Source organism: Lycium barbarum, chromosome 1 (assembly GCF_019175385.1).
Source record: "Lycium barbarum isolate Lr01 chromosome 1, ASM1917538v2, whole genome shotgun sequence".
Taxonomy (NCBI): Eukaryota; Viridiplantae; Streptophyta; class Magnoliopsida; order Solanales; family Solanaceae; genus Lycium; species Lycium barbarum.
This window is the reverse complement of record NC_083337.1, coordinates 148,631,110-148,703,198: the sequence shown is the minus strand read 5'-3', so window position 1 is coordinate 148,703,198 and position 72,089 is coordinate 148,631,110. Positions and strand designations below refer to the sequence as shown.

The 72,089-nt window shown below is 35.7% G+C and overlaps 3 protein-coding genes and 1 pseudogene across 3 annotated transcripts; 3 read left to right on the top strand and 1 right to left on the bottom strand.

Moving 5' to 3' along the window:
- Window positions 1-22,454: 22,454 nt before the first annotated feature.
- On the top strand, window positions 22,455-23,073 carry LOC132616103 (RING-H2 finger protein ATL1-like; annotated as a pseudogene).
- Window positions 23,074-25,581: 2,508 nt separating this feature from the next.
- On the bottom strand, window positions 25,582-35,764 carry LOC132643024 (1-aminocyclopropane-1-carboxylate oxidase homolog 1-like). The gene is made up of 3 exons (XM_060359900.1): window positions 35,139-35,764; window positions 26,074-26,395; window positions 25,582-25,985 (listed from the first exon to the last, which is right to left on the bottom strand). Exons 1-3 carry the CDS (start codon window positions 35,648-35,650, stop codon window positions 25,734-25,736), a joined length of 1,086 nt encoding a protein of 361 aa, XP_060215883.1. The 5' UTR covers window positions 35,651-35,764; the 3' UTR covers window positions 25,582-25,733.
- A 7,669-nt stretch (window positions 35,765-43,433) lies between these two features.
- LOC132643008 (uncharacterized) lies at window positions 43,434-48,693 on the top strand. The gene is made up of 6 exons (XM_060359899.1): window positions 43,434-43,570; window positions 44,774-44,914; window positions 47,802-47,916; window positions 48,001-48,090; window positions 48,190-48,288; window positions 48,367-48,693. The coding sequence occupies exons 2-6, from the start codon at window positions 44,847-44,849 to the stop codon at window positions 48,466-48,468; spliced, it is 474 nt and encodes a 157-aa protein (XP_060215882.1). The 5' UTR covers window positions 43,434-43,570; window positions 44,774-44,846; the 3' UTR covers window positions 48,469-48,693.
- Window positions 48,694-61,946: 13,253 nt separating this feature from the next.
- On the top strand, window positions 61,947-63,390 carry LOC132642992 (enoyl-CoA delta isomerase 2, peroxisomal-like). Its single transcript, XM_060359898.1, has 2 exons — window positions 61,947-62,453; window positions 62,955-63,390. The coding sequence occupies exons 1-2, from the start codon at window positions 61,955-61,957 to the stop codon at window positions 63,287-63,289; spliced, it is 834 nt and encodes a 277-aa protein (XP_060215881.1). The 5' UTR covers window positions 61,947-61,954; the 3' UTR covers window positions 63,290-63,390.
- Window positions 63,391-72,089: the final 8,699 nt, after the last annotated feature.

Here is a 72,089-nt window from a genome sequence, read left to right as displayed (position 1 = left end):
AGGGCACAGGTTTTGCTATCTTGAAGAGCTTCTTTTGATTCGGAGCATGTACTTCGGTATATACATCTTCTGGTATCTGTATGTTCTGTATGTATGGAAATTCTGGGTACGGCGGGGCCCTGTCCCGTCATATGATTCTGTATGTATGTTAGAGGCCTGTAGATAGATGTGTGGGTTACGGGTTACATCTGTTCAGGTAGGTACGTACGATTGTATGACGTTATTCGTATGTTAGCCTTATCGGCTTATCTGTAAATTTCTGTATGTTCAAGTATATATATGTTTGTGCGCGTGCCGTATCTGTATCGGCCTACTTCTGTAACATCTGTTTGAAAAGAAAAAAAAATCTATATGATACGAAATTCGATTAAGTAGGTATGTACGGGTACCCAGCTAGGGTACCAGTCGCGGCCCACGGGGTTGGGTCGTGACAGCCCACGTTTTAAAATTCATCAACACAGCCCACTAGACGAACCGACCCGACCAGCCCATCGTTTTAACCCGGACCCGACCCGACTCGTTCAAACAAATGAAACCACTAGGGTTTCTTTTCCTTTCATCTGTCGCACCCCCTGCTTTCCCTTCCTCTCTCCTTCTCCTTCTCTTCTCTCACTCTTCAGCAACGCGAATAGCAAAATCACAGAGCTCTTTCGATCCCCCAGGCCGTGCATGGCCATTTCGGGGAAAGGCAATTAATGCTAGTCCCTTTCCCCGTCAGTTTTTCAACCGTTGAAGAGGGTAAAATTTTGTTTCCTTCTTCTTTCTCTTCTGCTCGCATCTGAAAACATTAATGAGTTTTGTTCGTTCATGAACCCGAAATCCCTCTTTATCTGTTCCCTTTTTGCATTTTTCGTAGTACAAGTTTAATGGGGTTTGTCTTCTTCATCTTTGTTTCTGGTCGAGGACAGAAAAGAGCCCCCTAACGTTTGATTTGAATGGATTCGAAAAAATCCCGCCTAATTTTGAACCCTAGAAAAATCCTAAATGTCCCCTATAAATATTCGCTTCGGGAGTCGTTGAAAAAAAAAGGTGTTCAGCCGCCCAAAAAATTCCCCTAAGAAAATATTAATTTTTAGCATTCACAATTTTTCTGGATAAAAAAAAAATATACTAAATCATTTTTGTTTGCTTCTGCCCTGGGTATTGGTTCGAATCTATACAAACTCGGAGTTTTTAGTGTTTGAGTGGATATCGAAACCCCCGCAACCTGTTCGCTGCACCCGAAGAAGGTGCGTTAATCCCCTTCTGTTTATTTTTCATCTGTTGCATTTTTTTTTTAGCTTCTTAGTTGTTATGTGTTAACATTAGTTTATTGTCTGCATGATTTAGCATATTATTATGTTAGTTCGGTTTGGAGTTTGTGAAGCATGTTATATGCTGGTGTGATTAGATGAAATGCCTATGTCTTGATTTTGCTTAGTGGTTAAACATGTTTTAGTATGATAGGTTAGTTTAGTATTGTATATCTTATGTGTCATAGTCTATTAGGTCGAATATGACTAGTTGCATTAGGGTTGCAGTTAAGTAATTTGAAAATAGCATGAAGATTATTGATTGTTTTGGCAGCAAGATATGATGTCTTTGCGTCTTATGTTTAAGTTAAAAACTTGTTTAAGAGGTCTGCATAGTTGCTTACTGCTTACATAATTTCTTGTATATGCTATAAGGTTAATAATATAGAGATTAATGAATTGAGAAAGAAGTCTCTTTGTTTGAGAGTCTTTATTGTCCTACTAAAAGAAAAGAAACTTATTTGTTTGTGAATTTCAGTCATCTTATGGGCAGGTTGAAAGAAAAATGAATGAAAATATGAAACCAGTAGGCTATGCCAGTGATGTTTGCTATGTTTAACTTTGTAAACGTGTAAAAGGCTTAAATCAGTATAAAGAGGATAAATTGCAATTTCTGGGCTTGTATGTGTTTGATCTTATCTGTCAATTCATTTTGCTTGGTTCTACGACTTACTGTCCCTTAAGGGGGGTGTGCATGTGTTAGGGTGATCCATGTTCTTCTGTACCATGTTAAAATTCACATATATACCTCTACCATAATGTTAAAACCATAAAAATGGACTATTGACCCTCCCTTGACTGGAACATGGACTAATATTGAACTTCTTGTTGAAATCTTAAGTCATAAAACTGATTTTCTAAGATGATGTGACCCTGGTCATTTTATAACTATCTGTAACTTTGAAAGAAATGGTTTTTCCTGCTCTGCTTGTCTGGAACTGCCTTGACATACATTTTTTTACCTATTTTTAATCATTACTATCCCATTAAGTGTTATTGGAGACCCTATGCCATCTGTAAACTTAATTTGAGTGTTTGAAACTGCCTATGGTCTACCTTTGTTGACTACCGAAGTGTCGATATGTTTGGTTGTATGCTCTTATGTTTCTTTCTGTGAATCTGAACCTATTCAACATTCTTGCATATAGTTGTTACCCTTAAAGTGCCACATGAACATGCTAAATGCATATTTTTCCCCAGCTGTTTTGTTCAAATCTAAAACTTTGGTATTTGTTAGTCTGTTATTTAAAATCCTCTCTCTTTGCTTTTGTATGATCTCTGGAATATGCTATGTGTTCTAAGTGAATAATGTTGTCCAAAAACTGCCCATAAGATTAGGGTAACTATCATAGTATGGATGGTCCATCTTCATGCTTCCCCATCCCCTTTCCTATTAGTTTAACCTGCATAACCAAAGTCTGATTTGTTAGACCGAATTTTGGCACACCCTGTTATAATTTCCAAATGTTCACATCCTTTAGCAGTGAATAACCTGAGTCCACTGGCTCTAATAGAACCCAGGTTGATGTTTGCTTTCTGCCCATGTTGTACGTACATGTATCTCCTCTTGAAGTTTAAAAGCTCAACACAATGTTTGATTTACTGTTATGAATTGGGTTAAACCATGCCAAGGATAAAATTTGAGAAATATAAGGGGATTGCCATTCAGTTTGTATTTTTTTTTTGTGTTGTGCCAGTGTCTTAGAACACAGGCAGTGGGATATTTGTTGTATGTTAGAAGTATCTTGAAGTCTTTTCGAATGAATGAGTGAATATGCGTTAGTTAAGCCTTGTATATATTCTATAGTACCAGTATACATCTTTGTTAGAATTCTGCATATGTTGCAAGTATATCTCGTTGAAGTATGTATATGAATGTGTATTATGAGTATATTGTGGTTAACACATTGATAGGGAGGTTAGTTGTGTCATTATGGATCAAGCTTGAATCCTCCCCGGTGTTAGTCATGCCTGGGATTCATGAAAACCCTTGGAACTTGTGCAACATCGGGAAGACGGGGGCGAAAGCTTTCTAATATTAACCTTCTATACATCCTTATGAATTTGTATACATGAGGTATACTTAAATATACACAATATATACATAATCTACTGATCTGTTTTGAGTTTATATTTTACATGTTTAACCTTATTCATTGATTATATACTAATCCTTTTCCTTTCATTTTATGCATAACCATCGCATACGAGTCCAAAGGACTCGTCTTCTTCCGCATTCGGTGTTGGGCCAAAGCCCAACGAAACATTCTTCTCGAGTTAATCCCTGTCCGCAGCAATATAAAAAAAAATCTGGGCCAAGCCCAACAGTAGCAACAGATCCGCAGTCGTCGGCCTATAATGGGCCGATCCATTTAATTTTCGTCCCCTCTTTCTACCATATTTTACTTTATGTATTTGATTTGCATTGTATGACTAACGCTTTATCTTATTTTTGTTTCCTTAGTTTAGATGAATTCTAGGAGAATTAGTGGGAATAGTTTTAGTAGTAATGGGTAGTTAATTTAAGGAGAAACCAACAATTAATTCTATAGGTTTCATTTTCTTCTTTTTATATTAAAATTATTTATAGTGTCTATAATATTTATTTTAGAATAATTTATTTTCAATAGCGTAAATACATATTTTAAGTTAAAGGAATCATGTTTTATTCTTACTATCTTAGAAATTTTAAAACGCCACTAATACGCAAATATGAACTCAAGAATATTTTGTAAACAATTTTTCAAGATTTATCCAAATTATGCATATTTTCAGCCGAATGTAGTTAATAAAAATAATAAAAGGAGAAAGAAAACTCACATATTGTATATACTCCTAAACCGCAAAAAAATCAATTAATACCTCGCCATTTGAGTTATTTCAAATATTTATAAAAACGCTGCACAAACCCGCATTTTCTTTTGCTTATATGCAAATTATTATATTTTCTGCAAGTCTTATTTTAAATAGCATTATTTTTTCATTTAAAGCCTTAGCAACATTTATAAGTCTTATTATAAATAGCATTTAAATTCTTCTTTTATGCAAATTATTATATCTTCTACAAATGTTAGTTTAAATAGCATTATTGTATTTCCATTTAAAGCCTTAACAACATTTATAAGTATTATTTTAAATAGCATTATTATATTTTCCTTTAAAACCTTAGCAACATTTACAAGCCATTTTCTTAAAATTTAAATGCTATATTTGCATCTTTATCCCTAATTAATTAACCTAAGTTTGACTGGTTAATCGTAGTTAACGGATTCTAAAGGATGCCTAACCCCTTCCTTTTAGAATAATCTAGAACCCTTACCTAGAATCACGCTAATTAAGCAGACCATTAACGGAGGTTTAGTTAGGCTTTACCTTAGTTAATAAATTAGGTGTCCTAATTCACCGTTAAATTAATTAGGTGGCGACTCCTTAAAATAAAACAAATAGGGATAACCAATATGTTGTACTCCTATTTTTACCAGTTTAAATGGGGTATAACAGCTTGGCGACTTCACTGGGGATTTTAAGTTCTTAACCACAACAACTTAGGTTAATAATTAATTGATTGGATGTTTTGGTTGTTTTTCTTTATTTTTGCCTTTACAATTGCTTTTATTGTTTCTTTTACGTGCCTTTAAGTGCTTTTAATTTATTATTTCCTTATATGAAATTTTCTATGTAATAATATGTTATTGCTTTCCCTAATTGGCATTCCGCTCATACTCCCTCCATCTCTCGATAATTCACACAAATTCACACACTTAAAGTGGTTTCGCGGTTCGCGGCCGTGCACTACTAAATTACCCTTTAGTTGGATCGATCTTGTAGATTTAGTCGATCGGCGGTGCAGTCGACAACCACGGACTTTCCACTCCCAAGTTGTTCACTTGGGGGAGCCTTGTGTCATAGGAAACCAACTCCTAGTCAGCCTAAGATAGAGCTAAACCAAAACCTTCTTTAAGGACATGCATCACACAAACCTAGGAGGCTTAATACCCAAGGTGTATTAAGTCCATTAGTCAACCTCGACCATATGTCCGAGTGGGTCTATAACCCCAAGCGACGGTTATCACGATATGTGCATTGGTTTGAAGGATCAACATGCGTGTTATGTGGACCATGTGCTATTTAGGTAGAACTAACCATTTGTGAACGCAGGTAGTCATGAGTCAGTACAATTCCTACCCGAGGTTTAGCATGGTTTTGAGCGTTCCTCCTCACCTAAAAGCATGGTGGATTGATTTGGGTGACTACGGACAACGGGTGGTACGTGGAGCGCTAGGGCACTTACCGTCTTTAATGGATATCCAACCGTGTAGAGACATCATCGAGGCGGCAATGGTGTTTTGGGATGAGAAGAGGGTCGTGTTTAGATTTGGAAACAATGAAATAACCTCATCGTTAGAGGAAATAGATGGCTATGTAGAAAATGCTGCTTTGTTACATAAGAAGAAAAAATGGCAAAATTGTGGCATGATTATTCCAAAGGAACCTTTACCAAAAAGAATTTGTTGACAGCTTTGGGTTCAGGAAGGGTAAAGGTGTAGAATGTTTACAAGGGTCTACGATACCATTTCAGTACTTGTATCATAGATTTGGTTATCAACAAAGTTTCACCAATCATCAAAACGAGTTTTTCTCGTATGACTCTTGGAAACAAAAACAGTGTTTCGCCTTCGCAGTGTGTTTTTTGGTAACTATGGTATTCCCTAAAGGGACAACGAGAGATATTCACACCCGACTCATTACTATAACTGAAGCTCTATTTGGTGGCATTGACGGGAAATACTACACTGTGGTCCCTATGGTCGTGGCAGATATCTATCGAGTGTTAGGACGTTGCAAGCACGGGTACAGGCATTTTGAGGGATGCAACTTGCTTTTACAAATTTGGCTGATGGAACATCTTCAAAAGGTTGACAGAGGTCTAGCATTTCGAAAGCCGACGGGTGAAAATCACATTCTTGGACACGTTCCGGGCGCTATTTTGACTAATAGATCATTTGAAAAGCTAAATTATGTGGAAGGGTGGGTAAGACTTCTTCGCCGTTTGAACGATAATTCAATTCAGTGGATGTTTAGTTGGTTTCCATCCGAGGGTTTGGTGTTTCGTACGAAGATCGTGCCATTTTTAGTTTTGATGGGACTCCGGGGTTTGCAACCTTATGCCACACTGAGAGTTTTAAGGCAATCTGGAAGAAAGCAAAACATACCTTTAGTGGCAGACATGGATCATTATCGAGCCGACTACAAAGAGGGAAAAATTCCTTTTGCAAAAGAAGTTATAAGCATGTGGAAATCGAGGGAAACTATGAAAGCAGAGTCAATTGAGCCAAACAGATACCAAACTGGATGTGATTATAGCTATTTGGAGTGGTTGACCGCTAACTTGGAAGGATCAATCAAACCTGGCGTTAGCCTGATGGGACGAATTAAGGATGGAGAAGCCGAAGCACACATCTTACTCCGGCAACTGCGTAAGAAAAATCTTGTCTCTGAAGCCGAGCACCATACACAACTTGAGGAAAAGGAAAAGGAAACAGAGAAATGGAAGCAGCAAACACTTAGTTACGAGCAAAGCATGCAAGAATTAGATATGCTTCTAGCTGAGCAAGGAGACACTTGCATCAAAGAAGGCATCAAAACGGGAGGAGTTCTAGCTATGTCATACCTTGCCCAGAATTTCCGAAAGATCGGTCAATCAATCCAAGCAACCAAGAGGCTCAGGAGCAACGAAAGACCTTCCTCATGTTAATTAGCTTATGAAAGTCAAGTAGTGATTGTAATAATTTCTTTTGTACCAGGATTTAAATTTTCAAATATTGTATGGTCTTCAATTAATAGCACATTGGGATGATATATAATTGCATATTTTATCCTTCAAATCCGCGTTAGGCCTACCTCTGGCACAAAAGAGGTTCCTTGCATAATAGGTCACGCTGCATTTGCTATATTTCCCTCTACTATGTGATTTATTTGCTATGCAATATGTGTTTCTTTCAACGTTGTTTGCCCAATATTCACATTATTTTAAGCAGCAATTATTCGCACTATACTAACGCAGTTTTCTTCATTTTGAAGGTTTTATTTTATTTTGATTATTCCCCCCAAAGGTTGATTCGTGTTGACTGCGAACTGGCAGACCACCCGTACTTCACAAGATCAAAAGCACGAGCATCCAACGATATGAATGATTCAGAGGCATCCGAACAGACTGGCTTGGGACTTGTCACCGTTCCAAGAGACGAACCTGAGGGAGGAGGAAATGATGAACTTATCGCCCAATTGGTGCAGCAAATAGCCAACATGCAAAGTGAAATTGAGCGACTGCGAAATCGTACCAACCTCTCCATTACCCTCAACACGCCTCACCATGAATAAAGAACAAGTGCGACAATCGCACCATCTTTTTCGCCTGTTGACTCGCCCGCTCCTCAGCCCTCTCTCTCAAACCCTCCGCTTCACACAGTCAATCCAGGCACTACCAATTCACCCCTCATCCCAAAACAAACTAGCCTGCAACAAACCATCTCACAACAATCAAATCCATAACAAGCCATTCCCCCACCGATCCACTCACAACAAACCATCCCGCCACAAACCACCCCGCAACAAACCAACATACAACAAACCATCCCGCAACAAAATGATCCGCAACAATCCAACCCCCAACAAATTAACTTCCAGCAAGCCAATCCGCCACCTTTCACCACTCCCTATATTCCTCAGCCCTCAGTTATCCAAACTACCCCACTTACCCAAAAATACCAAGCAACTCAACACATACCATTGGCACACACCGCTAACCATAACACGCAGTATGTACCATCAGTATATGTAGCAGAAGCTCAATCTTTCACTACCCAATTGCAGGCCATGCAACATCCAGAGGTTGACCCTTATGAGGAGATGGAAAGGGAAGCCAGGGCGAAAGCAGACGAGAATATAGCAAAGGAGATTCACAGTCTGAAAGAACCAGTTAGAAGCATCCAAACCCACAAGGGATGCGAAGGACTAGAGTACGAGGATTTATGTATTCATCCTGACATTGAGTTTCCTGTTGGATATAAGGTGCCGAAGTTTGATATGTTTGATGGAAAAGGAAATCCTCGGGCTCACCTGAGGTCGTACTGTGATAAGCTTGTTGGAGTGGGAAAAGATCAAGCCATCAGGATGAAGCTGTTTATAAGGAGTTTGACGGGAGAAGCGCTCGATTGGTACACATGCCAAGACCCGCAGAAATGGCATAGTTGGGGAGAGATGGCCCAAGAGTTCATGGACAGGTTCAGGTTCAATACTGAGACTGTCCCAGACCGATTCTATTTGATGAAGTTAGAAAGGAAGTCGACAGAAACTTTCAGAGAGTATGCTATGCGCTGGAGAGCAGAAGCCGCAAAAGTCCAGCCCCCAATGGCGGAGAGTGAGATGGCAACGCTCTTTGTACAGTCTTTAAAAGATGCCACATACTATGATAGATTGTTAAGTGTCATCGGACAAAAGTTTTCTGAAGTCATTAGAATGGGAGATTTCATAGAAGAAGGAATCAAGACAGGAAGAGTCACAAATCTTACAGCCTTGCAAGCAACAAGTAAGGCAATTCAATCAGATTCCGCTAAGAAGAAGAGGGACGGAGTGTCCGCGGTCATGACCATCCAGGAACGAAGACCAAACCAAATGTTAACCTACCAATACCCTTCATCCCAGCCCTCATATTACAGCCAATACACCCAAGCCCCTCAGCCTTACTATCAACCTCCATCCACTCCCCATCTTGTTTACCATACCCAGCCAGCATATCACTCACTTCGAGCACCTGCCCATCAAAGCCCATCACAATACCAGCGAACCTAGTCACTTCAATCCCAATACCAATCACCAAACAGTCCACAAAATGCACCCAGACCTCGCCCAAACTTCGAAACAAAGCCAAACAAAACCTTCACACCGTTAGCCGAACCCTTAGCCCAACTGTATGAAAGATTGAGAGCCGCATGGATACTACAACCAAATTAGGGAAGAGTTCCAAATCCCCTTCCTGGATGGTATGACGGGACTAAACATTATGCGTATCACTCAGGAGTTAGTGGACATGATACTGAAAATTGCCTTACTCTCAAAGACAAAATTGAAGCATTAATAAAAAAAGAGGTCATCCAGCTCAAAGGAGCTCCCCTAAATATAAACAACAATCTGCTGCCCAATCATGGTGATGCCAATGTGAACATGATTACCATTGGTGAAGATTGCAATTTGGAAGGGACTATCGTGCCGGTTAAGAAAGAGGAGAAGGTTGAATCATCAGCCTTTGTTGCTCCATTGATCACGATCTAAATGAGGGCCCCATTTGAAGTGGAAGTGCTCACTCCAAGGCCTAGAATCACGGCCTTAGTTGCCCAAGCACCTTCTTGCAACACCAAAGCAGTTCCCTGGAATTATCAATCTGATGAAAGGGACAAAGTGAAGGGAAAATTGGTGGTGGAAACTATTGCGGCCGGAATGACTAGATCTGGGCGGTGTTATGCCCCCTAGGAGGTAGCACGAGGAGCACCAAGTAAAGAAAATGGTCAAAAGAAGGCTGTAACTGAGGCTGAAGTTGAAGAATTCTGGAGAAAAATGTCAACTAAAGAATATTCTGTTGTAGAGCAACTAAAGAAAACACCAGCCCAAATTTCTTTATTGGCATTGTTGATGAGTTCTGAAGCTCATAGGAACGCTTTAGCAAAGGTGTTGAATGAAGCTTATGTTCCGCCTGAGACTTCCAACGAGAAACTTTCAGCCATGGTAGGAGAAGTCCTTGAAGCCCATAGAGTTTCTTTTCATAATGATGAATTGCCACCTGAAGGTTTGGGACACAACAAGGCATTGAACATCACCGTCAGATACAGGGACAAATTCATTTCCAAGGTGTTGATTGATGGAGGTTCAGCTGTGAACATATGTCCCGTCACTACCCTCCGAGCCTTAGGCATTGATATCGGGAAACTTCGCGACAGCCAAGTGAGAGTCAAAGGTTTTGAAGGAGCCCAAAGAGGTGTCGTGGGAGAAATTGACTTAGCCTTGGAAATCGAACCTGTGGAGTTTACGGTGGAATTCCAAGTAATGGATATATCCGCTAGCTACAATCTACTGATAGGAAGGCCATGGATCCACATGGCTGGTGCAGTTCCCTCTACCCTGCATCAAAGTTTGAAATTTATTTGGAATCATCAAGAAATTGTGATCCATGGAGAAGGCAGCAATTCAATCTATCCCGAAAGCTCAATTCCTGTTATCGAAAGTGTAGAAAGGCTGGATGGATCTGTCTTCCATATCAAGAAAACCATGTGCACTACTCAAACTGAAAGGGCAAAATTGCCACGCGTGCTTATAATGGTGGCTTGGGAAATGTTGAAGAATGGTTTCCAGCCCAGTCGAGGTCTCGGGATGAACTTGGATGGAATCGGGGAACCGATTCAGTTACCCGGGCAGAAGGATACTTTCGGCCTTAGATACGAGCCCACTCCTGAAGAAATTTCACTGGCTAGTCTCAAAAGAAGAAGTGATATTCCCTTGCCAAAGCCTGGTCCTCTCCTGAATCAGTCATTTTTCAAAGCATCCGCCACCCAAGCATCAGAGGAAGAACCTGAAGACAGCCTCGTGGAAGGTCTCAAGAATTTATTCATTGCCGAGGAAGAAGCTGAATGCAACGTGGTTATGGATGAATGCTCTGAAACCCCGACTATCTGGGATGCTGAGCCTGGAGATATTTTGAACAATTGGACTTCTACCCCGCCCCCGGTTCTCCGGGAGCCTTGGTAGACAATTTGTATTAAGTATTTGATGAAACAACACGATTCAAAACTGGGGCTTGAATCGTGTTTATGCTTTTGTTGTTTTGCCTCCAAACTTTTGAAAGCTCAAATGCCAAATTCAAGCTATGCTTTTATTTATTATTCCGTCTTTATTTAATTACTTTTTCTTTTATTTTTCAGCAATCAAATTAATAAATCTGTCGATACTGTGAATGTGACACGTAATGAAACAAGCGATCCCATAGTAAATACCAAACAAGACTCTCAAGAATATGAAGAGGACATGCAACCTGAAGAGTTAACTAAGGATTTTGAACATTTTGAGAATAAGCCGAAACCAAATTTGGATGAAACAGAAACCATAAATTTGGGAGATTCAGAAACCGTGAAGGAAACAAGAATTAGCGTCCATTTAACCCCGTCACAAAGGGAAGAATTGATCAACCTGTTGAGACAGTATATAGACGTGTTCGCATGGTCTTATGATGATATGTCGGGTCTAAGCACAGACATTGTTTCGCATAAGCTGCCTATTGATCCCTCTAGCCCTCCGGTAAAACAAAAGAAGAGAAACATTAAACCGGATTTAAGTTTAAAAATCAAGGAAGAAGTTTTCAAGCAATTTGATGCAAAGGTCATTCAAGCTGCAAGGTATCCCACTTGGTTAGCCAATATCGTACCGGTACCAAAGAAGGATGGCAAAGTCAGGGTGTGCATGGATTATCGGGATCTCAACAGGGCTAGTCCGAAAGATGACTTTCCCCTCCCGAATATTCACATACTTATTGATAATTGTGCGAAGCATGAGTTGCAGTCATTCGTTGATTGCTACGCAGGATATCACCAAATTCTAATGGATGAAGAAGATGCTGAGAAAACGGCATTCATCACACCTTGGGGAGTATACTATTATCGGGTGATGCCTTTTAGGCTCAAGAACGCAGGTGCCACCTATATGAGAGCCATGACTACTATTTTTCATGACATGATCCACAAGGAGATTGAAGTCCATGTGGACGATATCATCATCAAGTCACAAAAGAGTTCAGATCACTTGACGGATTTGAAGAAGTTCTTTGACAGGTTGAGGCGATACAATTTGAAGTTAAATCCCGCAAAATGTGCATTTGGTGTTCCTGCTGGGAAGCTACTGGGTTTTATTGTGAGTAGGAGGGGTATAGAATTGGATCCTTCGAAGATAAAGGCCATTCAAGAATTGCCTGCCCCAAAGAGTCGAAAGGACGTGATGAGTTTCCTCGGTCGCCTCAACTACATTAGTCGGTTCATAGCACAATCGACAGTGATATGTGAGCCAATAATCAAGTTGTTGAGGAAAGATGCTGCTACCAAATGGACAGAAGATTGCCAAAAAGCTTTCGATAGAATCAAAGAGTATTTGTTTAATCCGCCTGTTTTGGTACCTCTAGAAGCTGGAAGACCTTTGTTATTGTATTTGTCTGTGTCGGCAAATGCGTTTGGATGTGTGTTGGACAACATGATGAAACGGGGAAGAAGGAGCAAGCAATATACTATTTGAGCAAGAAGTTCACGCCTTACGAGGCCCGATATACTTTATTGGAGCGCACCTGCTGCGCCTTGACATGGGTTGCACAGAAGTTGAGACATTACCTGTCTGCATATACTACTTATCTCATCTCAAGGATGGATCCACTCAAGTATATCTTTCAGAAGCCTATGCCTACTGGGAAGTTAGCCAAATGGCAAATTTTGCTAAGTGAGTTTGATATTGTATATGTTACCCAAAAGGCTGTCAAAGGGCAGGAAATAGCTGATCATCTTGCTGAAAATCCTGTAGATAAAGAATACATGCCCTTAAGACTTACTTCCCTGATGAGAAAGTGTTGTTTGTCGGAGAAGATATCACAGAAGAATATCCAGGGTGGAGAATGTTCTTTGATGGGGCTGCAAACTCCAAAGGAGTCGGCGTTGGAGCAGTCTTAATTTCCGAGTCAGGCCAGCATTACCAATTTCAGCAAAGCTCAGGTTCCCGTGAACCAACAATATGGCAGAATATGAAGCTTGTATTCTTGGACTCAAAATGGCCGTTGATATGAACATATGAGAATTATTGGTTATAGGCGATTCTAACTTATTGGTTCATCAAGTGCAAGGCGAATGGACCACCAAGAACGTGAAGATACTTCCGTACCTGCATTGCGTGAAAGATCTGTGTAAGAGATTTATCAAGGTAGAATTCAAACAGGTTCCGAGGGCTCATAATGAGTTCGCTGATGCTTTGGCAACCTTGTCCTCTATGATTCAGCACCCGGACAAGAATTATATAGATCCTATCAAGGTGAATGTGCACGATCAGCAAGCTTATTGTTTCTATGTGGATGAAGAGCTTGATGGAGAACCTTGGTATTATGACATTAAGAAGTATCTCAAGGCAGGAGACTACCCAGAAGGCATAACCAGTGTTCAGAAGAAAACACTTCGAAGATTAGCAAACCACTTTTTCCTAAATGGAGAAATCCTTTATAGGAGGACTCCAAATTTAGGACTATTAAGGTGTGTTGATGCCAAAGAAGCGGCCAAGTTGATTGAAGAAGTGCATGGCGGTACATGTGGGCCTCACTTGAATGGTTTTACTCTGGCTAAGAAAATTCTACGAGCCGGATATTTCTGGATGACTATGGAATCAGATTCCATTCGTTTTGTGCAAAAGTGTCATCGATGTCAGATTCATGGCGATTTGATTCGAGTCCCACCAAATGAATTAAATGTGACGAGTTCTCCGTGACCATTCGCAGCTTGGGGCATGGATGTCATTGACCTTATCGAGCCTGCCGCGTCAAATGGACATAGGTTCATCCTGGTGGCCATCGACTACTTCACAAAATGGGTAGAAACATCTCCGCACTAGTCAGTGATGAAGAAGGTGGTGGCAGATTTTGTTCGCAACAACATCATTTGTCGATTCGAAATCCCGAAGTCGATTATAACAGATAATGGAGCTAATCTCAATAGTGATCTAATGAGGGAGATTTGCGAAACATTTAAGATTACTCACCGCAACTCCACTCCGTACAGACCTCAGATGAATGAAGCAGTTGAAGCATCCAACAAAAACATCAAGAGAATATTGCGGAAGATGATTGACAATTACAAACGTTGGCACGAAAAATTGCTATTGGCCCTTCTCGGTTATCGCACCACTGTAAGGACTTCAACTGGGGCAACGCCTTATCTTTTGGTCTATGGGACAGAGGCTGTGTTACTTGCGAAGGTAGAGATACCATCTTTGAGAATTATCCAAGAGGCTGAGTTGAGTGAGGCCAAATGGATACAGAATCGATATGAATAATTGATACTCATTGATGAAAAGAGGATGATTGCAGTTTGTCATGGGCAACTTTATCAGAACAGAATGACCAAAGCCTTCAACAAAAGGGTGAGACCAAGACAATTCAAACCGGGGCAATTGGTATTGAAGCGCATATTCCCATGTCAAAATGAAGCTAAGGGAAAATTTGCACCTAATTGGCAAGGGCCTTATATGGTTCATCGGGTATTGACTGGAGGAGCGTTAATTCTAGCAGAAATAGATGGCGAAGTTTGGCCGAAAGCTATCAACGCAGATGCCGTCAAGAGATACTACGTCTAGGAGCTTTCATTTATTTTGTATGTAATGTCTTGTAATGCCTTTCTATGTAATGAAGCTACATTCCCTCGGCGGGATACGTAAGAAACCTATATTAGGTTTAGTCTTTTAAGATAGAAATTTCCAAAAAAATCAATTTGTTTGTAACATGAACTACGCCTGACCTGATTCCCGCATTGGGATACGTAGGCGGCCTGCATAGGCTTCAGTCACATTATTATAAAACCTCAGTTTTATTTTGCTTGTAATTTGAACTACGCTTGACCTGATTCCCTTAGTGAAATACGTAGGCAGCCTCTATAAGGCTCGGTCTCGTCATGTTAAAGGTTCGACATCCTCCTGTGCCAGAAACTAGGACAATTTTCAAGGGCATCATCGCAAGCGACATCGAGAGACATGAAAGAGTATATGGTCAACAGATTCATCAGACAAAAGAAAGACTTCGGAGAAAGGACGTTCGCTTTGTTTCACAATGTGTCACAGTTCCGAGTTCAGCAGAAATTATTTATCACTATATACATATTTGCCATAATTTATGCATATTTCTTTTTTTCAAATAATATATTTTCAAATAGTTTTGTTAATTGGCCAAGACTTAGAAATAGGCGGAGGTTACAAGTCCAGACAAAGTTGGAAGCATGAAGCGTCAAGAGCCAGATCTTCAAAGTCAACGCGAATCAACCCCCCCCCCCCCCCCCCCCCCAAAAAAAAAAAAAAACTTACAAATTTTCTTTGGATGCAGATTTTCAAATTGCGGAAGCTGAAGTATGTAATGTTTACAGCCTTGCAAGGATTGCGCGTCGAGCAGTTTGAGCTTTCTTATAACAATTATGCCTCTCAAGTGTCAATAATTCTCGAGATTTGCGATAGATTAATGCTTAAGTTTTGCAAATGATTTTCCAAAATGTATCGACGCACAAATACTTTCTATTGCTTTCAAATGCCTCGCATAAATGCTTTCAAATACACTGCCCATGCACTATTGCTTTCAAATGTCCCACACTGCACATGCACTATTACTTTCAAATACCCTGCAAACGCACTGCATCAATGCTCGCAAAAGCACCGCACATGCATTGCATTATTACTTTCAAATGTCTTTCAAACGCACTGCATCAATGCTCGCAAAAGCACCGCACATGCATTGCATTATTACTTTCAAATGCCCTGCAAACGCACTGCATCAATGCTCGCAAAAGCACCGCACATGCATTGCATTATTACTTTCAAATGCTCGCAAACGCACCGCACATGCATTGCACTATTACTTTTAAATGCCCTGCAAACGCACTGCATCAATGCTCACAAACGCACCGCACATGCATTGCACTATTACTTTCAAATGCCCTGCAAACACACTGCATCAATGCTCGCAAACACACCACACATGCATTGCACTATTACTTTCAAATGCCCTGCAAACGCACTACATCATTACTCTCAAACGCACCGCACATACATTGCATTATTACTCTCAAACGCACCGCACATACATTGCATTATTACTTTCAAATGCCCTGCAAACGCACTGCATCAATGCTCTCAAACGCACCGCACATGCATTGCATTATTACTTTCAAATGCCCTGCAAACGCACTGCATCAATGCTCGCAAACGCACCGCACATGCATTGCACTATTACTTTCAAATGCCCTGCAAACGCACTGCATCAATGCTCTCAAATGCACCGCACGTACATTGCATGGCTGCCTTCAAAAGGCTTTGCACCGCACACGCATCGCACAAATGCTTTCATCTGCATCGCAGAAATGCTTGCAAACGCACATGCACCGCACAAATGCTTTAAATTCATCGCACAAATGCTCTGCATCATGAATCATGATGGTTTGAAAACCTCGTTTCATCAATCATTAGGTTTCAGAGAAAACCACATTATGCCGGCTTAGGACAATATTTTGCAAAGATTCGCACCAATCGAGATTCGTTATTCATAGGTGTCGTAGTTATCCGAGAACTACACACGGCCTGATTCTCGTGCAACCCGAGATATGTAGGCAACTCGGAGACCGGAGTTCGGCCATAATCCTCTAAAATTTTCTTTACCCTTAGTCCTCCAAAATCCTTTAGTCGGGACAAAATAGGCTACTGAGTCAACGTCTTTGCCCGAAAATTCTTTCATCATTACCGGTCAAAGAGGGACAAGTTGTTGACACCCAATTTTCTCCCGCCTTCCCCAAAGTATCTATTTACGCTTCTAATATTTTTGGCAACTTAAGAAATAATTACTTATATTTTACTAGGATTATTAGCTTTTTACTAACATCAGCGTTTCATTATCCTATTGTAGTCACTAGCTATTATTATTATTATTTATTTCATTACCGTTACTACTACCACTATTACCATTATTATTATTATTATTAATATTATTATTATTATTATTATTTTATTATTACCAGTATTGTTATAATTTGCATTATAATCATTTCAGCATTTTTACCGCATTATGCACATACATCGCATTTATTTTCCGCAGTTAAATAATAGCGTTTATTTACTGCTGAACTTTTAAAATATTATCGCACGGTCATTACAACGTTTTATAGTTTTATTTTTTATCTGAGAACTAATAAATACATACTTTTATATTAGGTAATATTTTAGCACACGTTAGTATATAGTTAGTTAAAATAGGTCTCGTATTTAAATTTAGAAGCCCAAATTTTTTCTTTCATCAGCCAAATTTTGAGCCCAAATCCGAACCCAGTCAACCCGCAAATGTTTTTCGGACCAGCCCATTGGCACCCAAAATAAATAAGCAGCCCAAAATATTAATTCAATCCGTAATTAACCCTAAAAACTATTTGAGCTAAAGCCTAATTCGTGAAACCAGCCCACCATTCGTTATAATCTACCCAGCCCACGTTTTAAAATTCGTCAACACAGCCCACGAGACGAACCGACCCGACCAGCCCATCGTTTTAACCCGGACCCGACCCGACTCGTTCAAACAAATGAAACCACTAGGGTTTCTTTTCCTTTCATCGGCCGCACCCCCTTCTTTCCCTTCCTCTCTCTCCTCCTCCTTCTCTTCTCTCACTCTTCAACGACGCGAATAGCAAAATCACAGAGCTCTTTCGATCCCCCAGGCCGTGCATGGCCATTTCGGGGAAAGACAATTAATGCTTGTCCCTTTCCCCGTCAGTTTTTCAACTGTTGAAGAGGGTAAAATTTTGTTTCCTTCTTCTTTCTCTTCTGCTCGCATCTGAAAACATTAATGAGTTTTGTTCATTCATGAACCCGAAATCCGTCTTTATCTGTTCCCTTTTTGCATTTTTCGTAGTACAAGTTTAATGGGGTTTGTCTTCTCCATCTTTGTTTCTGGTCGAGGACAGAAAAGAGCCCCCTAACGTTCATTTTGCTTGGTTCTACGACTTACTGTCCCTTAAGGGGGATGTGCATGTGTTAGGGGGATCCATGTTCTTCTGTACCATGTTAAAATTCACATATATACCTCTACCATAATGTTAAAACCATAAAAATGGACTATTAACCCTCTCTTGACTGGAACATGGACTAATATTGAACTTCTTGTTGAAATCTTAAGTCATAAAACTGATTTTCTAAGATGATGTGACCCTGGTCATTTTATAACTATCTGTAACTTTGAAAGAAATGGTTTTTCCTGCTCTGCTTGTCTGGAACTGCCTTGACATACATTGTTTTACCTATTTTTAATCACTACTGTCTCACTAAGTGTTATTGGAGACCCTATGCCATCTGTAAACTTAATTTGAGTGTTTGAAACTGCCTATGGTCTACCTTTGTTGACTACCTAAGTGTCGATATGTTTGGTTGTATGCTCTTATGTTTCTTTCTGTGAATCTGAACCTATTCAACATTCTTGCATATAGTTGTTACCCTTAAAGTGCCACATGAACATGCTAAATGCATATTTTTCCCCAGCTGTTTTGTTCAAATCTAAAACTTTGGTATTTGTTAGTCTGTTATTTAAAATCCTCTCTCTTTGCTTTTGTATGATTTCTGGAATATGCTATGTGTTCTAAGTGAATAATGCTGTCCAAAAACTGCCCATAAGATTAGGGTAACTATCATAGTATGGCTGGTCCATCTTCATGCTTCCCCATCCCCTTTCCTATTAGTTTAACCTGCATAACCAAAGTCTGATTTGTTAGACCGAATTTTGGCACACCCTGTTATAATTTCCAAATGTTCACATCCTTTAGCAGTGAATAACCTGAGTCCACTAGCTCTAATAGAACCCAGGTTGATGTTTGCTTTCTGCCCATGTTGTACGTACATGTATCTCCTCTTGAAGTTTAAAAGCTCAACACAATGTTTGATTTACTGTTATGAATTGGGTTAAACCATGCCAAGGATAAAATTTGAGAAATATAAGGGGATTGCCATTCAGTTTGTATTTTTTTTTTTTATGTTGTGCCAGTGTCTTAGAACACAGGCAGTGGGATATTTGTTGTATGTTCGAAGTATCTTGAAGTCTTTTCGAATGAATGAGTGAATATGCGTTAGTTAAGCCTTGTATATATTCTATAGTACCAATATACATCTTTGTTAGAATTCTGCATATGTTGCAAGTATATCTCGTTGAAGTATGTATATGAATGTGTATTATGAGTATATTGTGGTTAACACATTGATAGGGAGGTTAGTTGGGTCATTATGGATCAAGCTTGAACCCTCCCCGGTGTTAGGCCATGCCTGGGATTCATGAAATCTCTTGGAACTTGTGCAACATCGAGAAGACGGGGGCGAAAGCTTTCCAATATTAACCTTTTATACATCCTTATGAATGTGTATACATGAGGTATACTTAAATATACACAGTATATACATAATCCACTGATCTGTTTTGAGTTTATATTTTACATGTTTAACCTTATTCATTGATTATATACTAATCCTTTTCCTTTCATTTTATGCATGACCATCGCATACGAGTCAAAGGGACTCGTCTTCTTCCGCATTCAGTGTTGGGCCAAAGCCCAACGAAACATTCTTCTCGAGTTAATCCCTGTCCGCAGCAATATAAAAAAAAAGATTTCTGGGCCAAGCCCAACAGCAGCAACAGATCCGCAGTCGTTGGCCTAAAATGGGCTGATCCATTTAATTTCCGTCCCCTCTTTCTACCCTATTTTACTTTATGTATTTGATTTGCATTGTATGACTAACACTTTATCTTATTTTTGTTTCCTTAGTTTAGATGAATTCTAGGAGAATTAGTGGGAATAGTTTTAGTAGTAATGGGTAGTTAATTTAAGGAGAAACCAACAATTAATTCCATAGGTTTCATTTTCTTCTTTTTATATTAAAATTATTTATAGTGTCTATAATATTTATTTTAGAATAATTTATTTTCAATTGCGTAAATACATATTTTAAGTTAAAGGAATCATGTTTTATTCTTACTATCTTAGAAATTTTAAAACGCCACTAATACGCAAATATGAACTCAAGAATATTTTGTAAACAATTTTTCAAGATTTATCCAAATTATGCATATTTTCAGCCGAATGTAGTTAATAAAAATAATAAAGGAGAAAGAAAACTCACATCTTGTCTATACTCCTAAACCGCAAAAAAATCAATTAATACCTCGTCATTTGAGTTATTTCAAATATTTATAAAAACGCTGCACAAACCCGCATTTTCTTTTGCTTATATGCAAATTATTATATTTTCTGCAAGTCTTATTTTAAATAGCATTATTTTTTCATTTAAAGTCTTAGCAACATTTATAAGTCTTATTTTAAATAGCATTTAAAGTCTTCTTTTACGCAAATCATTATATCTTCTACAAATGTTAGTTTAAATAGCATTATTGTATTTCCATTTAAAGCCTTAACAACATTTATAAGTATTATTTTAAATAGCATTATTATATTTTCCTTTAAAACCTTAGCAACATTTACAAGCCATTTTCTTAAAATTTAAATGCTATATTTGCATCTTTAGCCCTAATTAATTATCCTAAGTTTGACCGGTTAACCGTAGTTAACGGATTCTAAAGAATGCCTAACCCCTTCCCTTTAGAATAATCTAGAACCCTTACCTAGAATCACGCTAATTAAGCAGACCATTAACGGAGGTTTAGTTAGGCTTTACCTTAGTTAATAAATTAGGTGTCCTAATTCACCGTTAAATTAATTAGGTGGCGACTCCTTAAAATAAAACAAATAGGAATCACCAATATGTTGTACTCCTATTTTTACCCGTTTAAATGGGGGTATAACAGGATATTAAGGGTAAATAGTTTTGGGGTTACGAAAGTAAAGGAAACATGAAAGGATAATTATTTTGTGTGTAGAGGGCATTGATGTTCTTTCCCCGGATGGATATCAACTTACCAAATGCTCCCTTTCCGGAAGTAATTACTTACATATTAATACCATAGTTCAACTTTAAATTTGTTATAATTGATTAAATTACAATATCTTTTACAAAATTATAATTAGACACATAACTTTTTCTTCTTGGAGGCAGATACAACATTCACCAACTATGTCCTCAACGTTAAGACTTCCCTCTGATCTCTTCACTTTAAAATACTCCTACTTCCCTTGATTCTTAATGTTCATTCATTCATCTCATCTGATCCCTGAACTCTTTTTTTTTTTTCCACTTACCCTCTGTTTGGATGGTTGTTTCCCATGGTTCATTAATGTACAGTATGGTATGGTACACAGGGGCGGATGGAGCATTATAATTTGGGATTCAGTCCCCAAACTTTCAATGTGGTGTACAAATTTATATGTAAAAATTTATTAAATTTACAATAAATAGTAGATATGAACTCATAACTTTAGAAATATAATGGCTCAATGCTAAAAAATTTAAAAGGTTGAACCCCAAGAGTTTAAATTCTAGATCCGCCTCTGATGGTACAATATGGTGTTGTATTGTATTGTACTGTATTAATGAACACAGTGTTTGGATAGACTGTATCGTTTGTTGTGGTTTAATAACATTTGTATTGTTTGGTTTGACTGTACGATACTGTATAATAACTTGTAAGTTTATTAAAATACCCTTAAATCTTAAATAGAAATTAGTTTATATATATTAATAAAACTCAGGTAAAGAATAAAATAGAAACTTTAAAAAATAAATAGGTATTGGGGGTGGTGTGAGGTGGGTGGTTGTAGGATGAGGGTGGGGGTGAGTGGTTATGGGGGTGGGGTTGGGTGGTGGTGAGGGGTAGTGGGTGGGGGTGGTGAAGGGGTGGGTGGTGTGAGGTGGGTGTTTGGAGGGTGGGGCAGGGGTGGGGTGGGGTGGGGTATAATGAAGAAATGAAATACGTAACCACGGAAGAACCACCAAATTCGTAGTTACAAAAATTGAGACTTTTCATGGTTATATAACCATGAGGTGAACCACGGGTTTACAATACCATACCACATAATTTTAAGAACAATAAAAACAAATATGATTTCATCGAAAACCATACATTAATGAAACATGGGAAACCACCATCCAAACAGGTCATTAGTGTTAAGTATTTGCATTAGAGTTTGACTAAATCCAAATTTATGTCGGAAAGTCCCACACATTGGAGGTAAAGTGCTCCCTATCATACGCCTCTGATCCTTCTACTCAATCTTGAAATGACAAACGTTCACTTCTACAACTTCTATTTTCTCGTCTACCAATTCTTTATCACTTTTCTTCAGCTTATATAACATGTTCATGTCATTCAAGATCCAAACATTACCAATTTTCTCCTCCTTATTTTAAAAAATTTATCAAATGGAATCTGTTTCTCCTGTGAAAAGTCCTCCAAGTTGTTCTCATGCTGGCTTTCCAATTAATAATAGTCATCGCCATCATCGGTATCTTGGCTACTGGTTTCTTGCTAGTTACTTACTATATTTTCGTCATCAAATGTTGTTTGAATAGGCACAGGATTGATTTTTTGAGGCCCGTTAACGTTTTACTTCCATGCAGTGGAAAATCGGGGACTAGACGAATCTGTAAATCGATCAATCCCCGTTTTGCCGTGCAAGACAAGGGAAGGAAAAGATGCAATATTTGGGCAGAAAACAAGAAGTTACATGTGAATGTGCTGTTTGTTTGAATGATTTTCAAGATAATGCGAAGCTAAGAATATTCCAAGTTGTGCTCATGTATTCCACATTGATTGTATTGATGTTTGGATTCAAAATGATGCAAATTGCCCACTTTGTAGAACCAGCGTCTCCTCAAATAAATTCCATTTGGATCAAATCATTGATCCAATTAGCTCCACCCCTCAAGATTTTCCATTAATAATTTCACAGGCAGAGATGAAGACTATGTTGTCATAGAAGTACCAGAAAACAAAAGATTTAGTATGTTTCAAGCATGGGGGATGAGTATATTGACATAAGAAAAGGAATAATTACTTGGCATAGTTATCTCCCTGAGGTAATTATTGATAATAACTATCTTTTAATTTATTTATATTTAGTAGCTACAGTGATTTTCTAAATTACCATTCATAGCTATACCTAAATACGCATGGCTAGAGTGGTTATTGGGAGTGGAGCCAGCCCAGGTTCGAACCCAGCCAACCACATTATTTTTCTTACATATTTTTCCTAGCTTCTTCTCGTTATATTTGAGTGTATTTTGTCATATGTATTTGGCTCATATTGTATCTCATATGTATTTAAGCTTCTACACTAAATACATCAAATACAGCAAAAATGCCTAATGTAGCTACGAATTGTAAATATGAAAAAAACAGTTATGAATGGTCAATTGCTCCTAAAATGTAGTTATTTATATGAGATAAACACTTTGCAGTTCAACAAATTAGGAGCCTATTTGGATGGGCTTAAAAAAAGCAGCTTATATAAGCTGACGGGCCAACTTTTTTTTTTTGGCTTATTTTAAGCACAAAAATGGCTTATAAGCTGGCCACTCAAAAAAGCTGAAAACAGCTTATAAGCTGTTTTAAGCAACTTATAAGCTAAGCCAAACGGGCTCTAGGAGATCTTTCTTTATGGATTCAGCTTCTAACAGACAACTTTATTTGACAGTTCAAGAGATTGTACCAGTTCCTGATGTTAATCCTATTGAATGTAGTAGGGGTGGGCGTTCGGTTCTTCGGTTCAGTTTTATCAAACTTCGGTTTGGCTATTTCGGTTTCGGTTTTTTGAAGGTGGACACCGAAAACCGAACCAAACTAGTTCAGTTCGGTTCTTTCGGTTTCGATTTTTTGAAGTTTGGTTCGGTTTTTTCAATTCGATTTTTTTGATATGATATTAGAAGCGCTTCCATTTACACTAATTCATATTCTCAAAAGCAACAAAACATAAAACTAACAAATTAAAATCAAATCAAACAAACAGGATACACAAGAACAGAAAACCATAACCATAATATAGGATTACTAGGTGTTATATACATACAGTAAGAATAATTAAAAAAACACATAAAGGACATACATTAATTCTAAAGACACATCCTAGTCACCTTTCTTTGTTAAGGATATTTGATTTTCTCAACTGAAGTGGAAAATTAGAGATACAAAAGTAAAAGAGAGCTTATTACAATTGAATTTTTGTTGGGCTTAAACTTAATGGGTCTGGACTATTTTAATTTTTTTGGATAATGTATAAATTTCGGTTCTTTGGTTCGGTTTCATCAAAGTTCGGTTCGGCTATTTCGGTTTCGGTTTTTTTAAGGTGAACACCAAACACCGAACCAAACTAGTTCGGTTCGGTTCTTTCGGTTTCGGTTTCTTGAAGTTCGATTCAGTTCGGTCCGATTTTTCGATTTTCGATATTTATGCCCAGCCCTAGAATGTAGCAGTACTAGAGTCATCAAAAGATCATTTTTCTCTTTTGGACATGCAAGGGGTTCAAGAAATGCAGTTCTACCAGTTCATTGGGAATCATAGTGCCGTAGAAAAGGGCGACCCGATGCAAAAGATTCCCGCTATGTCTTTTTTTACACAATCTTACTTTGTATTTTTTAAAGATGCTATTTTCATAGCTTGAATATGTGCCCTCTGGTTTATAAGCAAATAGTTGTGTTAGGACTCCCCTCCATTCACTTTTTTTTTTTTTTTGGTTTGTTGGGGTTTTTTTTTTTTTTTGGGGGGGGGGGGGGGGGTGGTATCTTTATTACGTATTCTGTTGGTATAGATATTGAGTTAAATGGATCTTTTTAGAGATTATAGAAGGATAGTTGTAGATGTAGAAAAAAATAAAAATGTAAAGCGGAAGCTAATTAAAGGTTTCTTAGCACTTACCTAGGGTGTGTTAGGTACGAAGAAAATGTTTTTCCTGAAAAATAAGTAATTTTTCTTATTTCTTTTTGGTGTTTGGTAAGTCGGACAACAAAAAATATTATTCCAAAAATATTTATACATAATTTAGGCAAACACAATGAAAGGTTGGATGAGGGTAGGGAAGTGGGTTGGTAGAGGTGGGGGCTATGGGGTACCGATGAGGATGGGATGGGTATGTTAGAGGATGAAGGGAAGTGGAATGTCCCTTAAGGAACTTGTTTTCCTTACTTTCATTAGAGAAGTGATTGGAAAATTTAGTGAACATTTTCTCAAAAATGATTTTCTCTCTGCCAATCACATCCCTATACTTGATTCTTGATTTGTTCATATTGTATGAGATTAAAGCCCAGAGGGCAGGACCGCTGATGCAATATGACATACTGCTATGATTATGACCATCATTGCTTTTAACAACCTTTGACATTAACTTGATATTTTTTGTTTAAAGATGTCTAAGTTAAATCATTGCCCCTCTTTCCTTTATTTATGTATACACTTTTGCTTCAAATGAGCTCCTGTATTATTTTTACAAGAATTAGAAGGGCTGCATATATATATATATATATATATATATATATTTTTATTTTATTTTATTTTTTTCAATTGAACTCTCATGTATAACTAGGCCACAGTGTGTAGAATACAAATCAAAGTCACAGTAGACACACTTCTACATATGTCTAAGTCCCAAGCAGAACAGTTACATATAACTGATTGTAGGATCTAACATTTACAGACAAACAAATGTTTCAGATCCTAAAATCTGACAAGGGAGATTTCCCTCCTATCCCGGTTGCATCATAATGTACTGAATATTCCTTCACAGTAGTTTCCCTATACCTCACCGGATTATCTTCTGATAACAACTCCTGAATTGGTCCAAAAACTCTTGATGACAACGAGTGACCGGTGGTAAAGAAACAGGCTACCGATACTCTTGGACCAACACGACTTGTCAGTACTCTGTGTGCAATGCTCTTGAACTTGTCATTTGTTATGAGCTGAAAAATTCCCGTCAAAACAAAAAGTAAGCACATTCGAAGTTCAAATCTAAATATATGTCAACTCATGAATATATAAAAGACTTACCTGTAAAAGATCACCAACATTCACTACTAGTGCACCAGGCACGGGAGGAACATCTACCCAGTGATTCTTATTAAGAACCTGAAGGCCTCCAATATGATCTTGTATTAGTACTGTGAGGAAGTCACTGTCTGAATGCTTGCTAGCTCCAAGAGTTAGTTCTGGCTCAGGGCATGCTGGATAATAATGGCACAAAACAGCGAGCCCCTCTGAACAACCCATGTCATTCAGATAGCTCGGGTTGAGGCCAAGGGCCTCGGAGAGTAACTCAAATAAAGAATAACCTAACTTCTTTACTTGATCCGAGTACTCAATCAGGATATCCCTGCAGGAAAAAAGTAATGTAACAATCTCCTATACAAGTAATTTTAGAGGTTAAACACCATTCAGTTACATTACAATGGCGTTTAGACTATTGTGCCTTGCTTTACCTCAGCAGAAGTTCCAAATTTCCTGACAGAAGTTTTAGAACTGAAACAAATGCTACATAGTATCTGGTTATTTCTGGGCATAATTTTTTTTTTTTTTTAATAAAGGCCACTAGGCTTTTTATCACCTATGGCTTATTTTATTAATTTAATAAAGCACCAAAACAGAGATAGTTTGAAACAAAGCAAAAGAGACAAACTAAAAAGTAAAAACAAATTGAGCTAGTTATATACTTCAGTTTCTCCTTTGTTTCTTTTTGACCAGGTCCACTGTGTCTCTTTATATGTGTCTGGGACACATGGAAAGTGAATGGCAGGTAGCATTGGAGAAGCCAAAAGTTCCACAAAGTTCAAGTAATGCTGAACATTTCACGCTTCTTATTGCCGGTTGCAATTCCCAAGCTTGTAAAATGTGGTTCACTATGTCCTCTACGCCAACCCCATGCTTCACCTGAGCAAAAATATTTATCACTCTTCTCTCTCACAATCTTCATCTTCACTTCCTGGGTAAATGTTGGCCAAGAACCAAATGTAATTTGTTCTCCTTCTTACGACTATTGCACCGGTTTCAATTCCAAAGATGGCATTTGAGCTCCATCTTAAATATCTTCACCGGTTCAGGTTCATTTCTGTGTCAACAAATGTTCGATGTATGGATTCTTGTACTTTTAAGCTGAAAGCTTTCCTCTTGAAATGTCCTCCTCTGGAGATCTCTAATGTAAGTGGTTTTATTTTCCATCTCCGTTTGTGAAGTTTCTTTTCCTGGCTTGAGATTATACTACAATCAATAGGTGTTTGAGCAAGGGAATGAGCATCATTCGACACTAATACCACGCCTTGTTCATTGACCTTCCGATGTATTATATTCCCATATGCTTTTATGGTCGATGTTGCGTGGTTTTCCTTGTGCAACCTTCTTGATTTCTTTTCATGGTTTTGCTGCTTCTTGTGTAGTATCCGTGCCTTTCTTCACACTGTTGGTATTGTTTCTCCTTGGTTTTGCTGTTATTATACTGATTTGTGTTGTGATCCATTGGGATAATCAGTTTTCTCCATTTGTGTTTCCTTTTTAGATGCTTTTTTGTGCTAGGACCTGGTTCTGCTGCTTCTTGATTTTCTTTCCTGGTTCTGTTGCTTCTTGTGACTTTTTTGCACTGTTGTTGTTGCTTATCCTTGGCTTTGTTAGTGTTGTTCTGATCCATTGAGATAATCAGTTTCCTCCACTTAATTGTTCTCTGCTGCGTACCTTCCATGGGATTGTTTTCATTACTTGCTGAGCTGCAGATGCCTCTATTAACATTGAATTACCTGTAAACATTAACAAACAATTAATATAAACCACCTTTCCATTCTCCTCCCATAGGATTTGAATGTAATAGATTCCTCTGCTCCAAACTTCATCTAAGACTGTCCGCTTTAACATTTCCTGATCCTTAGGTAAGGCAATTGCAACTTGTCACTGTTCACTATTCTTTTGCCTTGGCAGTCCATCTCTTGAAAAGAATTGAAAAGTACATCTCCATTATCCAGAGCTAAATTAGCTAAATGATCTGCTAATTTATTGCCCTCTCTATATATATGCTCAATCACCACAGTTTTACCCTCCATAAGCTTCCAAATTTCTTCTACCATGGTAACAATTTGCCAAGGTACCTCCCAAGTCATCTGAATGATGTTTCTTAGCAATAAAGAATCAGTTTCAATCCTGATTTTATCCAATTGATTGTTCTTCAAATATCTAAGAGCTTGCAGAATAGCCAGCGCTTCTACCTCTGTATTAGTACTCATAGGATCATTCATTTCTTTAGCCTGAGCTTGCACCACATTACCCATCTCATTCCTTACACAAAAGGCACATCCACTTCTCCCAGGATTTCCTCTTGAAGCTCCATCAGTGTTAACCTTAATCCAACCCATTTCTGGTAATTTCCACTGAACTTGAATAACTTTAACCTTTGAAGAGTATCTCTGTAGAGCTTCCACAACAACACTCCATCTATAAGGTGCATATTTGAAGTTCCTTCTTCTCACTTTCATAAACTGAATCAAAGTATGCATCACTTGATAGATGAGTTTAGTGATTGATACTTTCCCATCATGTCTCATGGTATTTCTTCTTTTCCAAAGTTCCCAAATAATAATAGCAAGGACAGCTTGATAAATACATTTGACATGAGGCTTTCCAGGCATATCCCACCAACTATTAATTATTTGAGTAACCTGTAGATTATCAATATTTATCCCAACTGGATTACAAAAATGCTTTCAGATAGCCTGAGCAGTTGGTGATTTTAAGAACACATGAGAAAAATCTTCCACTTCAGGGTGTTGGCAACAGTAACATCTAGAAGGGAATTGATGACCCCATTTCTTCAATTTATCATCCAGAGGCAATTTAAATTTCCAAAACTTCCACATAAAAAAATAAATCTTTATAGGTAGTCCTTCCAACCACATGTGCTTATAAAGAATGCTAGATTCTCTTCTTTGTCTTAGAAGTTGAAAAACAGAACTTACTGTAAACTTGCCTCTAGTGTCTAACTTCCAGTATGCCTTGTCTTCCTGCATATTCTCATCTGGAGGTTTAATATTCTGCACAATGTGATCAGCCAGTTCTGCAGGAAGATTTCTTCTAAGCATCTCCTCATCCCAAAGCCCTTCATTCGCTGCTTCTTTTACAAGAATAATGGTTGGTTCACATACAAAATCTAGTGGAGTAATGTAATAAAGAGCTCCCAAACCTGACCAATTATCAAACCAGAAATAGGAATTGCCTTGTTGAACCTTCCACCAAATTTCATGTTCAATCTCATCTCTATGCTTAATCATCTTCTTCCACACATAAGTACCTGACTTAATATGAGAAATCACTGCATGAAACTTCTTCAAATATTTATTGCTCATAAAAGTCCTCCAAAGGGACTGCTTTGTCCTCATGTTCCACCACAGTTTTGCAAACAAGGATTTAGACATATCTTGTAAACTTCTGAATCCCATACCCCCTTCCTCTGTTGGATGACATAAAGTTGTCCAGGTTGCCCAGTGCTTGCTTGAATTACCAACTGAGTTACTCCAAAAAAACTTTGCAAATAACCTGTGTATCTGTGCAAGTACTCCATCAGGAGGGTCACAAGCTGATAACAAATGGATTGGCATACTTTGTAAGACATGCTTGATTAGTGTTGTTCTCCCCCCGATAGATAACAACTTTCCAGTCCAAGAGCTAAGCCTATTTTGAATCTTTTCAATCAGCTCTTTATAATGAATATTCATTCTCCTCCCATAATACACTGGCACTCCCAAATAAGTAAAAGGAAATTCTTTTTCTGGAATTTGAGTAACATTATGCACCACCTCCTTGATGTTATGTGAGGTCAAGTGATGCATATACACTGCACTTTTATGTTTGTTAATCTTCTGGCCACTCACCTTTTCATAGTTTGTTAGAGTCTTCATAACCAACCTCAAAGATTCCTCATTAGCAGAAGTAAAGATAATAGTGTCATCAGCATATGCCAAATGATTGACATATGGACTCCATTTTGGCATTCCATACTCCTTGTAGCTGGTTTCATTAAACAATGCATTCAGAGCCCTAGACAAACATTCAGCAGCAAGTATAAAAAGAGTAGGAGATAATGGGTCCCCTTGTTTTACCCCCCTTGAAGATCTGAAGAAACCATGTGGTTGCCCATTGATCAAAATAGAATACCAATTGTTAGAAATGATTCTGAACACTAGATCAATGGTGAATTCACCAAATCCTATTTTCCTTAACACTTTGGTCAAGAATAACCATGATACCCTGTCATAAGCCTTAGCCATGTCTAACTTGATGACCACATTAGCAGGCTTTCCTCTAATTCTAATATCATGTATAATTTCTTGAACTAGTACAATGTTCTCTACAATGCTTCTACCTTTAACAAAGCCAGATTGTTGAGGTGAAATAATATTAGGTAGAAATTGTACCAACCTGTCATGCAGAATTCTTGAGAACACTTTACTTGTGAAATTACTCAAACTAATTGGCCTCATATCAGAAAAAGTGTTGATTTCTTTCTTCTTTGGTAATAGAACTAAGTTGGTACAAGTGATATACCTAGGTAGTTCATGTCCACAGAAAAAAGATCTCACCATTTTCACCATGTCTTTGGATATAGTGTCCCAACAAGCTTGGAAGAATTTTCCTGTAAATCCATCTGGACCCCCTGCACTATCCCCATTTAATCCAAATACTGCCCTTTTAATTTCTTTTTCTTCCGGCATTTCATAAAGCTTTTGATTCTGATCTTCTGTAATCATTCTAGGAATCTTATCCAACATAGAAAAATCAGTAGGATTATTCTCTTCTCTAAATTGATCAGAGTAGAATCTGATTGCTTCCTGAGCTATCTCCTCTTCAGATTCTAACCATGTACCTGTTTGATCTTGAATTCTTTGCAACTGTAATTTCCTCCTTTTTCCATTAACATGGGCATGAAAGAATTTTGTGTTTCTGTCCCCATCTTGAAACCACTGCATACCAGCTTTTTGCTTCCAAAATTTCTCTTCAATAGCATAAAATCTAATCAAATCAGCTTGTACCCTCTGCAGTCTCTCTCTGTTCAGCGCTATAGGATTCTGTTCCAATTCCCTCTCATGAACTTGCACCACTTCCTCAAGAGAAGCTATTTGTGTAAATATATCACCATATGAATCCCTGCTCCACTTAGAAAGGGCTCTTCCCACTTTTTTTAACTTATTATGAAAGTTAAAGAACGGATCTGAACCATAAGATTCCTCCCAGTTTTCTTTGACCACATTTTGAAATGACTCATGTTCAACCCAGAAGTTAAGAAATCTGAACGACTTCTTAATAACTCTACTATCAGCCTTCATGTTCACCAACAATGGAGAGTGATCAGACCCTTGTTTAATAAGATGCTCAATGCCCAGATTCGAAAATTTATTTTGAAGAGCCTGATTTCCCAAACATCTATCCAACCTTTTAAAAATACAGGCCTCATCTGATCTCCCATTCCACCATGTAAATATGCTTCCAGTAAACCCCAAATCCACCAATAAACATGTGTCAATACAATGTCTAAAGTCCTCAGTTTCAGCAAACTGCACTGGTAATCCTCCAAACTTCTCAATGGCATCAGTAATTACATTGAAGTCTCCCCCCACAAGCCATGGAATAGTGACATGAGATGAAATATTGTACAAATCTGCCCATAAAGCAATTCTGCCACATCTTTCAGTACTTGCATACACAAATGTAACTAACATTTCATGTCCATTCACCAGATGCGTAAATTTGCAAGATAACATTTGTTCAGTGTCTTCTTGAATTTCAACTTGTATGTCAGGTTCTACAAACAACCAGATTTTCCCATTTACATTATGCCAAGCTGTTCTCATATTAAGCCATAACCTGTACATATTTATATGCCTCACATGTTGGAAAGGCTCCATTAATGCAACATAATTGAAATGTTTCTGTCTATGTAGTAATATCACCCTCTCAAAGGCCTGTTGAGTGTTTACAGACCTTATGTTCCAAATAAGTGAGCTATTCATTAGGAAACTCCTTTTGCATAGGCTGTCCTTGTTTGTACTCTCCCTAATGTCTTGGGTGGAACACTTCTATCTCTTATTTTGTGGCTCCTTTTAGCTTTTAATAAATGTTTAGGAGAGATGTCCCCACTATTTTTGTCCTCCATAAGAGCTGATGTAAGAGTGTCTCCTTCTTTCTCTTCTCCAATGTCTATTTCCATGAGGTTTTCTTTATGATGTGCAGTATTGTTAACTTCATAATCTTTAGCTACCAATTGGGAACTATTTTTTTTTGAACTTGCCTGTTCCTCTTCTACTGTATCATTACTGTTTAGGCCTCCTTGATCCCCTGTTGGTATTGCCATTTCTTTTTTATCGCCCACTTCTTTTCTGCATTCATGTCTCTCATTTTCAGTTGCAGATAATGCAGTATCTCCATCTTCCATTATTTTTCCTGCTTCCAACTCAACATTTGGTGGGTTTTCAGGTTTTTCAGGTATTTTTTTCTCTTGATTTATGTACTGCCCCACTGATATTTCCCTTAGTTGTTCATAAGTTGAATTGACACTATCTTGTACCTCTATATGTAGGGGTACTCCTTGTCCTTCTGAATCATGTTTACCTTTGTTGTAGATTTCCTCTTTGTTACCAATATCCACAATATCTGTAATAGTTCTCTCTGTATCATGTGTGGTAGTCACTATTGGTTGATCATCTTCTACCCTCTTTTCCTCTTTCTTATCTTGCTCCTGATTATTGACTGGTACTTGTTGCTCTATCTTTTCTTGCTCCTGACTATTGACTGGGACTTGTTCCTTCATGACCTGCTCATGACTATTGACTGGGACTTGCTCCTTCATGACCTGTTCGGCTCCCTTGTTGTTATTGCTTTGTTTTCCAAAAGCATTTTCTACCCATGGTCTTGCTGTCTCTTTGATAGCATTAGCAGTAGTATCAGTGATCCCTCTTTCATTTTTATTGTGATTTTCTTCCTCTAAGTCCACTAATGTGTTGAATTTGTTACTTGTACTAGTGGCTGATGGCTCCCTTTGTTTGCATTGGTAAGCAGTTCTCTCATCCGCACTGAAATTCCTGTTATCTTTGATGGCATTCCAATTTCCAGGATTGCCAAGAACTCTTCCACTAGGTAAAATTCTAGCTGAGTAATTGTAATGATTATTGTACCCTGTATGATTGTATTTCCCGTTGTTTTTGTGCCCATTATAACCTTGTTGCTTCCCTGCTTGTTGTTGTTGCTTGCCTTTGTCATTAGCTTGCTTGCCATTATGTTGTTCATATGCTTGTAACTGTGTCTTTTCTATGGATTCAGCCTCTTTATCCTCCTTAGGTTTTTTTCCACGTTCTTCATTGTTAGCCCTTTTTTTCCTCTGAATGTTTTCCATTAGTATCCACCTGATCTTCTTCTTTCCCTTCATATTGGGCAAGCTCCGGATGAATAATTCTACAATCAAATTCATTATGTCCCTGTAATTTACATTCCTTGCAATACTTAGGAAGGTAATCATATTGGATCTGAACATTTACAGTCCGTATTGCTCCTGCCTTTTCATTTTCAATATCCATCCTCACTGTTTTGGGTAAATCTGCTACTAAATCTACTAAAACCTTGACCCTAGCACAACTAGGTCTAGTCTTATTGATAGTAGCCATATCCAACTGTATTGGAATACCCACTGCCGATGCAATTGAGAAAAGAGTTTCCTTCACAAAATATGTAGGCAACAAATTTGGAAATGAAATCCATGCCATTGTCTTTGATGTTTCTTCATCAATTTTGAACTTCGCATCATAGATCAAAGGTCTCAATTGGTACGAGTATCCCTCTCTATCTTGAATGTAATATACAGGTTTTGATATGAAATTCACAAAGTCTTCAAAGAGAGTATATCTGATAAGCACATGTCGATTTCTTAGAAAACCTATTCTACACTCACCTTTTATTCCACATTGTGCAGGGATTATTCGGCGAAGCTGTTCAATATCTGGCTGTCCATATGAAAATTTCCCAACCACAGCATACTGGAGTTCTTCAATGACATTCATTTGATCAACTTCTGATTCAGTGTATTTGATGTATGGTACCCCATGTAGAAAAGTTATTGGCTTCATGGAAATTTGAGGCAGTGATTGTATTTGGTTGTGTGTTGGGTCATTCAAAGTTTGTGGTTTGAAAAGATCTGAATATTGTAAAGAATTAGGTTTGATATTAGGATCAGTTGTATTTTGTGAGGGCTGGCCAGCCACCGTTGTGGACTGGCCACCGGCCATGAAGGCCATGTTCACCAAGCTTGAGATTTGCTTGTTAGGGATGGCCACTGCTAGTAGTAGTATTTGTTTGACTCATCACCGATTTCTTCCTTGGAGCTTAGATAGCTGTTTTAGGGTTTTTTCAAAGACGGATCAAACCTGTTACAAACACACAATTGGGATCTGGGTCTAAGATTCCACTACCTGCTAATCTAACGCTTCTTTGTTTTGTGGCTCACAGGCGGTGGAACTCTTAGAAGTGATTATTCAGATCTCAATCAATTGTAATAGTATAAGGTTCAAAAACTTGCTGCTATCCTTTTTTTGCTGCTTTAGCTTCAGAAGGAATTGAACATTTTTGATCAGTTGCAGATGGAGCGTGATATCATCGTGTTTGGTCTAACTTTGGAGTCGCTTTTTGTATGGTTACTTGACTGGATCCGTTCGCCCTGGGCATAATTACTAAATAAGATAATACATGTTTCAAAATATAAAAAAAGTAAATACACGAAAAAGTCGGGGATTCAACATCTTCGGTATATATATACACATAATTTTGAGCTTATATAGGTAGTGTAATTTTCTGACCAAGAGGTTTCGGATATGAAGTTATTCATAGTCAGTTGCAAGGTAACAAAGGATTTCTAAGCGGACCAATTTTTCTTGGCAATCTTTCTCCAGTATAGAGATGACATAATTAGGAGACTCAATAAAGTTCTATCTGGTGTTTGAAATAGATTCATATGAGCATCTCTGGTGACTAAACCATTTAACAGATTTCTTTTGGTGCGCAATTATATGAGCGGAAATGAAAGTTCAACGAGTAAATACCTGCAAGCCTCCGGCAATTCATCAGCAGTAGGAGCCTTTGGAGCCATACTGCAGTAAGTAGTATCCCTCCAGTTAGCTGATGCAGTACTAAACAGATCAAAATTGCTATTATACACCACTCTTTTCGATGGGTCCCTAGTATACCATTGTTTCTTCACCTCAATATCTTGCTCATAAAATCTTCTAACACCATTCAACATTTCTTCCAAAACACTTTGAGGAATACCATGATTGACCACTTGAAAAAAACCCCACACTTCAGATGCATTGCGGATTTTTTCAACTATTTCTTTACGTTGAACTGGATTCTTACTGATGCAATCCAAGTCTAAAACAGGAATCTTGAATTGGGTTTTTTCAGGATCATTAGAATATGCATCTTTTGGTGTGTAGAAAATTCTTGGGACTTTTGTAACTCGTGCATCAACTAGTCCTTTAACACCTGCTTGTGTGTTGTCAAAATCTATTAGTTCACTTGTTCTGTCAAAGCTATGTTCACCTGTGACAACCATTTTCTTTTTTTTGCTAAAGAAACGAAAGCTCAAACTAGAGAAGAAAGGAACCTCCTAGAGAAAGTTTTGTTTTTGGTATAAAGTCAAAGCAGGGGACTATCATTTAGAGGTACAATCTCCAATACATGAATTAGTCCACCATGATTAGTATATAATGCTAGGTGGATTTGTTGACTATAACATTATTATAGGTAAATAATTACTTTTAGTAGCTAGATCAAAAATTGTTTAATTCATAATTTATTATAACAAAATTTCTTAAGAATTTACAGTTAAATGGAAATTGTCAGACCTCCAAAAGATAATACTAGTATTATTTAAAAACGTCGAAAGAGAAAGAATTAATACTTATATGCCTTTTATTCCAGATCATTGTTTCATGACGTGTGACATAACATAATTTTATTGTTTTACAATAATTAAATTAACTAAAGTCTAAGAGCCAAAAATTAGTATAAATACTGTAAAAGTTGCAAAACTTACGATCATAAAAAATATGGTATTTGGTGATATTTTAAACTTATATGTACTTGTCCTAAGATCGTGTATTTTAACATTTCTTAAACCATTGGGTCACGAAACCTACCCTTATTGGGCGATTGGGGACTTTCTTTTCTCAAAATTTTAGTTGCATCGGATAAGGATGGAATGGGGAAAGGGTAGAATGAAAATTGAATTCACTCCAATAATGTGTTATACTCTTACAAATACTACAAGGCTAGGTCATGGTGTTAGAATTTTGATTTAAAAAATAAATATTTGTTTCATAACTTGTATATTCAACCCTATCCGGTTTAACTTAGGCGACCACGCAGAATTTGATTTTAAAGGCTTGGCCTCAGAAGATGAGGACTTTTTCGGAAGGATAAAGTCATTGTATTTCAGAGTACTGATTCTGTTTTAGGATGATATTCTATTAAATCAAGTTAATTTCAATCATATTTGGCTTAACCTTAAAATATGACATATCTTAATGCAATGTTTTACTAAATGACAGGGGTAATATTAGGTGTTTCCTAAATTGTTGGGGTCAAGTAAAATACAGGTGAATAACTTAAATCGTCATTCAATTATAGCAAATTCTTCATTAAAGTCATTTGCGTTTATAGTATCAATAAAGTCATTCAAGTTTTGCTAGTTATCTACAAAGTCATTACTGATAAAAAATATAAGAATAATTTTATAAACCTTCCTTCAAATTTGACTTTGACTTATTTCCTCTGTGATTATGCTTGCCCCTCCTTTATTAATACTTTATTAACCTATTTATTATTATATAAAAAACTGTGATTTAACTAAGTTTTCCTTTATGATATTTTCTTTTGTAAGCAGATCCTTATTTTTTTTTCCAAGAAAAAATCATTTCCACCGCTATTGTGATGGATTCTACTTGTCAAATGTTTGAACTCCAGCTGTGTGCTGGGATTGTTCTGTGTTTTAGTTATGAATATTTTGGTACATTAAAATTAACTACTTTCTAATTACATTTAGAACGATGGCTAAACTAAGATTGTTGGCTTAAATTAAAACCCGGGTATCCCAATTAACTTATTCCCTTTTTGATCCAGTTCATCAAAGTATTTTGACGAAATTGCAATGAAGTTTTTGCACGGTTTACCATTCAAACGCACTAGTCTTTAATTTTTGGCCGTTGCATCTGTAGAATTTTATTTTTTGCCCCTACTGCTCATTTAGTGAAAATATCCAAACTTGCTTGACTCGGCATAAGTTCTGTAGCATTTATCTTAAGAAACTGAACTTTTGTTTTGCTCGGGATAAGTTCTGTAGGAATTAAGTTATGCAGCATATATTATGTAGTATTTCAGAATTGTTGTATTGTTTAGAAATTGGAATTATGATTTTGGGACATAATTTGTGAGATATTATGATACGAAAATATAAGTTTGTGGCGCACGAAAAATGCTGAAGGATTAAACACCTTAAATTTTAGGGGGGGAGGGGTTGGGGGGAATTAAAGACCATAGATTGTAAGGATTTTGTAGATGAATTAGCATAACTAAAGTAACTTATTGATACAAAATAAACATAAATAACTTTAATGAAGAGTTTGTTTGCTATAATTGAATGACCATTTAAGTTATTCACTCAATAAAATATCTAGTCTTTTCAATCGCTTTATTTAATGGGAAAATTTCATAAATGACTACCTTTTAAGGGTTATTTTTTCTGCGTAGCAACATTTTACCTATTTACATCTGGTAGCAAACATATAGCTTGTTTCAGCACTTGTTTCTTATTGTATTCACTATGGTGTGTCGCTGTATTCATGAATACAATCAGTAAAATTTGCTGAAATTTGTATTCAGTTCAAATGTATTCAACTCAATTGTATTCATTGTAGCTATTTTTACACTGTATTCACTTTATTATATTTAAAATCGGTTGTATACAAAAAAAAAAATCCTTCCCCAAAACACTGAATTTTGCACTAAAAAAATTAACGAATACACACAAAAACTGAATACAAGAAATAAAATTCACTCTATTCATTTGTGTACACTTCAAATTCACTGTATCCATTTGTATACAAAAAGATCTTTGAAATACAGGTAAAAAACACTGTATACATACAACAAATAAATGTATTTTGTATTTTACAGTCGAATTCCGGTCAGATCTGACTGTTTCCGATCATATTCTGGCCAGATCTGACTGTTTCCGTTCAGATCTGACCGTCGTCAACGTCATCGTCATCAACAAGCGTCATCAACATCATAGTTCTTTTCTTCAACATCACAGTTCTCTTTTCTTCTCAACATCACAGTTCTTCTCCAGAGAAGAAACTAAAGAAAAGAACCTAACAAAAATCTCTTCCTTCTTCCATTTTCTTTCTGCAACAGTAAAGTATAATTCAAAAACCAAAAAATACTTAAAAAATTACACCGGAGAAGACGGCTGCTCCGGTTCACCGGAGCTAGAGCTCCTCGTCGGAGCAGTGGGGGAAGAGTGGAGAGAGAGATAGGAGGGTTGGGTTAGCAGTGAATAATGTGACGATGGGTATTCTATTTTAAATATATATGTAGTTATTAATTGTATTTAACATATTACTTTTAGCTATAAGATGTAATTAATCTAAAATATAGCTACTAAATCTAAATGTACTAGAGTTAGTTATGCCACTTGATTATCCCTCATTTAACAGCCTTTGTTTGAGGATAATGACCAAAATCCGACAAGGACTTTCTTGTGTTCAAAACATTACTTGAGAGATTTTCAAGAAAAACTTTCTTTGATCGGAGAGAGGTCGATTCAAGTGCATCACTGCTTCCAACCCTCATCTATATATCACAAAATTAAATTTCCTTCTTAAGATGTATTTGGTAGGACGAAAGTTATTTTTCAATAAATTATTTTTGGTACTTGATTACCAGAAAACATTTACAAGAATAATTAAAAATGACTTTTCTTAATTATGAGCATAGTGTTTTACTAGTATGATTTTACCTTTTAACTTCTTATTATATGTTCCAATTAACTTTTAGACATTATTATTAATTTTTAAGTCTCAAAAGTTTCATAAGACCACACTCGACTTTTCTAATATTATTTTAATCATTAATTTATATCTCTCGAAAAATATTTTCATTCACCAATCAAATACAATTTTTTTTTTAAAGAAAATAATGTATATGGTGCCAAACATACCCTAGTCACAAATGGCTTTCAGGGCTGTAATTGTCACTGTCAAACTTCAGACTAGTCCAAGCAACGTATACAATAATAAGAGTTTGATTGCTTATATTGTTATTCAATTATTGTAATAATTTTACTCAACTATTGATAATAGTGTGGTAAAGTCATTTTTGTTTTGTAACAAAAAAGTCATTTTGTTGTTGGTATATCGCATCAAATATACCCTTAGCCGGAAAATGTATTTTCTATAATAACTATGACGTGACACATAAATGTTTGTAGTTCATAATCAAAACTCAAAAACAAAAATAAAAAACAGAAAATCCAACTAATTTTAACGAGGTAGCAATACAGATGGTCACACCCAACTATAAGTAATAATCTCCCAAAGTCATGTTTCTATGTTTTGTAATAACAAGGTCACCCAACTTTTCCTATATCACATCAAAAGTCATCCAGTAAATATTTGGCATTTAATTTAATCCACGTGAATTTTTTTTCTCACTACACATGACAAAATAAAACAAGTCTTTACATTCATTTTTTTTGGTCAAACAGAACAATTTTATTCAACCAAGTGGACAAGTTAAGTACAATTAGCTCATTGTGACTCTAAAGCCAGATCTCAAAAAAAAGGTGGAAACCTACCAGCTATCAATACTACTGATTCCAACTAATACATAGTAGTGAATAAGCAGTTTACTAGGAAATCGATTAAGTCTTTGCATTCTTAAGCCTTGATAGCCTTGTTAAATACGATATAGCTTGCAAAATAAATCCATCATGGTGCTCATATTCTGACTAATTATTAGTGCAGCCAACATATGATAGGAGTACGATTTATGGGTAAGAAGGAATTGCCAAACTTCACGAACTACATTTACTTAATGTCTAAAAACCCTTATGGAATTTGCCTGAGAGAAGGAAAAAGGCGACGGCACGATTTTAATAAAATGATGGGTCAATTTTTCCGGAGATAGTGGAACTCTATTTAAGAGAAGATAGGGTTAATTTGGGTTTAGGTCGGGTTGGGTCGGGTCTTTTGCCATGTGGACTGAGAAAAATAAAGTCCACGTGAATTAAATTAAATGTCATGTCATCTTTTGTTGGTCAAATATTTATTGGGTGACCTTGTTACAAAACAAAGAAGCATGACTTTGGGAGATCATTACCTATAGTTGAGTGACCTTCTGTGGTACTACCTCTAATTTTAACCAATCTCTCCTGAACAAAGTCTTACATTGTTGCAGAGTTACTTTTAATGGTATCAGACCTTTTGGGGAAAATTCGTATGGGTTTGGCCTAAAACAGATAATATTACATTATGTTAAGAGTGTCTTTGTGTTGTTCTTAGCCCAACCCCTAAATAACCTTGAGCTTCCTGATGCTTGAGACATAACTAATTATTTAAGAAAGATTGGGAGGAAGAGAGAAAGAATGGAAGATGAAGGTGAAGAAATGTGCAGAGAAATGGAATCAGCCTCTAAATACATTATGGATTTCATGCGCTATAGTGGCCAAGGCAACCCTAACGGCTGTTTGGCATGAGACATTAGTCAGGCCCTTATAGCGTATGAAATTCCTACGCTATAGATAGTTTGGATCAGATTTTTTTCGCACTAGAAAGGTCTATTTGGAGTTTTTCCTCATGTTATTTGGGTTCCCGACTCGTGTTGTCACATGCTTTTCTCGCATCTAGAAGAACCAATTGTGTGTATCGCATGTTGCCTAAAAGGATTGATTTCCTGATAAGATGCAGATTCAAAATTAAACTTTATGATTTTGTGCTCGAAATTCTATCATGAATATTTGATTTAAGTAGTGAATTCAAAATTCAATTAATTGTACTTTTTTTTTGATGTTTTTGATATATATATATATATATATATACGATTCAAGCTAGTTACATCCGGTCCCCTTTACCATGTATTTTGTTTCCTCTTCCCTCATGATTAGCTAGACTACATAATTGGATACTCCAAATTGACCTCGAAGATCACTCGTTATTATCTTTCTCACCTTATAGCTAATAGCTAAGTGTCGTAGTGAATATTGGCATTTAAATCTTTTCAAGTAAATGAATCAAGCAAACGTAGTGATAGAAATTGATCAAACCCAAATCACATGCTAAGGTTTATTAGTTTAGAATATAGGGGAAAAAAGGACGTGACATGTTCATGTGAGGCACGTTCTCATTGGATGCCTCTTCAAATTAAAGTTAGCAAAATTAGTTGGTTTGTGAATATTAAATAATGTAAGACAAAAGAGGATCGCCGACAAGACTAAGCATGCATATACTAATTAATCATGGATTTGCTTTGTGGTGAAGAAACTAATATCCAATCTCTTCTGATTACCCTTTATTTATTTTCATTAAATGTAAATTAAACTATTGAACTCTTTCGAACCCTTTTGTTTTCGTTTAAATAGTAATTTACAAAAGCAATGTCTATTATTTATTCTTTTCTAACCCTATGCCTACTCAGTTATAAGATGAAGACACTGTTCCTAATTATTATTTGCATGGAATGGCAGAACCAAAAGTTATTTATTACAAGACAAACAAAAAATATTACGTAACCTTGCAAAGTAGTTTATACCCTATTCTAAATGAAATTTTAGCCATGATCGTGAAGCAAGCTGTGTTTTATTGACTGATAAGTGACACAAACAATATTTATAATAGTAGCTAGTAATATACTATAGTACTACCATTTTGTTGTGTTATCACTACACAACCAACAAGTCAATTAATTTGTTGGTGGGTTCGATCTTAAATAGTTGCATTCACTTATAGATTAGATCTCACCAGATAAACGCAGCCACATATTCTCTCAATTATTGCTTTCTTATACTGATTAAGTTTAATTAATTTAATGACTAAGGGACGTCCTTTTCTATATAAATAATACTATACCGTGCATATTTGAATTTGTTAATTAATCCTTTTACGAATTATAACCATTATATAATTCTAGAACATATATAGCAGTAGAGTTTTCAATTGAATTCCTTTGTTGAGAATAAGAGATGGAAATCTAGATCCAATCAAGCGAGATATGTCCCCAGAGAGAAGTAGTCAGTTTTTGTTCTAAGCAAGCAAATCAAGAAAAACAGTTAATCTAATTTTTGGCAACCAAGTATGTGGTAAATTAATGTACCACTACAAAGTAGATGTATGTTGTTATCTGCATATTATGTTAAACATTTAACTAATTAATTTAAGTTAATTGTTTCTGCAAGAACCTACTTATGTTCCATCAATGATCGCTTAGCTAAGTAATTCTTTTGAAATTTCAATTTTTTACTTACATCAACTGAAACAAAATAAATTACTCTCTAGCTTTTTTATTAAATGACACATTTCACGTTGTTGAATATTCAAGATATTTGAATACGTCTAACACGATATAAACTCAAAATATGCAAAGTATACATTTAGTTTCTTTTTATAAAGCTGGTCTTTGAATTAGTTATTTAGTTATAGATGACTTAGTTATTCAATCTTTTACCACAACTCATTATTAATTTATATAAAATAATATATAAATAAACTCACAACTTATACATGTTTTCGGTACTCGGCAGAGACGAATCTAAGATTTTTAAAACATGGGTTCACCACTAAAAGGAAAAAATGTGTTATGGGAATTGATACCTAGTCCTCTAAAGTAAATAACTCAACCTTCAACCAAGTGTACTATTTAACATTCTTGTAACATGAGTTCCAATGAATAATATTATACCTATTTTAAGAAATATATACAAAAAATACCTATTTTAAGAAATATATACAAAAAATATTTAGTTTTACGAAGAGACCATCGGTTCATGACCCCAAACTTTGTACCTGAATTCGCTCCTGCTACTCGAAATTGTAAATTGGTAACCAAACACAATATTTGAAGAGTTGAATTTTATATATAACAACTAATATGCTACCAAATATGTTATGCTTATTGTAATACATGGATAATTCACTTCCTAGCCAACAATCCAATGTCCCTATATGTAAATCAATTTAACTTGCCAATTAAAAAGAAGTTACTAAAAATTTGGGGCAAACATTTTGATGTAAGAAAATCTGGGTTTTTTAAGAAAAAAGAAAAGATGAATTGACAAGCAAAACAAAAAGAAAGAAAGAAAGAAAGGAAAAAAGCTTGAAGACTCCTATCATCAATACTACTTTAATGTAATCCTTAAATAAATTTCAAGAATTGAAGTCCATAAAGTAGCTATCAAACACCACCTACACTCTTTCTCCTCGAGAAAAGGACCAAAATCATCCATAATGTTTGGGTTTGAATCAAAATCATACATATTCTTTCACATGGTGCACTAATAGTACATTATGTTTGCATAAGTGGTGCACTTTTAGTCACAATCCCAAATAAATTTAACGGAAAAGAACAAAAATGCCCCTGAACTTTTAGAAAAGGTATAAAAATACCCTTTATTCATCTATTTTGCTAAAACTACCCCTCAATTCAACTTTTTGGCTCATTTATTCCCCTTGACTAACGGACAACACTAATTTTTTTTTTTTTAACATAAATAAATTGCACATGACATTTTATTACTGAAAAATTGATTTATTCTTTTAAAACGAAATCTGAAACCTTGGAATTTTTTTAAATTTGAAAAACTTTTTTTTAACGAGTAAAACCTTGACTAACGGACAACACTAATTTTTTTTTCTTTTCAAAATGTGAAAAATTGGATTTTTATAAAAATATGAAAAAAATAATTTTTTTATGGAAAAACTGTGTTTTAAAAAAAAACCAGAAAACTATCTTTTTTTAAATCTAGAAGAAAATTATGGAGTATTAGTTTTGCACATTTTACTTAAAAAAACAATCAGTTTTTCAGATTTAAAAATTGAATTTTCTAAAAAAAAAACGGGGTTTCCACCCGTTAAATTTTTTGTTCCAAACTTAAAAAAATTCCACATGTTTTAATGAAAATCCAATTCTGTTTTATATATATATATATATATATATATATATATATATATATATATATATATATATATATATATAAAAGGCTTACTACATTTGTTTTTTTAAAGAAATGGATGTTGAAAAATTATTTTTCCTTATTCTACAAATAACGATTTTTCAGATTTCTTTTTAAAAGAATAAATTAATTTTTCAGTAATAAAATGTCATGTGCAATTTAATTTATTTTTTTTAAAAAAAATTAGTGTTGTCCGTTACTCAAGGGGAATAAATTCTCAAAAGGTTGAATTGAGGGGTAGTTTTAGCAAAATAGATGAATAAAGGGTATTTTTATACCTTTTCTAAAAGTTCAGGGACATTTTTGTTCTTTTCCGTTAAATTTATTTGGGATTGTGACTAAAAGTGCACCACTTATGCAAACATAATGTACTATTAGTGCACCATGTGAAAGAATATGTATGATTTTGCCCAAACATTACGGATGATTTTGGTCCTTTTCTCCTTTCTCCTCATTGAATTTCCCTTCTCTCCTTAGCCCAGCTTGGAGAGCCAGAGAGAGACAGAGAGAGAGAGAGAGTTCAAAAATGGGGTTCTTTTCATTTCTTGGAAGGGTCCTTTTTGCTTCTGTTTTCATCCTTTCTGCTTGGCAAATGTAATTCTTTCTTTCTCAGATCTATTCTTTACTTGTTGCAATTTTTCTTTGTTTTCTTGCTTTTGTGTCTATTATGTGGGTGTTGATAGATCCAGTTAAATATGTTTTTATATGCTATGTGGGGTTTCTTGAAATTCATGTGCAGTAGCAGTAAAGGGTTTGGTGATTTAGGAATCTTGCATATATATATATATATATATATATATTTTGTATAAGGAATCTTGCATATTATTCTATAGTGTTTGGTATTTACTGTTGGTATGCTTGGTTTTGATTTGACTTATTTGTGTTAGATGCTACTGATTGTATGTGGAATCTATTTTCTTTCAGCTGGGTGGAAAATGTGGTATTGGAAGTTGAAAAATGGGTGCTCATTATGTTCTTTCTTATTTTGGTTTCTCTACTGTTTTCTGAAGTTTCTGTTTGATTTCTACTGCTCTGTCAAGTCAAATTATTAGGGTAGTTTCCAATCTTGGTGTGTAGTTTCCAATCTTGGTAATGGTTCAGGGCTTAGGTCTAACTTACTGTTTTAGTAGGTGTTTGGCTGTAGATTCCAAATATTTTTCAATTTAGTGGAATTTATGAAGTTGGAGTTGAAGATGGAGTTGTGTTTGGTTATACTTCTTGCAAAGCAGAGAGAGCACTTTATTTGGAATTTATGAAGATGGAGTTGGAAAACAAGTTTGGAGCACTTTTCCAACTATGGAATCCAACTCCAAGTTGGATTTGGAAATTTTATAACCAAATATTGATTTTGAAATAAAGTGAAAAATTGTTCCGGAAAAAAGTGTAACTCTCATGGCCAAACAGGTCCTCTAGAACCAAGTTGCTTTTGCTTCCCTTGGAACCAAGGCAATGTATTAGGGTAGTTCCCAATCTTGATGAAGTTCATGTTGGTAGTGGTTCGGTGCTTAGGTCTAACTAATTGTTTTACTTAGTTTCCCCTTCGAGCCCAGTTGCTTTTGCTTCTGAACTTAGTTTCCTTAAGTTGAATATAACCAGATGGATAGGACTCATAGGAGCATATTTCCTTAACAGCACTAGCCACCATCATATCCCTTATCTAACCCACTTCCTTTTTCCTTCTATGTCGTATTGGTAGAACATTATTTTGAACCATGGACTTAGTGGTTATTTTGTACTCTCTCCGTCCCAATTTATGTGAAGGTGTGTTGACTTGGCACGGAGTTTAACAATGACATGGAGACTTTTGAAATTAGTGGCCTAAAAAAATTATAGATATTTGTGTGCCTATAAATCATTTCATTAAGAGTAAAATGAGAAGTTTAAAGTTAAATTGTTACTTATTAAATATAGAAATGCGTCATCTTTTTGGGACTGATTAAAAAGGAAAGAGTGTCATATAAATTGGGACGGGCGGAGTAATATGAATTCCTTGTTTAAATAGGGAGATACTGCCAAGGAAGGTTAGATAATGGTTTCAATTCTTTGAGGTTGGTTCTTTATTTGGTGGTGATGACTCATGTATACCCATTTGAGCTAATTGGTTATTGAAAATATTTCTCTCAGTTTATTATGTGGTGGTCATGCATACCCAATTGTCCTAACTGATTAAATAACTCCTCTCAGGGCATGTTGCTTGTGTACGCAATTACTGTTACCTCAGTTTTCTATTACCGAAGGAAGAAACTTGATCTTTTTGGTGGTGTTGTATCGTCTTTGCTTGAGTTAGACAGGCTATTTGATTTTGATCCATCATTGATTAGTGAGATGCCACCAGATAACATACTGTTACCCAGAATTGACTAAGCTAAATTCAACTTTGAGCTCTTTGATAGACCTCTGTAGGATGGTATAGCCCAGTGACCAGTCTGAGAGAGCCAGAATCGGTCAAGTATGAAAGATAACATGCAGTCCGTTAACAGTAGGTTAAAAAGATTCCTTCATTACATAAAGAAATATTTAAGCTCCATAGTTTTGCTTGGTTGCATTGTTAGGTTTTGATATCGGATGTGAAACTTTGGGCTTTTATCTTTCTTCTCTAAAGGGCTAAGCTGCAGCCAGCTTGGTTGGTGGAATTTTTTTTACGGAGAGGTGTTGGTGAATGAAGGTGGTCTTTTGCTTGATGTTCTGTAGATATTGCCTTCTGTTATGGGATCTCTGTTTGCGTCTGTTGTGGCAAATAGTTCAGTTCTGGCTGAAACTTTTCCTTTCTGTTCTCAAAAGGATGTTAGATAGCTAATGCTATATTTGCTAGTTTTATGTTCTCATTGGTGGTGGTTGCTAATTTCGTTCAGGGGTCCTACTCCTTTAGGACTCCACAGGAAAACTCATCTTTTTGTTGTAGAACTCGCCTCCCTCCTCTAGTTGTAATAAGCAAGAACAATATCCTTAGATTTTACTTTATAATATGCAAACCAAGTTTCATCTTTACTCTCAAGCTGTAATTACATGGTACACAGCAGGTTCATTAATTACTGTATTTTCTTGAGTAGCACTAGTGTTGCAAGCTTAATGATCCAAGAACTGCAAGCGCTTTGCTGTCTGTGAATAGTTTATGGTTCAAGTTACTGTGGAATTACAAAGGTTGTAATCGAAGGTAATTGCACTGTGTAGGAAAATGGTTCCTAGCCCCATCCTATCAATAGGTGGAAGTATTTTTTTGACTATTGTAGTAGTGTGTTGCCAATGGGTAGTCAAGGTACTCTGTCCTAGTTTGCATTTTTCACCACTCTTAGCAGTCCAAATAAAGCGACAAGCTACAATTTTAGCTTCCTCAACTTTTTGTCCCCTTGATAATTTTCCTAGTCTTCCTTGATGATGCAGAGATTTTGCTTTTCTACTAAACTAATGTGGGTTGAAATGATTGTTGATTTCCTTCTTTCCAGTCAATGTTTTTTCATCATTGTGGGATGTGATTTTGTAGGTTCAATGATTTTGGGGAAGATGGTGGGCCTGCAGCAAAGGAATTGGCTCCCAAAGTGGCTAGTTTCCAGAATTTTCTTGAATCCAAGTTGGGGGCAGGGGCACCAAAAATTGATGTAATGGTTATAGATAAGTTGAAGTTTATTTCTTTCGTGTTAAAGATAGATACTGGTATGACATTTGTGAATTACTTTTTCCAGGTTAGGCATGTGGTTGCAGCATTCATGGCTCTAAAAGGATTGGGTGGATTGCTATTTGTATTTGGCAGCTTCACCGGTGCTGTTCTACTGGTTAGGAATTTGGTCTCTCTTAGAATTGATAAACACCTTCGTTTAGATTTCTTCGTACACCATGTTTTAACCTTCAATTATCCGTTTTTAATATTGCAGATGTGTTACCTGATAGCGGCTACTCCACTTCTGCACGATTTCTGCTGCCATAAGTTTGGAGAACCACAATATTTTGTTGTTCTACAAGAGTTCCTGCAGGTTGGTCAAATTAATGCCTATTTACTTTGATAAGTGAAATGCATACAAACATGAGTTAATTGGATTTGCCCTTTGTAGGCTCTGGCACTCTTTGGGGCATTGCTGTTTTTCGTGGGGATGAAGAACTCGATTAACCGGAGGCAACCAAAGAAAAAGACCATCAAGTCCAAGGCAGCTTAGGATACATCATTTAAGGGTTGTATAAGATTGGATTTTTCATGGTTGTTGGTTAGCCTTTATGATTAGAAGTGACTAGTTAAGTCTGCTTTACACTGAGGAGTTCTTTCAAGAACCCCCTCCCCTGGATTTTTGCATTTTTTTTCTTCTTGAAACTAACAGTTGGAATTGTGGGGGTGCAATATTTGTCACTGTGAGGAGATTTTACAGTACTTGAATTCCCTTTCATATCAAGCTCTCTCAGTGTCCCATGGGATTTTCTTGTTCTGCGGATGAGATGGCACGGTAAAGAAAATCTTACATACTTTATAATGACTTCAGGGAAGCCGCTCTTTTTGTTTGACAATAGCTTGTGGGATATTAGATCAGATCCCTTTAATGCGATAATACACGAGGAGAAGCAAATTGCTCAAAAGTGTGTTACTACTAATCACAGAATGTTTAATTGGAGAATTCTTAGTTTGTAGGGAGTGTAGATTCTATCATGCTCCCTGTGCGCTCTAAAGTTGAGCCAAAATGGTTATGCGATGTAAAGCCTAAGAATATATTCTTTCAATTTTATCAAGATTTGTGGTCTAATGATATTCTTTGACACGGTTCAGTGCAAAGCCAGGTTCAAATCCTCATTCCTAGAAGAAAAGCTATATATTATCTTTATTCTATGACTCTTTTTATGATTATATACTAATTACTGTTATGGATATACCAAAATATGTCAGATGCATTCCCTTGAGATTAAGTGTGTCTTAACTCCATGCAATAGCTATTATTTCATAATTTCTACCATTGGACTATTACCTTATTTAGTCAGTGTAACGTTCTGAATATCAACCTATATATACATAGATTCGTTCCTATGAGAAAGACTTTAATTAATACAGAAAATATCCTCCTTCTTTCTTTCTAATTAGCTGGATTTTCTACTACTTAATTATTCTTTGTTGTTTCTATGAAGCTTGAAAAGGATTTCCCTGATTATATTTCAAATAGTTTTTCCAAGAGTGTTCAGATGTTCATTCTGTGTTTTTCCTCATTCACATCCAGAGTCTTACTTTGTACTTTGTAAAAGATTGAAAGTTGACCGTAATCTCTAGTACTAATTGTATACATCGGAAATATAGCTTGACACGTGGCATGAAGAAAGAAGGACACGTGGTATATGGAGTCTAATGATGGAGTGGAGTTTGGTTCATCCGGAAGGAGTAATTTCATATGTGCCCGGATTAAGTGTTATGGAGCAATTGAGGCGGGTCATTTATGGACAGCTAACATTACGGAATCGGTCCGGATTCGGAGCTGGACGTTACATTTTAGTATTAAAATTAGCATTTATTTGTTATTATTGCTCATTATTAGGCTAGATTAACAGCTCAAAGCTGACGTGAATCAACTATAAAAGGAGCTTAAGCTCAGTATAACAAACATCTAAAAAATATACGTCTTACACACAGTTACATGATTCCATTCTAGTTATAAGCAAAATTGTTCTCTTACTATTCTTTTCCGTCCGAGTTAATATAAGTTCTTCAAGGCCAAGTGTTCCACCGGAGGAAAATTCAACAAAGGATCTTCTCCGAAACTCATACGGCCCAGGCTCACTTTATTGTTTTCTTTGATTTCGTCACTAATTGTTTTTGTTCGTTACCCACTTATAACAAATCAATTCACGTATCCTTTAAATCACTAATAAATTCAACTGTACCTTTTTTGGGGTAAATACTAATGTTTTCCTAACTGTTTAGGTGGGATTTTTAGTTTGTGAAAAGGGAAAGTTGCATTAATTGAGCCAAAAGTAGATCAATATGTAGAAAGCTTTTTGAATTTACTTGAATGGAGTAGTATATTTTGGTAAAAGAACACCACCATGTTCAATTTTTTGCCATATCTTTCCATCTTATTGTAGTTACTTTATGTGATTGCATGGCTTTGTAGTGTCACAAGTGGTAGTTAGTTAAATGATGCCTACTTGTCATACAGTTGAGCATTTATTTGGCTTCAGCTGCTGCTTAATTTGTGTTATTGTTCATATCCACATATATAGCTTTCTTTTGTTATTCCATCTGTGTTAATGTGTTTTTGCCACTTCCTTTTATCTAATAGGAGTAGTAACTATGCTTCTACTTTTTTTTATAGGATAAATGCTGCTGCTGGCACTATGGAACTTCAAATGCACTCGAAGTTGTATTTGGAATTTGGAAAACACCTAAAACCTTGTTTTCACTTTCGTTCATTTTTTTCACTTTCTGTAATCAGTACATGCAAACAACCAAATATTCTTTGCAAAAATTATCAATGTTTTAAGAGGCAGGGGCGCGAGGCGAGACGTTTTATGCAACACGGCGCAAGGAGTAAGCGACGAATTGGGAAAGGTATAAGATGGCGAGAAAGGAGGCGATGTTGGCGATTTTGGCGGCAAAAACGACAACTTTTGAACGCCTATTTGCAAAACTAGAGGACAAAGGCGGGGAAAAGAAGTTGTTCAAGCTACCCAAGGAGAGGGAGAGGAGGGTACGTAATCTTGATCAAGTAAAGTGCATGAAAGATGAGGATGGAAAAGTATTGGTGGATGAAGCTTTCATTAGACGGAGATGACAGTCACACTTCCATAAACTCTTGAATGAAGAAGGGAACAAAGACATTTTGTTGGGAGATTTGGAGTACTCTAAGAGGCGTCGCAATTTTGAGTATTGTAGGAGTATAAAGGTTGAGGAGGTTAAGTGTGTTGATCGTAGGATGCACAGCGAAATAGCGACTGGGCTAGACGAGATTCCTGGGAATTATGAAAGAGTGTAGGCATAACAGGTTTGGAGTGGCTGACTGAATTGTTTAATGTCTTTTTTAAGACGGCAAAGATACCCAAAGAATAGAAGTTAAGTATAATGATTCCTTTGTACAAGAACAAGGGCGACATTTAAAGTATAGGTATCAAGTTGTTAAGCCACACTATGAAAGGAAAGTACAGATGAGGGTGAGGAGAGGCATGTCTATTTCAGAGAACCAGTTTGGATCTATGCCGGGGCACTCAACTGTAGAAGCTATTCGTCTTGTCAGTAGACTAGTGGATCAGTATAGGAAAAGGAAGAGGGACTTGCACATGGTATTCATCGATCTAGAAAAGGCATATGACAAAGTGCCATGAGAAGTTTTATGGAGATGTTTGAAGGCTAGTCAAGGACATATATGATGGAGCCAAGACCAGGGTAATGTCACGCCCCAAAATCCACCCTAGACGTGACCGGCATCCGACGTCATGAACAATATCGGAAGAACCTAAACAATGCAATAATAACACTTGAACCCACCAGGTTCAACATTCACCTCCAACAGTTTATAAAATAAATGTAACGTTAAGTTCCTTTTTAATAATCTTTCCTTATTAAATTAAACAAAGTTATAAATAACTGCATATATCAGGATCATAATTATGAAATAAGATCAGCGGAAGTCTAATATAAGTAATAGTAAAAAACGTGGCAAACACCCATTAAGTCGTACGAGACTTTGACAATCTACCCACAATTCTGACAACTATCTATGGAGCTTCGAAGAGACACAACAATCGTTTAACTTCGGGATGTAGCCCGAAAATCTAGAATAATAAATGAAACAGGAAGTGTCCCACGAACAAAGATGTGGGCTCACCAAATCAACAACAGCAGCAAGTTCTCCTAAGCGTCAAAAGTATCACGAACCTGCTCTTCTCCGTTTCCTAACATACCATCAAAAACAACAATAGTATGCCTGCGTACTTTCGTACTCAGTGAGTGCCTCGGGGACAACAAGTATTATAAAAATTAAATATAATAATACATAAAGAAATCAGTTCTGAAAAGATAGTATAAAAACAGTCATTCCACTTTGTGATTCTTAATATCATTTGTTAAACAGTTTACAAAGCCATTAATCAATATAAAAACAGGTATTCAGCATGTGTATCTCAATAAGAATTATCAAAACCGATTATAAAGTCTTTTGTCAAGTTACAACTTTCAATTATGCCTTTCAAATTGATCATGATTGTCAACAACAGTTTCATGGGAGAATAAGAATATCACACATGCCAATACATGCCCAAGAATCAATCACATCGAAGGGATGGCCGTAGGGTTCCCTTGTCACAGCGCACCACACCGGAATATGAAATTCTCGGTGGCTATCCTTCCTCCCGAATAGCTAGGCATTAACCACACTTCGGGCAGCTAACCCGGTAGTGGCCACTCTTCCTCCCGAATGGCTAGGTAATTACCACACTAGGATCCATAGTGACTACCCTTCCTCTTGAGTAGTTAGGCCAAACACAACAATAAAGTTCATAGCATAGAAGCCGATTCACAAATTGTCTCAAAATAGTCACACCATCAATAACATTAAAGTTCATTATGCCATATCGAAAGAATAAGTCATTCCAATCAATGTTTTGAAAACGTACAACTTCTTTACAAAGATTTCCATGTCTCAATTCACCAATGAGAATGTCATTACCAACTCTTAACTAGCATTACTAAGCATCTCTCATAGAGGAAAACATTCATAATATCTTATACATATATAGGGTTTGTTACAATCTAGGTTTAATGTGGGTTTGTCTCCTCACACACATTAACCACCATTTAGACATGAATTAGAGTTCAAGAAACATGAAAAGATTGCTTTTCCTTTCATTCATTAAAGAATCTTGAATAAAATTTATACTTCCAACAATAGTTTCAAAAAGTGATTTCATTCAAAATAAGTTTTTAAAAGAGAGACATACAAATCACCTTTATAGTCAACAATGATTTTAAAAGAGACATACCTTAATTCGTTGAACAAATTTTAAAAATTCACTTTTCTAATGAAGAACACCCAAACCCTAGCTTGAATCGCTTTGGGAAGAATTATGTTGCAAACCCTAGGTTTTGGTCACAAGAATCATGTTAAGAATCATGGGTTTGATGTTAGAATGGATTAGTAATGTTAAGGATGTCCTTACCTTTGATTTGAAGACTTGGGGGAATGATTTTCGTCCTTAGGGTTGTTTAGAAAGTGGAGGAATAAACAAAACAAGTGTCTTATTTATATTTTTCTGGTGAAAACGGGCCAAAGGACGCCCCCGAAGGACGAACCATCCTTCGTGTTACAGACCGTTCTTTGGACCGTCCTTTAATGGAAATTTCCAGAGAGTTCTGGTGATTTTTGAGACATTACGGTTCCATGTTACGGCCTGTAATACGTGTTACGGTCCGTAACGTCTCACCGTAACACAGGCCAAATTTCCAGCGAAGATAGGCTTCAGTAAAATGGGCATAACTTTTTGTACGCAACTTTTCTTGGGCTGGACGACGTACTGTTGGAAAGATATTTCAAAGATCTACAACTTTCATCAAGGAAGTTTTTCCAAATTCGCAACACATTTTCATGAAAATCGGTTAGAAGATAGACCTACCAAAACTTAGATGAATTTAAGAGTCTTTAAGAACTTCAATAGTTGGTTTGACTTCAAAACGACCATCTTCCACCCGAATTCATCAAGAATGGATTCATATAGATAAAATATCATCTTAACACTAGATTTTTACAAATTCACACCTAGTTCAAGTTTACGGGGTGTTACAGGTAAGGGCAGTGGGAGGAAACTCTGAGTAATTCCACGTTGTGATGGGGCTACACCAGGGATCAGCTCTTAGCCTGTTTTTATTTGCCTTGGTAATGGATGGATTGACACGACATATTCAAGGTGAGGTGTCATGGTGTTGTTGTTTGCAGATGATATTGTCTTGATTAATGAGACTCGTAGAGAAGTTAACGCAAAGCTGGAAGGTTGGAGACAAACTCTAGAGTCTAAAGGGTTCAAGTTAAGTAGGACCAAGACTGAGTACTTTGAGCGCAAGTTCAGTGATGTACCACATTAGGCTGACGTGGAAGTGAGAATAGATACCCAAGCCATCCAAAAAAAAAAAGTGTCAAATATATTGACGTGGAAGTGAGGCTTGGTACCTTAGGCTATCTAAAAAAAAGAGTTTCAAGTATATAGGGTCTATTATATAAGAAAATGGGTATATTGACGATGATGTCACACATCGTATTAATGCAGGGTGCATGAAATGAAGGCTCGCTTCTCGAGTGCAGTGTGATAAGAGTGTGCCACCAAAACTTAAAGGCAAGTTCTACAAAGTGGTGGTTAGACCGACTTTATTATATGGGGCGGAGTGTTGGCCAGTCAAGAACTCTCACGTTCAGAAGATAAAAGTTGCTGAAATGAGAATGTTGCAATGGATGTGTGGACACATTAGGAAAAGATTGGTTAAGGAATGAAGATATCCGGAACAAGATGGGTGTGGTCTCGGTTGAAGACAAGATGCGGGAGGCGAAATTAAGAAGGTTTGAGCATGTAAAGAGGAGAGACACTGATACCCCAGTGCGGAGGTGTGAGAGGTCAGTTATGGACGGTTCCAAGAGAGGTAGAGGTAGGCTGAAGAAGAATTGGGGAGAGCTGATTAGACAGGACATGGCGCAATTCCAGCTAACCGAGGACATGACCTTAGATAAGAGGTTATGGATGACTCATACTAGGGTATAGAAGGCTAGTAGGCAGTTCTGCTTATCCTTTTGTACTAGTAGTCGCAATTTTGCTCTTTAGTTTCTTGTCCTCTGATTTGTGCTACTATCTGTTGTTTCTTGTACTTCAATTATCTCATTTACATGTGATAGCTGTTATATCCCGTAATTTTAAACGTCGGATTATTTGTAAGCTGAGGTGGGGCCCATACGTTAAGATTTTTTTTGGAACATGTGACAAGTCATATGAATCACATATGTGAAGTTAAACACAACTCAAGAAGGACCCTTGGGTCAAATCAAAGTGCAAGTCCTCCAAACGAATATTTTTAAGAAAACGTTTTCGGGTGATCTGACTTCTAGGGGCAAAAACGGTATTATAAGTTTGTAATTTGGAAAAATACCAAGAAATAGAAGTTGTAGATAATTGAATTAGCTTTCCAACCATAGGTCGTGGGTTCCAAGGTGACATCGGTACAAGGAGATATGGACGTTTTAAGGTCGAAAGGTCAGTGGGCTAGGCACAACTCGGGACCAACCGGGTTAGGCCCAAAAAAAATGAATGAAATTAAGGCCCAACCCATAGGGTGGCCGGCCATGGCTAGAAAAATAAGAAAAAAAAAAGATCAAAGCCCAAGTAGAATTAATCATGTGATAAATGGATAAAATGCCACTTAATCATCCAAAAATCCCATAGAACCTTCAAGAAAAATTTAGAAGGAGAAAAACAAAGAAACAAGAGCAAGAACATAAGGGCCATACGACCAAGCTCTTGAAATTTTGTCCCTTTGAAATCTTTCTCCAAAAATTATTTTCTTGTGGTATTTCCACTAATTCAAGGGTCCTTTACAACTTGGTGTAATTATTTTAGAAGAAAGAGCACTTGTTTCTTCAAGTTGACAACTTGGTCAAGTGAAGAAGATTGTAGAAAAAGGTAAGAATTAATCCCTTTTTATTATGTTATGAAGGTTGGTTTATGTTGTAGTATGTAGAGATGAGTAGAATTTATGGAAATATGGAAGTTTACAAAGTGGGTGTGCATATATGTAAGTGGACATATATGTATATTGTTGTATAAATAATATGAGTTGAATTTTATGTTGTATTCTAGTTGTGGTTATGGTGAAATTTATATTGGAAATATGGAATGTAGAAGATTATGTCACTTTAGAATGATTTTGTGATATTATGGAAATGGAGTTGTTAAGATGTGAATTATGATTATGGTTGATGAAATTGGAATGTGGAAATATGTTATGAATATGTATGTTGAAGATTAGAAGTTTTGGATGGATTATGGTTTGGTGGAAAATTTGTATATTTTGTATATTTTGTAAAATGATATGAAATGTTCCGAATTGTATTGGAGTGACCTTCATTAGTAAATGAATATGAGAATGTTGGTATTGAATTGAAAATGTGAAGTTGGAATGAAAACTATTACACTATGTTGGAAAGGAGACTAGTTATGCTATATTGTGTTTTGTGATGATTATTGATATTGTTGTTGGTATGGTTGTTGATATTTGAGCCGAGTTAAATCTCGGGGATGTTGTATGTATAGGGGAGATGCTGCTCAAATTTTTGTAGGCAAGTATTGGTTAAGATTGAAATCTTAAAGCCTTACAATTAACATTTGGTAATTGTGACCAAATTGTAGATTTTGGCGAACTTGAAACTTGATTTTGGAGACGTGTATGAAGCGGAAAAGGTATGTAAGGCTCCACCCTTCCTTCTATGGCATGTCTTAAACGTAATAAGTTGGATACGAGCCTCGGGGACAACTCTATTCTCCGGAATCCGCACCCAAAGTTTCCCCTTTTTCATTCAGTAGAATTGAACTAGAAAGTGTGCGAAATGTTGGAAAAACCTCCTAAATCCCTAGAACTTGCATAAATGGGACCCGACTACCCTAAAACCCTCACAAGTAACGCCATGACATGTAACATATGCAAATCGTATATGCTGCCTCATTCGGCCCGAGGTGGGCCCCATTGCTCTCGGATTTTCCTTATAGTTCTGTTTGACTTACTTTGAGGATCGAATCCAAAGAAAACCTTTGATCCTAATTTCGTTACCAAATGACAAGTACTATAACTACTCTAACGAGAATACTTCTATGACGATAATGATAACGACGATGTTAGAAAAGAGAATATGCCCATGACAAATATGACCAGAATGATTCCATGACTAAGATTTTTAAGCTAAGGATTCAATGTGAACTTGAGGGTGATAAACTAGTTCTTGAACCTTATTTCTATTTCCTAGCTGTGACACTATTTCCTAAGGATTCCAAAGCCTATGAGTTGACGTCTATGATGCCCATGATTGCATTCTATGTTTACTTCTAACGCTATTCTCCATTGGTAGTCTCGCCTTAAAATACTTGTTCCTTCAATGAGAGACAAAGCTATCACGATTGTTCCATAATGTAATCGGAGGTCACCGACCTTACGTCACTCCGATGGCTACATGATTTTTCTTTGGGCTCTCTTGCATGCTTATATGACATATGTATATAAGATATGTAAATGTATATAAGATATGTATATGTATAAAAAAATTATGTATATGTATATAAGATATGTATATGTATATAAGATATGTATATGAACATGGGATGGGGGGAAGGGATACATGGGGGAATGGGAAGGGAAACATGTTTCATTCCCACCTGGTCAGCTGGCTTATCATCCTGGACGCGGGATATATGGGCGAGCCGGTATTTCGGCGCTATGTGGGCGAGCCGACATTGTTCGGTGCTATGCTATGACATGACATGCTATGCTATGACCTGATACGCTATGACATGCTATGCTATGATATGATACACTATGACATGCAATGCTATGACATGATACGCTATGACACGATATGCTATGACATGATACGCTATGACATAATATACTATGATATGATATGCTACGACATGATATGATACGACACACTATGAGATGACAGGATATAATATAATAAAACATGACATGATATAAACCCTATTTTCTATGCCTATGAAAAAGGAACGTTTTAAAAAGGGAAAGACAAGCATGCACGGTATCCGGCCTGAAAGGGGCGTTCCTACGTACAGGTTACCTTCTTGCCTCATTATATGTTCTATGACCCCATGATCTTGTTAATCATACTCTATGTTTCTGCTTGTATTATCTTCCATGCCTTACATACTCGGTACACTATTCGTACTGACGTCCCTTCTTGTGGACGCTGCGTTTCATGCCGCACAGGTCAGCAGGTAGACAGATTTGACTCCTAGAAGCTCCACCAGCAGTACTTGACAGTGCTCCAGTTGTTCCGGAGCCTCAGTTCCTTGGTACTATTTTTGTGTATATATTCGGGCACAGCAGTACTCGGCCCTTTCTATGTATATGTGCATTATGTCTAGAGGCTCGTAGATAGATATGTACAGTTAGATGTGTTGTATTTTGGAATGTTCACGTCGTCGTATAACGTGATAGCAAAGTTTACTAGTCTATGTTTACGATGATGCTACTAATGTTAATGTTCAGTAACGAAAAAAAAATATATGGCACAGTTCCTACGGCCCGCTGAGAAGTAAAGGTAAAACGATAGATAAGGGGTGCTCGGTACAAGTATCGGGTACTCGTCACGGCCCCTAGTTGGGTCGTGACAATAGCTACAGCTCATTTTTTCAGACTGGCTTTTTCGCTTTTGTTATTTTCATTTTCATACTGCTTTGAATTTCTTGTCATTATCTGACCTTTCTTGCCATGTTTTCTCTTGAGCCGAGGTTCTTTCGGAAACAACCTCCTTACCTTCTAAATGTAGGGGTAAGGTCTACGTACACTTTACGCTCCCAAAATCTCACATTATGAGATTTCACTGAGTATGTTGTTGTAGTGGTAGATCATGTTAGTGATTGCATAATATAAGTGTATAGGGTAAAATCCGTCGACACCGAGTGGACGTATCAAAAGATGACACGTGGCGATGGTGACATGTCAGATTTGAGTCAGCAAGCGAGGGGCTCCGGTAAAGCATAACGACGCTCCGGAGGAGTAACTTGGCAACCGCTATCGGAGATAGAAACTACAAAGGGTCCGAAGAAGCATGGCAACTCACCGGACGTCATTTAATGTGCAACCGTTACAAGAAACCCAAGTCTTCCTCCGGTCTTAAATGTGCATTATTGCCCTTCATTGCCATCCATTGTCATAGCATTAAATCCCTTTATTACCTTTGGCATTAATATTGGTAATGAAGAGGGCACGATTTATGGATCATGCACCCCATAGATCTAGTATAAATAGATGTACTCATCTCATTGTAAGGATCATCTGAAAATATATACAAGAATTACCTTGCTCTTATTTTGCTCCTTAGTTCCTAAATGCTTTTGTTCAACTAAGCAAAGATCTGATAGTTCGCTTGCCCGGAGACTGTAGCTCAAAAGCTACTCCAAGGCTCAGGCTATTGCTTGAAATTCCTTTAGTTTTTTTTTATAATTATCTTGCTTAATTTTACATATTATCTCATTATTCGATCATATTGATCCACGTGACCTTAACCACGCACACAAATTCAGCTGTAATTTTTCGTATAAACAATAAGTTACACCAAAAATAAAGATATACGCATTAAAATAATATTCTTTAATATTATAATTTTAATACTAAAATACACATTACGTTTAACTAAATCAGGTTCAACATTTTTTGTCCTTTTCAACTACTACTACTATTTATCAGATATTTTAAAATCTGCCAAGCCAAACAGATGAGACGTATAAAAGCGACTGTACCGTTCGGTGGCATTCTTCTATTGAATACTACGTGACCGGCACGGGCCCAACACTTTAAATTATAGTGCATTTATGTATATGTAGTTGTCTTTGAATAGTGATTATATATATATACACTATATATTATGTTCAAAACACGATTAATATAACATTGTAGTTTGTGCTCCGTATCTAAAACTTTATTATATTAGTGTTTGCTACGAATACAAAGTCTGCACGTTTTTTTTTTTGACATTGTTTGCTTTTTTAATATGGGATTAACTTTTTTTTATATTGCTTGATTTTGTTAATATGGGGTCCACTTTTTTTTTCCCGTGAGTTTGGAGATAGTGGGTTCCGCTTTTTTACTTTTTTTTTAATGTTCAAAACACAATTAATATATTACATTGTAGTTTGTGTTCCGTATCTAAAACTTTATTATATTAGTGTTTGTTACGAATATAAAGTCTGCACGTTTTTTTTTTTTTGACATTGTTTGTTTTTTTAATATGGGATTCACTTTTTTTTATATTGCTTGATTTTGTTAATATGGAGTCCATTTTTTTTCCTCGTGAGTTTGGAGATGGTGGGTTCCTCTTTTTTTACTTTTTTTTTTAATATTGGTTGGTTTGTGTTTAATATGGGGACCACACTTTTTTTTTTAATATTGGTTGGTTTGTGTTTAATATGTGGGCCCACAATTAACATTATAGTTTGTGCTCCGTATCTAAAACTTTATTATATTAGTGTTTACTACGAATACAAAGTCTGCACGTTTTTTTTTTTTTTGACATTGTTTATTTTTTTAATATGCGATTCACTTTTTTTTTTATAGTGCTTGATTTTGTTAATATGGGGTCTACTTTTTTTTCTCCGTTAGTTTGGAGATGGTGGGTTCTACTTTTTTTACCTTTTTTTTTTTTTTTTTTTAATATTGGTTGGTTTGTGTTTAATATGTGGGTCCACAATTTTTTTTTTGGCCCACAAACGGACGACGAAAAAGTGCCCTACTATGTTCAAAACACGATTAATATAACATTATAGTTTGTGCTCCGTATCTAAAACTTTATTATATTAGTGTTTGCTACGAATACAAAGTCTGCACGTCTTTTTTTGACATTGTTTGTTTTTTTAATATGAGATTCATTTTTTTTTATATTGCCTGAGTTTGTTAATATGGGGTCCACTTTTTTTCCCCGTGACAGTGGGTTCCACTTTTTTTACTTTTTTTTTTAATGTTCAAAACACGATTAATATAACATTGTAGTTTGTGCTCCGTATATAAAACTTTATTATATTAGTGTTTGCTACGAATAAAAAGTCTGCACGATTTTTTTTTTGACATTGTTTGTTTTTTTAATATGGGATTCACTTTTTTTTTATATTGCTTGATTTTGTTAATATGTGGTCCACTTTTTTTCCCTTAAGTTTGGAGATGGTGGGTTCCACTTATTTTACTTTTTTTTTTTTTTTAATATTGGTTGGTTTGTGTTTAATATGGGGACCACACTTTTTTTTTTTTTTTTAATATTGGTTGGTTTGAGTTTACTATGTGGGCCCACAATTAACATTGTAGTTTGTGCTCCGTATCTAAAACTTTATTATATTAGTGTTTGCTACGAATACAAAGTCTGCACGTTTTTTTTTTACATTGTTTATTTTTTTAATATGGGATTCACTTTTTTTTATATTGCTTGATTTTGTTAATATGAGACCCACTTTTTTTTCCCCGTGAGTTTGGAGATGGCGGGTTTCACCTTTTTTTACTTTTTTTTTTAATGTTCAAAACACGATTAATATAACATTATATTTTGTGCTCCGTATCTAAAACTTTATTATATTAGTGTTTGCTATGAATACAAAGTCTGCACGTTTTTTTTTTTGACATTGTTTGTTTTTTTAATATGGGATTCACTTTTTTTTATATTGCTTGATTTTGTTAATATGAGGTCCACTTTTTTCTCTGTGAATTTAGAGATGGTGGGTTCCACTTTTTTTACTTTTTTTTTTTAATATTGATTAATTTGTATTTAATATAGGAATCACACTTTTTTTTTTAATATTAAATGGTTCGTGTTTAATATGTGGGCCCATAATTTTTTTGGGCCCACAAACGGACGACGAAAAGTGCACCATCCGGTGCTTCTAATATAGTAGGAAAAATATAAAACAGCCAACTAGTGGCATTCTTATATGTATATATCACACTCAATGCATTGTTCTATTTTTACTCGTAATATCCGTCATCTCTATCCTTTCCAACACACACATTTCAACGCAACACGATCATTTCCCTTTCATCACACTATGTGCACGTTAGAAAAGTCCGGCGACATCTTCTATCTTACACTTACCGGCGACGATGAACACCGTTTAAACCCTACTCTAATCGCCACCCTCCGTTCATCACTTTCCCAAATCAAATCCCAAGCCGTTAACGGCTCCGTTTTAATCACAAAAGCAAACGGCAAATTCTTCTCCAACGGCTTTGATCTAAAATACGCACAAGCTGGCGGCTCACCACAAGCCGCCAAAGATCGCTTACTCAACATGGTCGATTTAATGAAGCCGTTGGTCTCCGATTTCATGTCCCTGCCAATTCCGACAATCGCCGCCGTTACCGGCCACGCTGCCGCGGCGGGGCTGATGTTAGCCATGTCTCATGATTACGTCACCATGAGATCGGATAAAGGTATTATTGTAGTAGTAGTAGTATTTTCAAAAGCTTGATGTCAAATTCTCATGTAAATAAATAGACGAGTGTCTACAACAAAGCTTGTTGATTCCTGTATTCTATAATTAAGTTTTAGAGATATGTTTGTTTAGTCCTGAGGAAAATTTCACACGGCTGAAATAGTTTCTTAGGAGAATGGCTAGACATATTACTCCTTGGTATAAAAAAGAGTATCCACCTAATCATTTACACACCGCTTATCGAAAATATTAACTCATAGGCAAAAATAGTTCATTTGATAAAATCGCTCCAATTAAATAGGTATTGAGATTTGATCAAATAACACTTAATAGGGATAAACCTGAAAAAATAAGATTAATTCCAAAAAAGATAAAGCTAAGTGGATAATCTTTTTGATCAGGAGGGCGTATCGTAGTAATAGTTTAGTTTTTCTAGTACTTTTATTTTAATTTATCACTGCTATTTTGCTAAATAAATGTTACGTGGGTTTCCCAACAGGTGTGGTGTATATGAGTGAATTGGATATAGGCATGACGTTGCCTGACTATTTTATGGCATTGATAAGGGGGAAAGTTGGATCAGCTGGTGCGAGGAGGAGTTTGGTGTTGAAAGCAGCGAAGATAAGGGCGGAGGAAGCGGTGAAGATGGGAATTGTGGATATGGCGGAGCCTACGGCGGAGGCGGCGGTGGAAGCGGCGGTTAAATTGGCGGAGGAGCTGGGGAAGAAGAAGTGGAATGGGAAAGCGTATGCTGAGATTAGGAAATCTTTGGTACCGGAATTGTGTGGGATTTTAGGGTTGAAAGAAACTGTTGTTATGTCTTCACGTCTCTGAGATCATTCTCTTCTTTTTTCCAACTTAGAATTTGGTGTTTTCTATTTCTCCTTCTTACAACAAATATTGATAATAATAATAATTATACTTCGTCCGTTTCATTTTGTTTGTCAGGGCTTTGACTTGCATGAAGTTTAATACGACTTTTGAACGAGGATACGAGATTTCTTACTCTCCTATAATGTGAATAATTTTGAAAAACAAAATTCAGATCTCCTATAAAAAATTCATAAAATTAAAAAAGAAATTGTAAAAGCCCAATAGATCATTTATGACCTTTTGAATATTGTGATTGTTAATTAAAGATATATTAAATGTGTAAAGTATTTTTTAATTTTGTGATTTTAAATGATGCTAATCATGTGAAAATTGAAATTAAAGTGTTGTCCAAAAAAAAATGGAAAAAGAAAAAGACTTTTAAGCGTAAAACAAACAAATCAAAGTGGATGAAGTGATAATTGCACCTGTTTTTAAGACTTTGGACTTATGTCGTAGCGTTCTCTCTAAAACTTAATTGTCAATTTGAAAGATTTGATCTCTATCTGCCCCTAATGGTACATCACTGCTAGTATATACACAGCTTAATTTGTCTTTTTTCCGAATACAGAACATGGGGAGTGGTCCAATATAAGATAAACCGGTTATAAATGGAGCAAAATAAATGTTTATATCGCAACATTAATTTGTTACGGAAGAATGGAATTGTCACAAATATGCCTGTCAACCGGTTCCAACCGGAACCGGACCGGGAACCGGTTAGGAAACCGGCCGGTTCCGGTTCCAAAACCGGAACCGCCTAACCGGTTCCGGTTAACCGGTTTTAAGGTCCAAACCGGAACCGGTCCGGTTTGGATTCGTTAAATTTTTATTTTTTTTTTTTGTATTATATATATATATTATAGTATTTATTTGTATATTGTAGGTATATTTACATATGTTATACAATTTTATAATTAAAGTTTAAATATTTACTGACTAACAGCAAGTCAGCAATACAGAATAGTGCTTTTCGTACACATATATATGTATAACTTACATATACTTATACTTAATATATATACTATACATATGTACTATATACTATATATAGGATAGCTTAATATATATATAGGTATAACTTAATATATATACTATATATACATATCTACTATATATACAATATATACTTAATATATATACTATGTTTATTTATATAATATATATACTTATATATGTGTATAACTTAATATATATAGTATATATACTTACTTATATACTATATATACTATATATACTTACTTATATACTATATATACTATATATACTTACTTATATACTATATATGTACTATATACTATATATAAGTAAGTATATATAGTAAGTATATATAGTATACTTACTTACTTATATATGTGTATAACTTAATATATATAGTATATATACTATATATACTTGTATATATGTACTATATACTATATATACTTACTTATATACTATATATACTTACTTATATACTATATATACTATTTTTTCTATATATACTATATATACTTATATATGTTTAAGTATACTATATAACTTAAGTATATTCTTAGTATATTTTAGGTATATTCCTAACTTAATAAAAGTAAAAATATAAACACAAGTAAATAGAAGAAAGCTCAATGAGCCATATATATTTATTCATTCTTGGATAACATTTATTTGCAAGTTGTATTTTTTTTTAACTTGCAAATAATACATGAGTTATACAAAAATAGTAGAATAATAAAATCACCAATTTTGAACCATTTCGTTAATTTCCCCCACATCATATTCGGTCATGGAAATATCTTCAAAGTCTTTCATTTGGTCCGGTCCACTAGCTATCAAATCTTAAAATTTCTACCGATTCGTGGGTCTATCGTCATTTGAATCCCCCCCACATTTGAACCCGTTTGCTCTCCCCAAACATCCATATGTTTGGTTCTCATATGAGCATTTAGTGTACCCGTTCCACCATCCTTACCAGTTCCTTGTCCACATAGGGTACATGTAACTGATTGATTTTCCCTATCCTTAGTCATAAATTTCCAAACTTTAGTTGTTGGCCTACGAGTTCTAGGCGGTTTGTCTTGTGTATGTGATTGTGCAGGACCTGTATCTCCTATGGGATTTTCGGGGGGTTGTGTTTCATCATCATCATCATCATCTAAGTCTTCATTAAAAGTGTCGGTAAAATGTTGTTGCATTGCCTCATGACCTAAAAGTGGATTATTTCCACCAACATCAATACCTAAATTAGGTGTTTCTTCCACAAATGTTTCCTCATTAAGCGCACCCCTAACAGTACGACTACTACTACCGGCACCACGTCTTAATCTCTTTGACATTATTAAATAGAAATAATTTAAATCACAATCAAATAAATCACAAGAAAATAAATTACAACAAATTAAATTGCTAGAATTAAATTGCGTAAATTAAATTTCAAAAAATAAATTGCTAGAATTAAATTGCGTAAATTAAATTTCGAAAAATAAATTGCTAGAATTAAATTGCAAAAATTAAAGACAGAGTTGGAACGAAGGTACCAAATTGCCGGATTAATTTCCAACAAAGCGAAGACGGCTAGAATTGCAAATCCACCAAAGCTACTTCGGATTGTTGCAAAATCACCAACTCCACCAACAATATTATAATTGCAAAATTAATAATTGAAAGTTGAAACTATAATAAGACTTTGTGGCTAATTATTTCAAAGTAACTATAATTGAGAGATTGAGATTTGAGAGAAAGATGAAGAAGAGTGAATTGAAATGAAAATGAAGAAGGGTTTATATAGGGGTGGGGGAGGGGTTAAAGTGTTAAAAAAAAAAAAATTGGGGGCCAAAAATTAAGAAAATGACCGTTTGGCAACGGCCATTTTTGCAAATGGACCGTTGCCAACGGTCCGAGAGGCCCAACGGCTCTTTACTATTTTTTATTTTTTTTTTATTTTAACCGGTTTAACCGGTCCGGTTCCGGTTAAACCGATTCCGGTTAAAAAAAATTTGGAACTGGACCGGTTAACTAATATCCGGTTCCGGTTTAACCGGTCCGGTTACCGGTTAAAACCGGTTACACGGAACCGGTTGACACGTTTAGTCACAAATACTAAATTCGAAGGAAAATTATTGGATTATGACTCCGCCCGTAGTGGGAGAAAAAAAGCGTATTGGTTGATGCTTCTCGATGAAGAAGAAGAAAGTTCCGCATAAAGTCATAGATGGAAGTTTCCTTTTTCCTTGTCTTAGACTAATGTTAGATGCACATATCTTTAAAGTTGGAATTGTTGACAATTGTGACAATGTTTACGTTGTGCTATATTAGAAAAAGTAAAAAAGCCTTTATTTAGCCAAACAAAGCTTAGTACAAATCTTTCTAGACTGGAAATTTTGTGGTTTTGATTGGTGACTTTGTTATTAGGATCGTTTGGAGGACGCAACTAGTTATATATAAATGGTAGGGTGGAATTGTTCTACAAGGGTTTAGGTAATTACTTACTATTTACTGTCAGAGTATCGATTTTCAGTTTTAAAAATATCATAATTTTAACTTTTAGACACGTCCAAACGTGGCCTTGAGAAGTATGAGCACAAAACAGTTCGTTGATTTAGTCTTTTATAAATTTATTTTAAATTTTATGTTTTTTTTATAAAAGCTCTTTATTTTTATGCATAAGAAAATCTAAAAATAATACACAAAAGTTTAAAAATAATACATAAGATATTTTGACAGGGTCATTTTTTCTCTTGTATTTCAAATTATAAAAAATAATGTTCACCCATTTCCTGAAAAGTAGATGCATTCCTTGTTATATGGCTGATGGGAAAATTCGAAAAGCCAAGTGGGATCCCAATAGTTCCCAAGAGGAGAACAAAAAGATGCAAAATACTTATAAAAATGGAGTACTGCAAGAAGGAAGCCTCTTGCCGACAACATTTTTTGTTGCCATATGTGGAAAGTTGTTACCATTTTTTTTTTTTTTTTTTTGAGTGAGCCCACTTTACCCCAACATTTAACAGAAACAATACCCCTCTATATATTGAATGAAAATAATAAGTTTCTTATATAATATTTTTCAGTAAGATTTTTTTTAATTTATAATTAAGATCTTTTTTTTTTTAGAATTAAAATATAAAAACGAAAAAGTGTCAAACATTACCATGTACTATAAAAAAAGGGTTAAATACCCCTCATTATACGTTCGATTCAAATATATTACTGTTGTGCAGAGTAATGTTTGACACTTTTCTATTTTTATAATTTAATTCTAGAAAGAAAAGTTAAAGATCTTTATTAAAAAAAAAACTCTTATCGGAAAGGATTAGATAAGGGGATTATCTTTCTCATTTAATATGTGAAGGACTTATTGTTTCCCAATCCTTAAATGTTAGGGAGGTAAAGTAAAATCCAATTTTTTTTTTTGACTACTACAAAAGGGTTATTGCGTACCGTTGCAGCAGCAGAAAGCATATACAACTAGAAAAGATGTCATTGTCAAAAATTATATTTTGGCTAAATTTTTTTCCAGATGGAGTGTTTGCATCAACCAATACCCAATGACACATATCACTTTGTTTAACTATAATTATAAATACTTAACCATGCTTATAGGTTAAAAAAATTATAAATTTAAGATGACTAATTTATAACTTATGATTTATTTTAAATTAAAATATTTAACTAATGATAAATTTTTTATTTCAACATTAATATCTTACTTTAACTTAAAACTTCCTTGTAACTTGTAAGAATGAAGAAACGTACTTAGATCATACAACTCAACAAATTTCTCACACTTGGAAATATAAATATCCATTCAAATTGAAACACATAAAAAGCAAACAGAAAAATAGAAAAAGAGATTTAGTTAGTTTTTCTAGTACTTTTATTTTAATTTATCACTGCTATTTTGCTAAATAAATTTTACCTGGGTTTCCCAACAGGTGTGGTGTATATGAGTGAATTGGATATAGCGATGACATTGCCTGACTATTTTATGGCATTGATAAGGGGGAAATTTGGATCAGCTGGTGCGAGGAGGAGTTTGGTGTTGAAAGCAGCGAAGATTAGGGCGGAGGAAGCGGTGAAGATGGGAATTGTGGATATGGCGGAGCCTACGGCGGTGGAGGCGGCGGTTAAATTGGCGGAGGAGCTGGGGAAGAAGAAGTGGAATGGGAAAGCGTATGCTGAGATTAGGAAATCTTTGGTACCGGAATTGTGTGGGATTTTATGGTTGAACGAAACTGTTGTCATGCCTTCACGTCTCTGAGATCATTCTCTTCTTTTTTCCAACTTAGAATTTGGTGTTTTCTATTTCTCCTTCTTACAACAAATATACTTCGTCCGTTTCATTTTGTTTGTCAGGGCTTTGACTTGCATGAAGTTTAAGACGACTTTTGAACGAGGATACGAGATTTCTTACTCTCTTATAATGTGAATAATTTTGAACAAATTGGATAGAAAAAAAAAAAATTCAAATCTCCTATAAAAAATCATAAAATTAAAAAAAAATATTGTAAAAGCCCAATAGATCATTTCTGACCTTTTGAATATTGTGATTGTTAATTAAAGATATATTAAATGTGTCAAAGTATTTTTTAATTTTGTGATTTTAAATGATGCTAATCATGTGAAAATTGAAATTAAAGTGTTGTCCAAAAAAAATAAAAAAAGAAAAAGACTTTTAAGCGTAAAACAAACAAATCAAAATGGATGAAGTGATAATTGCACCTGTTTTTAAGACTTTGGACTTATGTCGTAGCGTTCTCTCTAAAACTTAATTGTCAATTTGAAAGATTTGATCTCTATCTGCCCCTAATGGTACATCACTGCCAGTATATACACAGCTTAATTTGTCTTTTTTCCGAATACGGAACATGGGGAGTGGTCCAATATAAGATAAACCGGTTATAAATGGAGCAAAATAAATGTTTATATCGCAACATTAATTTGTTACGGAAGAATGGAATTGTCACAAATACTAAATTCGAAGGAAAATTATTGGATTATGACTCCGCCCGTAGTGGGAGAAAAAAAACGTACTGGTTGATGCTTCTCAATGAAGAAGAAGAAGTTACGCATAAAGTCATAGATGGAAGTTTCCTTTTTCCTTGTCTTGGACTAATGTTCGATGCACATATCTTTAAAGTTGGAATTGTTGACAATTGTGACAATCTTTTCAGTGTGCTATATTAGAAAAAGTAAAAAAGCCTTTATTTAGCCAAACAAAGCTTAGTACAAATCTTTCTAGACTGGAAATTTTGTGGTTTTGAGTGGTGACTTTGTTATTAGGATCGTTTGGGGGACGCAACTAGTTATATATAGATGGTAGGGTGGAATTGTTCTACAAGGGTTTAGGGAGAAAAGGACAAAAATGGTCCCTTAACTATGGTAGTAGGTTCAAAATAGTCCCTTAAATATGCACTTAACGGTTTTAGTCCTTTAAATTTGTTACAAGTTAACAAAAATGGTCCCTTAACTATGAGAGTAGGTTCAAAATAGTCCCTTAACTATGCACTTAACGGTTTTGGTCCTTTAAGTTTGCCATAAGTTGACAAAGTGGTCCCTTAACTATGAGGGTTGGTTAAAAATAGTCCCTTAAGTATGCACTTAACGGTTTGATAATATCAGAAAATGGTGTCTCGAAACACAAAGACCGACGGACTCTATCGATTAAAACTGAGGGAATCCATCGACTAAATAAAATACACTAGATTTTAGAAATAAATTAGAAATAGCAGAAACTAAAAAAATTATCACTACCAAAAACAAGCGAAAAAAATGATGGACGGAAACCAATGGATAAAATCGAGGGACACTATTTTTTTATTTTTTATTGTTTTTTACGAAAACCAACGGAAGTCCATCGGTTATTTTTGAGGAAAAATGCGCGGAAGTCCATCCTATAACTGACTAACGTCCGTCGGTTTTGTCCCGAGTTATTTGACCGATCTAAAGTTCTCACTAACTTTTCCCTTTTTTTCATAGTTCTCGTCAAATCTAACAAATAGAGTTCGATGAATATTTTGTCGAGACTAAAACTGTCAACTTATGGCAAACTTAACGGACCAAAACCGTTAAGTGCATAGTTAAGGGACTATTTTGAACCTACTCCCATAGTTAAGAGACCGTTTTTGTTAACTTGTAACAAACTTAAAGTACTAAAACCGTTAAGTGCATAGTTAAAGGACTATTTTGAACCTATTATCATAGTTAAGGGACCATTTTTGTCCTTTTCTCAAGGTTTAGGTAATTACTTACTATTTACTGTCAGAGTATCGATTTTCAGTTTTAAAAATATCATAATTTTAACTTTTAGACACGTCCAAACGTGGCCTTGAGAAGTATGAGCACAAAACAGTTTGTTGATTTAGTCTTTTATAAATTTATTTTAAATTTTATGTTTTTTTATAAGAGCTCTTTATTTTTATGCATAAGAAAACTTAAAAATAATACATAAGAGATTTTGACAGGGTCATTTTTTTTCTTGTATTTCAAATTATATAAAATAATGTTCACCCATTTCCTGAAAAGTGGATGCATTCCTTGTTATATCGCTGATGGGAAAATTCGAAAAGCCAAGTGGGATCCCAATAGTTCCCAAGAGGAGAACAAAAAGATGTAAAATTACTACTATATATATGAGAGCAAACTTATGGACTTTTGTCGTTCTCACAAGAATTTCTAATTTTTTTAAAAAAAATTTAATTAATTATTTTTAGGTCTTAATCTTATTTATTTGATGTTTTTTTATTTTTAAAGTCTACCTTTTTAAAAGCTATCGAACCTCCTACCTCATTTTTCATGTTCTTTGATTTTCTGTTTGGTGCTCGATATCCGCATTTGAGCCCAATTAATCCAGATAATTCGCACTATATCGCACCTATTCGGGAGAAGCGCTCCCTCCAAAGATTTTTTTCCATATCCATGTTCGAACTCCTAATCCCTAATTAAGGGAGGAGCAGCTCCATCCGCTGCATAAATTAAATTATGTATTTGTCTTAAAAGTTTATTAACTATGTATAGATTATTTATTTAGAACTAAATAACTTCAGAAAATTATGATACATAACTTATAAATGTCAAATTCTGGCTCCACATTTGATTTGAAGTAAATAACTTCATCAAAATGGAAGTTAAAATATTAAAGGAGTGAAATGAAAATTTTACTTTCATATATTGAAAATATACTTATATAAAATTTAATTATTACTAACGTAATTAACCATTTATGGAACTACAATAAATATATAGTTATTATACATTTATACTAACACAAATTATATTTCTTTAATTAAAATATTTATTTTATATTTTAAGTAAGTCCGAGCCTCACTACTTATAAAAATGGAGTACTGCAAGAAGGAAGCCTCTTGCCGACAACATTTTTTGTTGCCATATGTGGAAAGTTGTTACCAATTGTTTTTTTTTAGTGACCCCACTTTACCCAACATTTGACAGTTGAGAAACGATGCCCCTCTATATATATATATAGAGAATAAAAACGATAAGCTTCTTATATAATACTTTTTGCTAAGATTTTTTTTTTTTAATTTATAGTTAAGATCTTTTATTTTTCTTTCTAAAATTAAAATATAAAAATAGAAAAGTGTCAAACATTACCCTGTATCATAGAAAAAGTGTCAAATACCCCTCATTATATTTTCAGTTCAAATATAATCCTGTCGTGCGGAGTAATATTTGACACTTTTTCATTTTTATATTTTAATTCTAGAAAGAAAAGTAAAAGATCTTTATTAAAAATAAAAATAAAAACTCTTATCGGAAAGGATTA

What these genes read in the sequence shown, in the direction of transcription:
- LOC132643024 (XM_060359900.1), bottom strand. Translation starts at nt 35,650, where the DNA reads ATGGTTGTCACAGGTGAACATAGCTTTGACAGAACAAGTGAACTAATA. An exon ending in GAATTGCCGGAGGCTTGCAG is followed by an intron (nt 26,396 to 35,138) that starts GTATTTACTCGT and finishes TTTTTCCTGCAG; the next exon opens with GGATATCCTGATTGAGTACT. An exon ending in ATGTTGGTGATCTTTTACAG is followed by an intron (nt 25,986 to 26,073) that starts GTAAGTCTTTTA and finishes GGAATTTTTCAG; the next exon opens with CTCATAACAAATGACAAGTT.
- LOC132643008 (XM_060359899.1), top strand. Translation starts at nt 44,847, where the DNA reads ATGGGGTTCTTTTCATTTCTTGGAAGGGTCCTTTTTGCTTCTGTTTTC. An exon ending in ATCCTTTCTGCTTGGCAAAT is followed by an intron (nt 44,915 to 47,801) that starts GTAATTCTTTCT and finishes GTGATTTTGTAG; the next exon opens with GTTCAATGATTTTGGGGAAG. An exon ending in TTCTACAAGAGTTCCTGCAG is followed by an intron (nt 48,289 to 48,366) that starts GTTGGTCAAATT and finishes TGCCCTTTGTAG; the next exon opens with GCTCTGGCACTCTTTGGGGC.
- LOC132642992 (XM_060359898.1), top strand. Translation starts at nt 61,955, where the DNA reads ATGTATATATCACACTCAATGCATTGTTCTATTTTTACTCGTAATATC. An exon ending in CACCATGAGATCGGATAAAG is followed by an intron (nt 62,454 to 62,954) that starts GTATTATTGTAG and finishes GTTTCCCAACAG; the next exon opens with GTGTGGTGTATATGAGTGAA.